Consider the following 72,089-nt stretch of genomic DNA (forward strand, 5'->3'; position numbering starts at 1 on the left):
CAAAAATCTATATAAGCTCTGCGCATAATTTGTAAAAATTGACTTCAGCATGCATATACGGTTAAAATTTCAAAATTTTGATTTCTTGCAATATAATAATGTTCACAAAATAATTTCGATCATATTCAAAACCGAATACGTCAATACTGTAGTACTGGATAAACAATTACATAATAATAAAATAATTTTATAACATAAATTTACATAATAAATAATAATTGATTATAATAAATTATCAGGCATACATAATTTCATTGGCTTCTTACACGTCGTTTCAAGAACGACATATGCTAACAGGCTACATAAATTTATCAGGCTTCTCAAGCATCAGTATTTATTGCATGAATGTGTCATAGTTTGTGTCTTGTAAATGAATAAAATGTTCAAATTAGAATTCATGTTATATTTCGTATGGTTGAAACTCGAATATATATATTCGAAAACTTCATAAGAGTCGTGCTTTCAGTTTGATTTTCTGTAAATTAGACCCGGCTCAACAGCAGATTTGGTTGGTATATAATCCATTTCTTTTCCTTCAAAATTTCACTTACGAGACTCGTGAAGCCTAAAACAAGAAATGTGATATTTCCTATGAACGTGGTAGGAACGTGACAAATTGCAGTGAGAAATCCAATAAACGAATACATTTTTTCCCCCTTCGATTTTTATGACCCCGTTAATCAAGCCACGCACAATGATTTCCGACATTCACAAAGGATACAGAAAAAATAGGGTATATAAATAAACTAATGAATAAAGTAAAGGTAGAAGACGAAGAGACCAAATAAAGAAAATATACGACGAGAAGGAAAAGGGGTAAAAAAATAAAACAAAACGTCATTGTTGGGGGAGTGCATTAAAGAGAAATCAAATCCAAATTTTATTCATTCCTTAACATGGAGGGCCATTAGTGAATAAAACTTTTGAGGTAATTTATTGTCCCGGGGCCCACAACCTGGGATTGCCCAAAAGCCCATTCGAAACTAATTTTCCAAAGAAAAGGACTTTTTTCCTTTCCTCCCCATCCCCATCCAAAACTTTCCCATCCCTCCAGCACAGATTATCTGGAAGGCAAATCAGAAGAGCAAATACAAAAGAAGCATCGTCATTTCAAATGCATTAAATGGACATGCGAATGTCGGAAAGATTTCTTATTCTTTTCTTCTTCTTTTACTATTATTTCTTTCTTCCTTATTATTATTATTATTATTTTACTTTTAGAAATTTATGGCTGATGAAGAGGGGATCATTATTCATTAGAAAGCGGAATGCATTCTCTTTACCCATTACACTATTGAAGGTGATGGAGGATGGTCGGTAGGTAGACTGAGACTGGTTATTCTGCTGAAGGTTTTCCGAAAATGGTTTTTGGAAGCGATATCGATTTTCTATGGATAAAAAGCATTTTCCGTGATTCCGACCATCCACAGTTGTTTGGGTAAAAACATTGCGAAATTATAATAATAACTCACACAATTGGAAAAAAAATGCAACAATAGATTTCGACGTATTGTTTTCTCTTTTGTGATGGCATTAAAAATCAGTTATTTACCGTAGTGAAATGCATTTTTGACAGATGTTCATTTTCACTCGAGATATGCGTTTAGAACTGTATAGTATACATATTTCACATTAATGCTCGCATATGTAAATAAGATAATTCCAAATTATACGACAGCTATTTTTTTCATTTCGACATACATTGTTTTTTCAGTGTTATTACTAATATTTTCATGATATTTTCATACGAAAATTTTAAAAATTTTGTATGCTATATCTTTAACATAGCATGCGCGAACAACTAAATGAAGTGAATAAAAAGACTGTGATATACATATAAAAATATGTACATAATCAAAATGGAGCAATGTACGATGTGATGTAAATGCAATGTTTATCTTTTTTCATGGTAAATCTTGTTCACAGTTGCCCTCTAATTTTGTCATATTTATAGTTGGAGGACATTTTATGGCCACTCTGTATGCTTAAGAAAACGCAAATTTCTTAAAAATTTACAAATTAACCATGTGGGATAAAGATTGTTATTTTTTACCGTAACAATTTAGTGTGATTAAACATATTCTGCACAAAAAAGAAGCAGCAGTCAAGATGACTGCCAGCGACCCTTTTAGTTGTAACGTATAGTCCCCGGTCCTTCTAGTGCCAACGATTATTTTTCGCGATATAATTTCTCGAATGTATGTACAGTATGTATTTTTGGAGAAGGCTTGAAATTCAAATGAGAAATCATCATCCTCCAATCCTATCTTATTATTTCAAAAAACCGACTAAAACTGCGGAACACACACCGTTGAATAAAACAGTGAATGAAGTCAAAGAAATCTTCAGACTAGGAAATTTCCTTCATTCTTATTGAAAACTTTTCCATCAAAATGAATATGTGCGACTCCCATACACACTTCGCAATGTTCCCCGCACAACTTTTCAGATACTAATAAACTTGGCGAGTAATTGCTTTCCTCCAAAAAGCACTTCGCAGTCGTTATATGGTCATTCGTCAGAAAGGAAAAGGAGCAGCGGCAGCAGGAAAAAGATAAAAGAAAAATCAGCAGATGTCGGGGAAGCCATGAAATTGCTTTTCGTTATTAGCTTCTAAATAGCGAACTAACGATGTCGCCTCGGAGAAAGTGGTTCACCGTGACGTGGGGTGAAACATTTCTTCGGATAGGCCGACCGAATAGATGAATATCGGGACTGATGTGGCATTTGTTGACATTTTTGTTCAAATTAATACTCTCGGCGATTTTAGCCCCCCCCCCCCTAATAGTTGTGACATTCCCATTCAACTCTATTCCAATATTAAAACAAAAATTCTGCAGTGTATTCGACTTTGTATTCGAAAATTTCCCGTGTTATCTGTGAAGTTTTGTCCGAAATACAGGGTGTTCGGGCTGAAAGTATCCAGAAGTAATGGGTACTTTCTAAAGTACTTTAAAAAGTAATGAGAGAACAACACATGCTAATGCTGTTGTTTATGTTGCAGGTTGCGTGTTAACTCGTATTGTGCACACATGCAGAACAACAATATTTTTTCACATAATTTATTAATTTCGGTAAATAATAGTATTTATGCATGTACAAGTTAGGGAGAGATTGAAAAAAAAAGTGTTTGCTTAACAACATAAAAAAATCCATCCGTCGACCGCATATAACACGCGAATTTGTTGGATATAGACAGTTCAACCTTCACAACAGTGCCTACAACTACTAGGTTTGGGTGCACAGCATCAAACCACCCGTAAGGTTCACGCAGTGACGAAGCACTGCACTAACAAGGAAAGGGTCTCAATTTGACGTCTTCAAGAAGTTTCGAAAGAATTGCAACTAATTCTACTAATTTAAATGTGCACAAAAATATTAAAAAATCCAGCAGAATAATTATAGGTCACTAACAAATATATATATTAGTATTTTTTTGAAAGGCCAAAACAGGCCACAAGAATGACTTTCAAAAATCCTGCAATCCTAAGTTTTAGGGTGACGTCATTCGAACAATGATCGTACAATTTCGTCATTCGTACATGATCAAGAACAGCCGACACCATCTATAGCAGAAGGCCTACGCGCGAAGCTTGCGCCGTCACTGAAGAAAGTCATCTCACCTATAGCCATTGGATATAGCAGGCCGTATTTATTGCAATCGTATTTCTTTTTAAACGTGTCAATTGTGCTAGAATTCACTACCTCCAGGAGTAAGCTATTCTATTTATTAACAACCGTCTTAGAGGAAAAAGTTCCTGCGACACCACAACCTAGAATTGTCTCTTACCAATCGATACTAGTGTCTTCTTGTAAAAGCAGTCGATTGACGGCGTAATAATAATTCATGGTCCATCCTATCCATCCCGTTTAAAATTTTGAACCTTTCGATCGTATCTCCCTGACACCTGCGTTCATACAATGTAAACAAATTGAAAAAATGAAGTCTCTCTTGGTAGCTCAAGCCCCGTGTGCCAAGAAGGGCACGCGTAGCTCTTCTCTGCACCCCTTCAACCAAATCTATATACCTCTGTAGGTATATAACCTTACAGCATACTAAGGACCGACCAGGACGAACTAAGCCTCGGAAAAGCGGAAGAATGACCTTAGGAGAACTCGAAGGGAGTTTTTGAAAATGAAACCTAACATTCTATTCACTTACTAGTACAGTATTGTACCTTATTCTAATGAATTTTTATGAGCATTTTTTCATTACAGGATAATGTCTGATGCTAATCAGCAATGTTATAACATTTCCAAAGCAAACAGAAGGTAAAAGTACAAAATTTTGTTCTATCAAAATATTTTTTTTTATCTTTAAGCGTTTACTAAGAAAATCCCCTTTTTTCTGGTAATTTTTGTGGATTTGGCTTAGAGTACAGTCGATTATATACCAGAAAGTACGTGAATAAACATAGAAACAGACGGAACAACCAGCAAAAACACGAAACAAGTGCAACTCTGACAACATAAAAATAGGACCACGAATATACCCACACGCACGCACACGTTCGTAAATGTACTGAATCATTAGAAATTCCACGGAGGAATGTGTACGAGGTGCATGCACGATTAAGTGGTAGTAGTAGTAGTAGTAGTAGATATTATTCAAACTCATGATCAATTGTATATTGCTTTCCGAAACTCAATACAAGCCTAAATTTGAAGGTGCACAACCATCAGAAAATAGTTTCAATCCAACTACGATTCTATTGATAATCTGGAGTTAAATGAACAAAATCTTTTCAAATTACTAAAAACTTAGCTTATCCGAACAAATATAGAAAATACGTAAGACGTAAGATATGTACTTAAAATAAATTAAAGTAGTATCTCTTGTGACAGTCACAGTCTCTTGTGAATAATAGCAAATTTGAACATAATGTCTACTTCACCAACTCTGGCCATATCGCTATATTGCAATTTGCTGCCATTAGTGAGATAGGTTGGAAGTGAAGGCGCTGTCTATCGGTGGTCGCCTCGAGTTCGTTAGGGAAAATATATTATCTATATCCTCCCTTGGGTTCGATCCCGGGACCCTGACAACAACCTTCACGATGGTAGACGAACATCTTACCACCATACTACTCGGGTACTGAACATGATGTCTGACACAGAACTCGAATACGCCTTTTGTACTTATTACTTGGATACCTAAAACTAACGATGTCATCCAGATCTATCCATAGACTATACAAAAAACTTTCATCCGCATTGTATAATTTCTGCTAATCTATTTTCAATGCAGTACCTGACGATCACTTGTGCCTGCTGAGAGACAGCTTTGAAAAAAATACGCCTTTTATCAATATTAATCAATATATGTATATCAATATAAATACATAATATATATATATATATATATATATATATATATATATATATATATATATATATATAAGGAAGCCATTTAGGGAATATTGTTAAAAGCCCCGTAAACCACTTTTACAGGGAATTTCTATGTTTAATTAATTTACATATTTAAAAATCTAGTTGTCCCACTCTGGAATGTAGGTCTGAGCCTTTATTACCTCAAAATATCAACACCCACCAAAGTATGAAAGCGAAGCTACGGAAATTTAAATAAAATGGTGGTACTTTAAAGTACCGCCAGCAGTAAAAGCGTTAATTATCATAATTAGTAGTTATGATTGCTTGGAACCCAATGTAAGGTGTGAAAAAATATATTTTTGATAAAAATTATAGTTGCTTGACTTGTTTTCAATCATCTCGTATTTTGGAAACCAAGCACAACTCCGGTCTATCACCATAGACAATTTATTATCTATCACCATAGCCCTAATGTGATGTAGTGGAAGTCTACACGTATACCTAACAGTCTGAATGCGTATCTAGTATAGGGCGTGAATTTTTAGTGCTGCCACCTAGTTTTTGAACTATGAGTGAAGTGTAATAATTGAATACTTATACAGTTGCAGGCCTATTGCTCTCTGAGACTTTTCAACGGGGATATCGGCTCACACACACGACTCTAAGTTGGTAGTATTTCAACAGGAATAAAATGGAATTTTTTGTAGATTCATTCTTACTTTTACTTAAACACCCATTCATTCTCTCACTATTTGGAATTACGCAATACCGAATCTGGAAGATAAATCCTCATCACTCGGTATAGGCAATGAAAGTTTTTAATACGTAAATAAGTAGACCCAAAATTTGAAAGTTTGAAATTCATTTCGATAAACAAGAAGGAATAGAATCAGTAACCTTTCGACTTTCAAGAGACATCTCGAAGAGAAAAATAGCGTAAAAGTAAAGGCAATATTCAAAAACCGGAGGAAGAGAAGGACAGGGATAAACATGAAGCTAGTAGTGCATGGGAAGTACTTGTGTAATAAAAAGAAGGTCCACATGGAAGAGAATGTGTGAGAGAGTTTCCCCAAAGTTTCCGGAATTCCCAAGAATTTATGATAAGAACATAAAAGCTTTCGAACACAATAGATTCTCAGTATTATCTTGTGAGAGTGAAGCTCTTATGCAAGCGGAAACGAGGGCTTAGAATGTTCTAGTTTACGCCTTAGAAGCGCATTAAAAGGGTCGGTAAAATTTTGAAGCGTTATTGGAAAGAAGAAGAAGCTGGCGTCGTGTCCTTAAGTGAAAAAAAAGGAAAGCTGCGCTGAAAAAATAAATAAAAATAAATAGAAACTGAAAGAGAGGAAAACAAAAAAGGGAGAGAGCGAGTTTATGGCTTTCTGGCAAGAGAGGGGTTGGAAGTTTACGACGGTATCTTTTCTGACTTCATGTGGCTTTTAAAATCCGCATTCGCACGTTTCAATCTATTCGTACAGAGTCGGGGACAATATAATGCTTTAATTCCAAAGAAATGTCCTGATCATTTTTCCCTCTTATATCTCGGTGGAATTTCATATCAAGCCTCTCAAGATTAGGGACACGCGACCTTTTTGGTCCGCGGACCAGATATGCGGTATTTCTGCCGCTCGCGAGACAGAAATTTGTATACATACCTGGGGTGACCATATGACTTTTTTTTAGGCATTTCCGTAATTTCGGCCGTTCCAACCTTTTTGTATAATGTCCCGTTTCTTCCCTTATTTTCAACGAGGCTTACTTTTGAAAATCAAGAATCAAGATTATTTTTAAAACTTGTAAATTATATTATGATAATTATGGCTAATTATCAGAGTTAAGTATCAAATAAGTATATTTGCCTCATGCATTTGTTAAACATCTACTTTTATTGGTGAATTGCGTTTTTACTCATTGCGATTTGTGTAGTAGTCCTCTACATTCCACAGTCCACTAGTATTTCCACATCACTGGCGATTTTCCAGCATCTTTAACGACATCTGGCAAATTTATATGCCTCCTAAATTTTTTTGGCCATTTTATTAACTTTTGACAATTTTACTTGCTTTTGATAATTTCACTTGCTTTTGAGAAAATTACTTGATTTTTTGACAGCTTTACTGGCTTTTGACAATTTTTTGACTATCATTGGCAACTTCACTTGTCTTTGACAACTTTTTTTTCTGTATTGGGTTGCCCACTAATTGCTTTTGATAACTTGTTGTGGCTGTAATTGGCAACTTTATTTGCATTCGACATTTTTTTTTGTGGTATTAGGCAATATATCCCGTGTGGATCCAATTTCCCGTACTTTTATGAAGGAATTATGGCCATGCTAGGTATTTATCATGGTGTGTATTTTGATATTTTCCTACCGGAACAACTTTCGCGGGATTGTTGGAATTCCATGATGGGCTGGATGTTGTGCAACGTCCTGCTCAACAAACAAGTAGGAGAGAGCGGGAGTTATACCGAACAGCGGGGAATTCCGAACACCGTTGTTCTCCGTCACTGTTTGAATCTAGAGGGACCTGATTAGTGTTGCAGCCTGACGGCGTCCACTGTACACTTATTCAGAGGCCGAATACCTTTCTAGCTGTGTTATTGAGAGTGGTGTGTAAAAAAACAGTTTGTTCGGAACTAAGTAAATTGGTGCTAATTTGGATAAGAGAGGAGTAAAGTACCCCGTTTGTGTTTAAAGTAGTGAACTTGGTATCATTTAGATTCTTTGTTTTTTTAGCTACTTATTGAGTTGGAAGAAAGTCTGCCTTGTTGTGTGCATTTTGAGGTTAGATTGAGAAATTTCCACGAGGTGTCGTTTGGGGCAATTCAGAACACTTTGTTCAGCGGTGCAGAAACTGCAGAAAATATTGTTTGTGATTTTTGTAGGCAGCATTAGGTTCTAAGCCAGATTCAACTCTGCTGTTGATGTTACTTTTCATATGTTTTAAGGATATAGATGCAAATGTTACTTAAATTTTTAGAACATAAAAGGTATTTAAATCGATTGAAAATAATTGCTAGATTTATGTTCACCCTAGTTGTATATTTTTACAGGAACAATTGATTCTAGAGTTGATTATGTCATAAGTAATTAAATTAATTGATTTCATAAAAAAAAACAAAAAAAAAAAACTACGCAATCGAAGCTACATTTCTTATTTAGCTGACCCCGTTCGGTATTGTCGAACAGATTGCTGAGGCTACAAGGATCCTTTCACGAAGGAGGGCTTCTTCAGTGCGGCAACAGATTCTGCGAGCTTGGGCTGATTTGGATGTTCTCTTCAATTCGAAAAACTTGGGAGTGCTCCTAGTGTCTCTGCATCGAAGTACGAAGGCGAGCGATCTCAGATGATCCACCTTCTTTTTTGCGCAAATTCTCCAGTCGTCGTATCCATTCGGCAACTTCCTCCACGTAGAGGCATTCCAAAATTTTAAATTAATGAAAAACAACATTATTCAATATTTAATGAAAAAGAAACATTTATCTAGAATTCTGAAATGAATGTAAAACAACATTGTCCGAAAATTTGAAATTAATAAAAAATTAACATTATTCCGGATAAGAGACAAATGGGGGCTGTGTAATTGGCTACATTGTTTATTTCGGATCACACGTCCGAAAAAGGTTAATAGTCCCACTGTTCTGCACCATAGTTGGAAGCAATTAATCGATACATTTCCATTTCCTATTGATATTTTTCTGACTGTACGAATGAAGAAAATATGAAAAAGAATTAATGAAATATTTGTCGTTTGATAACGAAGAAAGTTTTCTTGCTTGTTAAAAAATAATATAACATCAACTAAATAAATGTTAATTGATCAATTTAAATTTTCAATCAAATCAATATTGAAGATTAGAGGGGAAAAATGAAATCTGTGACTTCTGAAAATGACTTGATTCGATTTGTCCGTTGAGTATGCGTGAATTCCACGCGATGCTTGAATCATAAGCTACTACAGCTTTCCCTTTCTCTACCTTGCTTAATGATCTGCTCTGAGTTCCATGAAAATGACCAAGTCGAAATGTTCATGGCAAGGCAGTAACAGATGAACCGTTATATCAGCGTACAGGGATTGTACGATAGTACATAACGATACGATAGTATCATCATCCCTGATTCACTATGTATCGGAGACGACCATATAGAGGCATACAACAAATATATCATCTAAGCATTAATGAGAAATATGGATTAGGGCAATGAGGGATGTCCGAATGCTATGAAACATTTCAACTCTCCCTAACGATGGAAAGGCAAAGGGAAATGGATCAACGTAGAAGTAGGTAATGATTAGAAGCATACTTGGGGATGTGGGAACTACATACTGGTCGGATACACCAGAGAGGGTATGGATTATAGAATAAGAAATAATATGAGAGGTATATATATAGCAGTATCAGACTAATAAAAATCCCGTTTTTAGCGACAGACCGGATTTAACGAGAAAATTAATGAATTTCTTTTTGTTATAATGCTGATTGTATAACAATTCTGTCTCTCTTAACGAGCAAGTGTTCAATGGTAGATCGGATTCTGATTGTTTTGTATCTATAGCATTAGCTGTTTGACAATCACTTGCAAATTGCTTGTTATAGCGAGATTTTCGTTATAAGCCGTAGTTGTTGCATCGGGCTTCTACTGCGTTTCTGTTTATTATTTCATTCGTGTTGGTTCAAAATTACTGTCATTTTAAACGACATATTTTGCGTGAAGAATATTTTTCTTTTCCTACAACTATCAAATAAATAAAACTTCAAAAAGTAAGAGTATGTAACTTTAATAAATTAATAAAATTTGTGAATCCGAATTGATCAAAAAATTTTAGAAATTAAATTACATAAAAAACTGAAAATTATATAAATTAGAAAATATGTAAAGGAATAAGAATTTTATATTAAATGAAAAAGAAAGTTTTAATATATATTAAGTTTCCTATATATAAACTCTAAACATTTTTTATCCTCTCCTTGGAATTTCTTATTCGATCGCTTTTTTTGTTTTGTTCTTTCTTGGCCCTGTTTTGTCTCAAGAAATATCTTGATGTGTTTTCATGTGTTTTCCAGAACTTAGATCCCGCGGATAAAACAAGACCTTGAACAGGAATCAAGGAGAAGGGAAAAAAACAAGAAAAGCAGAAAAAAATAGAATTATAGGAGTCTTTTTTTATTTTTCCCACCTTTTCTAACGACCATTTAATCCAAGCAGTAATTTCCACGAATGGCCGCCATTATCGCCACCGAGAGCTACAAACGTTTCTGAAAGAGACTTCTCGAGATGAGAGACAAAAAAAAAAAATAAAATAAATAAATGAAAGAGAAAAAAACCCTAATATAATAGAGAGGAGAAAAAGTGCATTAAATTGCCGCATTCGGTAGCAAGTTGAAGCCACATATTTCCACTTTTAAGGAGGGGCAAAAAACAAAACATTAAAAAAAAATGCCAGTTTTAATAGATATTTTTCTGTGTTATTTCTTCAAATGAAGTCTCGACCTGAGAAATGCAACACTTATTTGGCATAAAGGAAAAAAAAAAGCCCTTTTTATCGATTTTTAATGCACAAATTTGCAAATACTAAATACAAGGGCCACAACAGCAAATTACCCAACGAGGTATTTGAAAAGAAAAATTATGCAGAAAAAAATATGGATGTAAAATATGTGTGTGTGATCAAAATAGAGCAATCCAATATAAAAGCATATATCACCAAAAAATGAAAATAATAAATAAAAGTAATAATAATAATTAATACAATATTAATAACACTGCCCATGAAAAAGATAATGGTTGTCTTATCTAAGTATGGATAGCTTCCGAATTTTTCCCACTATGTCTATCAAACTTCTTGTTAAACGTTCCAATTGTGTTACAATTCCTAACCCTCAGAGGCAGGCGAATACATTTATTAACAATCCTATCAGAGAAAAACTTCCTCCGACACCACAACCTAGAATCATTACTTACTAAACGATACTAACTAACTAACTATTTTTATATTTTTATTTTATTTTGTTACAAGTTGTATTTTCGCTCTCAAAACTGGTACAGGGTAATTTTTGAACGCCTTTTGAGAATTTTTTGAACTGGAATCATATCTCTACGGCGGACGGTTGGTGAGATTAAAGGACACATTAGCACTTACACGACACCTCTCACGATGTGCAATGCACATACTACGAAGAAATTATGTTACAAACATGATAAGCAAGTATGGAAAGTCTCCGACTCGTAAATGAATCACAAACTTCCTCTGCAGTTGGTATTTACCAATCATAAGAATTCAAATTTCTTATAATTTAATCTTAATAACAATAAATGTTTCCTTCACATTTGTGCATTTAGGAAGCTTAAAATCAAATTATATTCAATAACAAATGCATTAAAAATTTCTGTTTCGCTAGAAATCCGATAATATCTTTCAAGATATATAGTTTGAAAATATTTGTAAGTTCGTGAAAAATGGACAAAATTTTATGATTAATCTGAAAATTCTTCAAAAACAATCGGGTTAAAAATAATTACTCTCGGGATTACTTTATCTAGGGTTTTTAAGAATAATACTGAGATGAAATTTGATTATGAGATTGAATTTATTATTGAATATTTGTTTATACTAATTATAAAATGGAAAATCAGTTTTCAAGAAAAAATCATGTGATAATTTCTAATTTTCTAAACAACAACGATGTCATTCGGTATTAAGGAATTAATAAATTCTTCAGATACATAACAAATTGCTTAAAATATTTGAACGCCTACGAGCAACATGAATATGGTCTATATGATGAATATTTGATTTTTGCATTACGCTTTCTTTATATTTTTTGGTCGAAATTGCCATTCGCAATTAAATAGCACTGGCAATCTATTTACATTTAATCACTCATTTAAATTGGATCATATGAATATTTCGTATATAAACTTGACTTAAAAAAAAAATTCAGCTATACAGTAGACCAGAATTATAATGAGCAGGAATGGAATTTAGGGTTGTCAACTATATAAATTACTTTGCAATAATTTCTTGAAAAGCTACAGTGAAACAGAAAAAAAAACCAGAATTTTCCAATTATCATAAATAACTTACGAATTACGCGGATGAACAGATATGGAAGTAAGTGTAGTGAATAAAAATTACGCATTGCTAAGATGAAAGTAGGAGGAAATATATGTTCTTTTCCTATGAGTTTTTTTTTTTCGTCTTCAAGATCTTCCGCCTTACGCCGCGATTTTGTTCGGTTTGAAGATTAATGAACATTCTAGTAATTAATTATAGAAGTGATTAATTTTGCCCGCTGGTTGAGTCAAGATACTTTAAGAATATCACATCTTATTTCAGCATGGTGACTTTTATCGCGTTGAAATTTTCAGTTGTAATTACGTTTTTGACGCTTGAAGAAACACAATAATACCGGCCGGTTATAAATAAACTTGACAGAGTACTCAGACGTATGTAGCGCCCATTCTGTTGGAGGTATTTTGATGAAACTTGGTTTTTTTTGGATATATGGACAATGGAGAAAAGACAGATTAAAATTAAAAAAAACTAATTAAATTTTTGACCACCAGGGGGAAAAAGTGGTGCTTTTTGTATTGTAGTTACCTTTTTCTCATAGTCCGAATAATGCACGGCATATACCGAGTTTCAATAAAATATGTCCACCACCACGGCCACTGCGGTGGTTGAGTGGTCATAGTGACGGACTCGCGATGCGAGGATCCGGGTTCGAACCCCACCGGCACCGCAGTGGTGGTCAGCTGAAGTTGGTTTTCTGTGGTTCCTAACTTCAAGGCATGAATGCGAGCCGATCTCCCCGTTAAAAAGTCTCGCCACAGAGAGCAACAGGCCTACAACGTTACAAATATTTAATCATTACACTTCACTCACAATTTGAAGTATAGATGGCAGCGCTGAAATACTTTGTTCCAGACTCTGCCACGAAGCTGGGCTGGAAGAGATCTCGGCAACGGGATAAGTCCGGTGGCAGACACCCTGGCGCTCATTCATTCATTGTGTAGGTCGGAGTAGTGTCAGTAAAGTCAGTTGAATTATACTGAATCTACTCCAACCTATGCAGCGCACGTTGTGGTGGACGTATTTCATTGAAACATGGTAAATACCTTATTTGAACCATGGGAAAAGATAACTGCGATAAAAAAAAGAGCCACTTTCACCTGGTGGTGAAAAATCAAACTATTTTTTTATTATTAAGAGATTGTATTTTTTCAGTCCGAAATTTACTGAGAAATGGAATTTTCAGGATGTTATGCAGAAACTAATATTTGGAAAGAAAAGTGATTTGTCTCCTCCGGGAATCGAACCCAGGTCCCCTTGCATACCGGGCAAGTGCGCTAACAAATACATTATGTGTCTGTGGTGTATTGAGACATACGTATATGGGCATCCCATACACGAGATATCGCTAATTGTTGCCAAAACATACAATTCTCAATAAAATGTTTCAATTATTGCTAAAATTACTGAGGTTAAGAGCTATTACAAATCACTGTGAAAAATTTATTTCGCGAAAAAACTTTAAAACCTTGTAGTCTCGTTTAAGGAAAATATCCTGCTCTTAAATACGGGAAAATACAGGAAATCACCAAATGCTACCAAAATTTTTACTATCAGTCGGCAAAATCACTAATTATTGCTGAGAGTGAACAAAAATTATGAATAGAAGTGAACGAGGGCGTTGGAAATGGCAGTAAATTGCAAGTGAAGTGCAGTTTCCGAAAAAAAAGGAGAAAAAAAACGTTGAATATGACAAAAATGTGAGATGAATATAATTTGTATTATGATAACTGATAACACCCAACTTACAAGAGTAATGAAAATTATCAACATTTAAAGTTTTACTAAACGATAGATTAAAACGAGCATTTTTGAACAAACGAGACAATTGATTTTTAACACCATTCCAAAAAAAACCCCAAAAAAATACAGGAATGTACCGTAAATTACGGGTCATTTAGTTACACTACTTATAGTGTTTCGTCAAAATTTAACATACATTTTACTCGTCCTTGAGTACAAAGGTTGAGACACGCTGCTATAGAGCATCATGGGGTGGAATTTAGAAATAGCTAATCACCATTCTATTTTGCGGCCATACATGCATGAAGATCTAGAAAACACGGTATTCCGTATAATCAGATTATTTCCATTCTCGTGAAACTACAGTATCTCTATCACGGCCTTTATATTCTGTTGTTCATTGGCCGAATAAAATCTTGTATGAATTTCTTTTTGCTTCGTTTAATGGACACTGATTTTTTCGAATCCAGTGCCGTCTCCTGCAAAACAATACTAATAAAAAAAGCCGTTCTTTTCCGTTAAGACAGTTCTGAAAAGTGCGAGTCATTTGGCTCCAGGTCTGTTGTTGTCCTCAATTCCCTTAGAATGTGAGAATCGTTACGTCCTTAATGCTACTCAACAGCAAAGAAACCATTAGGACGCTTTTTTTTTGTTATTGACTCTTAAGGTTTGTTGGTGGTTGCAGGAAAACAATAAGAATTTTACGGAACGGTCTAAATAAAAATCGAACTGGTGATATTATCACGTGAATGGGACCTTACAACGATAAGAAAATTGAAGCCATGAACATTTCTACTCATGGCATTTGTATAGCGATCAATTTCTAAACTCCGTATTAGTATTCCTACTATCGAATAGAGAAATTTAATTTTTATGTATAAATTAAAAAAGTAGTTTTTGTTACAAATGAGTGTCCTGAAATCACCTGATGAATTTGATTTGTATTAACCAAGAGCGAAATGTCTCTATTATTTTAACTTAATGCGTTATGATAGCCAATATGTATAATGCACATACGTGATTAGTTTAATTACACGTATTACTCAATGCCAGATGAATAAATGAACTTGTTGATTTATACTAGCACAGGGTGTCCCGTGAATTCACGAATGGTCTAACAGAAATTGAAGGAATTGGTATACTTGAATGCGGTTAATTTTTTGCTAAGGAATTCAAGGTTGCGTGTGTCTCCAGTGGTGTAGATGATAGAATGCTTGCCCGGAATGCAAGAGGGACCTTGGTTCGAAGCCCGGCAGAGACCTGATGACTTTTCTTTCTGAGTGGTGAACTCATCAGGTCTCCGCCGGGACTCGAACCAAGACCCTCTTCCATTCCGGGTGAGCATGCAACCATGAAATCTAGAAAATATCTGTTACCTTGAAAAAAAATGATTGCCATGGAGAGGCATTTGTTTTTGCACAGTTTTGTTTGTGTCAAATTTTCATCGATCGAGGGCCAGGGGAAACTAGTCCGTCAGGAATGATAGGACCTGAATCTTTCTTAAATATCTTCTGTGTTCGAAAGATTCTTAAAGCCGGCGGTTTGTGGCTGAGGTAAAATAAAATCACCAATAGTGCTTTATCCATCAGCATCACAATGGGAACGTTATGTAAGCACCAGAAACAGAAAAATTCAGAAATGATCTGTTAATCGTATACCCAGCATTTCACAGGACTCTGATTTGCATCTTTTCAGTAATTTGCTTTCGTGCAGAGCTCTCTATCACCAAAACTTAAACTTTTTCCTGTACCAAACATATATATATAATCCCTTTTCGTTAGAATAAATTTTTCGCAAATCTTACTCAAAATATATCAATCTCTTGAATTTTAAATTATTTAGGAATTTATGACACACCCTGCATTTAGTTTAACTATCGTCACTAAAAAATCAAATATATATTATTTTATATATACTACGTAAAAGTTAACGAAATTTATTCTAAGTGCGCATGTGTTATACATGTAGTTCCGAAATTGAATACGAAAAGTGCATAACACTGAAAACGTAATTACATCAGGGATGCACATACACCAGAAAAACTTTCTTGGATGTACCGGTTCGTTAGAAACTCCCCTGAGGAATGTGTACGTAGAGAATGCACGGTAAATTAGTTGAAGACTGTAGCACCAACTGTTGGTAAAATTTGTAACGAATTTTGAAATTATATAACTGAAAATTTAGTGTTTTCCAAACCACAATGCAGCAAAAGCTGCACGTTTCTATCGCTTCTTTTTTATTCATTTTTAAAATTGGCCCGTCAATTTTGGGACACCCTGCAAGACACCTACTTTCAGTCCAAAGATGAGTGTCCTATTCCTAGCGAGCTTGAGGCGACCACCAAAAGATTCATTTTCAACTCAAGTCGTTAACGGCTGTATATTGCAGTATAGCGATATGGCCGGAGTTGGTGTGTGGTGAAGTAGTCCAAAGATATTAGATGGTTGATTCAACTCAATATGAAGAGGATGAAAGTATTAAAAATTATTTTGTTTGAAGCATAAAAGAAAAAGTTCCTTCAAAAGCAGATCTCAATATAGAGGAACTTGAAACATTTTTGACAGATTCAAGAAAAGGAAGAAAAGAACACGTGTTAAATAAATAATTAATGACTTGGTTCCGGCGAAATCTTTATTAACAGTAACAAAAATTTTTGATTGGATTGAAAAAATTCAAATTTTGTCATTTTCTACGGGTTATAAAACATGAAAAGACTTGACAGACAGCCGTGTTTGAAGGGTGATATCTTACTTTAAGAGCAGAAAAATCTCAAAAACTTTTTAGTTTGACGTTCTTTTGACAAATTGATGTCATCGTTAATGAGTATTTGTAATGAAACAATGAGATGAAGTGGGTAAAAAACTTCCCCGAAATTGCGACATGAACAACATTTTTATCTTTGAGAGAGCCTATCAACGCTTTTCAAAGCGAAGAAATTGACACATACGACATTTTTTTCACTTCTTTAACCTTTTGTATGAATGATCTCGAATGAAAAGAATTGTGCTAATATTTATGGAAAAGACACATGGTTTTGACATTCATTAAATTATATATTGCCCTTTTCAATCGCAGCAAAAACTATGGAATATTTTTGGAATATGAATCAGGAGTGAATATTTCTGAATGGGGTTTGATCTCATTAGAATTTAATTCATAAAAGCAAGATAGATGCGATTCTCACAGAGTTTTTTGTGTTTCACAAGTTTTTCTCAATGCGTCTGCATTAATTTTGAGCTGCAGATGTTGTTGTCATATGTCTGTAATGGTTAAAAGTTAACCATTTTAACCTTATTGCAATAATTTAAAAAAACAAACCTTATAAAGAATAATTTTTGTTAATTTCAGCACAAGTGCTCTTGGTGCAGGAAAACTGATGATATAGTTGTAATTTTTTCAATGCTTACCAAATTAACGGATGGAATGATTACTTTGCTTGTTAATTGAACGTTAACAAATTAATATTTGCGATCATATATTATTGTGTCAAATTTTCAGCGATATACGACTTTATAAAAGTTAATTAAACTAAAGTGTTGATTGGAAATTTTTCTGTGACAATCACAAAATTTTGAGCTAAAACATCTAAAACTTATACCTGAGTAAAAAATTTAAATTTTAAATAAGTGCAGAAAAGGAAATATTTTTCATTTCTTATTTGTTGATAAATGTTCAAGAAAAGTTATTTGTATGCTGAGGAAATTTATTAGCTAAATTAAAAAAAAAAATAGAACTTCCTTCATCATGAGTGAAAGGAATTTTCATAACAAGATATTTACAAAACCAGTGGGTATTTTTCTTTTGCACTACTAATACTATTACAAATACCACTTAACCGTACTCGTTTAACCCCTTAAGCGTTTTTTTAAAATTTTCCTGATCCGCATTATAACTGCGGCAGTGGAACTCACTAAACCTTCTAGAAAAATATTAAATGCCATCTATTTTCAAGGAAGAAATATTTTCCCGATTGTATGAGATGATAAATGCTTTTTCTTCAACACAAAATGATAATAATAATAATAAAATAAGGAAGAGAGAAAGCTATCACACACTTTCTGTTATTTATGCTGTAATCATTATCGTATACTACCTCGAAAGGAAAGGAAAAACATTCATTTTCCTCCTTCTGTAGGCAGATTTCAAACAAAAGCTGATTCCGCCCACTGTCAGTTGATTGACAGGACTGAGGTGGAGGGAAAGCCTGTTATCAGGAAAAGCTCTCTGTGAAGAGCTATCTGTGCTCGGGAGTGTCGGAAGAGAGGTTTTAAGAAAACAGATATCTCAGGGTTGCAGCTATAAGAGTTAATTGTACCCTGCATACCGTAAATATTTCTCTGAGGAATTTCTAATCAATCGGCAGTACATACTAGAATGTGCGGCCCCTGACGTACTTACGTTGTTAGAGTTGTACATGCCTCATGCTCTGGTGGAATGTGCGGCCCCTGACGTATTTATGTCGTTAGAGTTGTACATGCCTCATGCTCTGGTGGAATGTGCGGCCCCTGACGTATTTATGTCGTTAGAGTTGTACATGCCTCATGCTCTGGTGGAATGTGTGGCCCCTGACGTATTTACGTTGTTCGAGTTGTACACGTCCCATGCTCTGGTGGTTCTGCCATCTGGTATCCATATATGAATCGAAAATGTTGCAGTTGTCTTATCTATATTATCTTTCAAATTTTAATTTATTACTTCGATTTATTTACAGGATCACAAACATTCAGGCTCTTCGTATTTTATCATGTTTCGTTCGCTGTAGTTATGTAAGCATATTTCAGATTGCTTTTGATTGCCATGATTTCAGCTGTAAAAACTAAGCTGTTGACCTTTAAGAGAAATATTTCTTTCCGTATTTTCGTAATCTTGTTATAGACAGAAGAATTGCAGCTCTTTTTCAATTTACTACTTGAAACATCTGTCTTGCTGTATAACAATAAACACAATAGTTAAATAAAACTATAGATTAGAGGTCTACAACGTTAACATCTTGTTCAATTCTTTTCGTATTGGAAACAAGAAAATACAGTCAACGCTGCTTATTAGAATCATGGATAATATTATCATTCTGGTATTGTTATCACTTTTGTATAGAACGGAAGGAAACAATATCCTAACATAGGAAAAACTCATTTATTGTTATCGATACTTTGGATAATGTTATCAATTTTTTTTCCGTTGAAAGTTTTTCTTTCGTATTCTGAAGCTAAGAAAACTTATTTCCCCTAACCCCCCCCCCCCCTGTAAGTTATCGTTATCAGCATGTAAGATTACGTAGGAGGCTAGAAGGTGTTCTCTTCCCCCTCCCTTGTTGACAAACATTTACGTTTATTATGTCGTAACCGATACATACGTAGTATTCGCTGAGATTCATGTACGCATGGAGCCGCTTTTGCAATGGCTTTCCACATGTGAAGGCAAATGTAGGACGGAAAAAAAACTCTTTCGTTCAGTTCTTGCTGGTTTTTTTCTGTTGACCAGATTCAAATACATTTTTCCGAGAGGCATTCTCAAAGCCAATTGGAACGGAGTGTAAATTTAAGGAAATTAATCCATGATTGCATTAGATAGTTCCATTCTAAAACGATTGAACATTTTGCAACAATGATGTGGGAAAGAAAAACCGAGTTGTCCCGATATACCAGTAAACGTGTACCATAGATCCCGTTTGATCGAACGGGGCGCATGGTATATAGTTGGTTTTTCAGATATAGTTTCTATTCAGGGAAACAGTTATCTTCTGGATATTATGCTGAGGTGAACTTGGAAAGAAAAGCCATCTTGTCTCCACCGGGACTCGAACCCAGACCCTCTTGCATACCGGGCAAGCATGCTACCATCTACACCACTGGAGACACGACCCTTCCTTCCTTATTTTACGCACTGTAGCGTGAGGCGCTTAAGTAGAGACATTAGTAGCCCCTCTTAACTTATGGTAATGGCCTCCAGGTGGAACGGTTTAGAGAGAGATAGATGGCTTTTATCTCAGCCCAAAGTATCAAGGAAACAGTTATTTTCTGGATATTATGCTGAGGTGAACTTGGAAAAAAAAGTCATCTTGTCTCCGCTGGGACTCGAACCCAGGCCCTCTTGCATACCGTATTCTGTTCAGTTTCTGTTATTAGAAACCCCGAGTCCCGATGTGATCACATAAAGTGGCGTAAACTGTATTTAAAAGAAGGTTCACGAAATATTGAAATTTTGTGAATAGAAGTGAATTTATGGAAGTTACTTTCTTAGTAATTTTTCTATTATTGCAAAGAAACAAATCTCTACACCATTCATGCCATGTGGTCTGTAACATTTTCTTCAATAATTAAAACCCTTTCACCATGATTTTTAAATAATTTAAGCAAAATGATAATGAATGCATATGGGGGATTTCAAATTTTGAGGAAAAAATAAATATTTATGTATTTCTCTCTTCTCTCCAGATAGTTTTCTTGACTTTTCAATTAATAAAACAGTTTTACCTTATGATTGATATATTGGCAATTTCTGTGACTCATCTTGCATGATAATATGAAAGGACTTTCTTTAAAAATTTAAAGTTTTTCTTTCTTGCATCATTTATCATGGCGGAGGGAAAAAAAAAGAATTGAAATTGTAAAACGTGACATGATTAGACGTGTGAAGCAAAGAAAAAACACGTTTTTTCTTTTCTTAAAAAAAGACAAAAAAGATAGAAATATATATATATTATAACTTTTTTATACATTTGTTTGACAAAAATTAAATATGAATGTCTAGGGATACATTTCATTACATCTACAAAGAAATATTTTTTTTATTTAATTTATATCCATAGTGTTTTTATTCATATTAGCTGAAGTGATGAAAAATGGGTTTTAGTTTTGTTCCGTTCAAAATTTTATTTTACCTCATTTACAATATGTTTTAAATGATTCAAGTAGCATCTACATTGTTTGAGTTTGTGATTTATTTTTTAATATTTGATTGTTCTAGGGCAGAGAGAGATGATTTCATTTGTGACTTTTTGCAAATAGTCTATTACCCTGTCACTGAATATTTTCACAAACTATGAAATTTGTATTTTTAGATGTTGTCGACTCAATATATCCTTTTTTAAAAAAATCAGTTTTCGTTACCGTAAAATAGGTGAGATTTTGCCACTTGGGGTGAGAATGTGCCATCCTAGGATTCTTCAAACAAGCGTGTTCTAGTGACACGCTATTAAATCTAGTAGTTTTACCAACATACTGTTGCCTGCTACTAATTCAGGAAAACTAATTGCTCTAATAACTGGTGTAGTTATATGCACCTTACAGTTATATATTACTATGTAATAGCTTTGATGACTAAGAAAAATGATAATGAATGCATATGGAGATTTCAAATTTTGAGAAAAAAATTAATATTCATGTATTTCCAGGGAGTTTTCCCTAGGTTTCAATTTTTAACTAGTTTCATCATATGATTGATTTATTGGCAATTTCTGCAACTCATCTTATATATGATGATGTGGAATAAGTTTCTTCAAAAATTTAAAGTTTTCTTTTTTGCATCATTTATCATGGCGGAGAAAAAAAATAGAGAGGGTCAAACGTGACATGATTAGACGCGTGAAGGAGGAAAAAAACGTCTTTTTTTTCCTTGAAGAAAGACAAAAAAGAAGAAAAATAAATAAGAAAGGAAAAAAAAAAAGCGTTTCTGCAAATGAAGTACAAGAATAAATGATTTTCTTTCAAATGGAATGAAAATTGGGTGAAGTATCAGCAAAACCCATTACTGCGGCTACGTGACTAGGATTTAGTCAACGGTTATTAAATGCTAATGCAGCGTTCGCTGAGGAATTCGCCATCTCTTGCGTTGGAGCTGAGGCTTTTTCCTTCAGCCAATGCATGGACCGATTCTTACACACACACACATTCGTTCCTTTTTTCCCCCCCTTTTCCTATCGATACTATTCCTGATTTCGTCATCCCTCAAGAGATCTGGCTCGAGATAAATCATGTTTAAGATGGAGCGCTAAGAAATAAGAAGAAGAATAAGAAAAAAAAAGATTCATTGGGAAGGAAATCTTTGACTTTTTGGCTTGGTCTTGATCTTAGTACAACATCTTCTCCCTCTCTCTCATTTCCATTTGCGGCTGAAAAAAATCTATCTTATAATGTATCGTGAGTGCCATCGGCAAAAAAAAAAAAAATGGAAATATCTATTAATACTTTTTTTATACATTTGTTGCAGAAAAATAAAATATGCTTCATATGAATGTCTAGGGATTCATTTCATTATATCTACAAACACATATTTCTTTATTCCATTTATATTCATGGTGTTTCCATTCATATTAGCTGAATTGAAGTGGTGAATAATGCGGTTATATCTCATTCACAATTCGTTTTAAATGATTCAAGTAACATCTACATTGATCGAGTTTGCAATTTATTTCTTAATATTTTTCGGTTTCTTACATTGTCGAATTATTTTTATGTTTTTGAGATTCACTTATTTTTATTTCAGAATTATATGAGTGCTATAAATAAAAATGTATTGCTATCAGCAGTTTTGCAGAAAATATGTGCATTGTCTATTCTTGAGAAATGTGGCTTTTAATAATTGTATAAAAACGAAATATCATTTAAATTAGATTAACTCGTTTACACATTGTTGAGTGATATACTGCGAAATAAAACTGATTGTCTTTATGTCTGTGTGTGTGTGTGTGTTTATATACAAATCTACAATTTTAGACCGATCGTCACGAAATTCTGTATATATGTTACGGTAAATGTGATTCATACGGTTATTATGCGTAATAATCGACCTATCACATATATCGCGCCACATATATCTAACAGGACCCGAATTGAACGATATTTTTGGCGTGGTCAGAGCTGGGCAAATGACCGAAATGGGCGAAAAACTGCTGGTCAACAATGGTTACAGTTATTTCTGAAATAAGTGAAATGAAAAATAAAAAGTTATAAAGTACTAAGTCGGTAAAAGAGGCACCTCCGAGAAATGATATTTAGGTTAAATTTAAAAATTAGTAGCCTATAGTAGTGATGGACAAACTACGTCTTGCTTAGAGGTTCTGGTTCTATCCGGCCCGCCGCAGATTGCAAAATAATAGTAGAGAAATTTTCGATTTCGGTGTTTAAAAAAATTTACTTAAAAGGGGTGTTTTCTTTTTTTGAATATGGAAAATGTGAGTTGTGAGAATTTAAATAGGAATTGATTTAAATACTTTTGCATATGTAAAATAATGTAACACATATGAAATAAATATGAATAAAGTTATTGAAATATACTTATTTATTTTTCACATGTGTAAATGATAACCATTTGCTTTTTATTTGTAATGAATCCATGGCTGTCTTCAAAGTATACAACATTATTTCTTCATAAAATTAAAAACATTATTCATAAAATTTTTATGCATAACGCCCGAATTTGTCCGATCCCCATAATTTTTTTCTTTGTGTTTTTTTCGGCCCACTTCTAAAAAAGTTTGCCCATCACTGCCCTTTATGATGCCGATCGTTGTATAAAAAATAAAATAATTTTTTGTGACTCTTCGTGTTTTTTGAAGTCTTGAGAACTTTTGCGACTTACTTTGACGAGTGAAAAGTGGTATAAAAATCAAGAATTTATTTTAACCACCGATATATCAGCGAATTTTCGTACAAACTTTACTTTTTGATTTAGAAAGGTGAAGTTCTAAGAACTTTGATATATTTGAATGTTTTTTTCAATTACAATTTTGCAGATGTATCACAATCACAGCTGAATGGTTTGCTTTTTGGTAAAATTTTTCACATTTTATTCTAATTTTTGAATAAAAAATTAGAATAATTTTATTCATTATTTTCGGACGCACTTCGCAAAGCAACACCCTGTACTGCCATCGATTGCTACTATTCACCAAATTACAATAAAAAAATATATTCTGCGAAATTTCTGGTGAATAAAGTAAAATAGCATATTTGAGTTATAAGCAGAGCTCGAATTATATGCACTAAAAAGTGTCTATATAATATATATATATATATATATATATATATATATATATACAAATCCTTTAAAAATAGCTCTTGGAAATGCAAAAAAATATGTACATAAAAATGACAAAATAGGATAAATACCCGAAATGGGATTAAAAACCCAAAATTTGCATAAAAACCATAAAATGTTACAAATGAAGTTAAAAAAAAATTAAAAATTCCGAAATGTGTACCTACCGAAAAAGAGAAAACATGCAAAACTGATATGTTTTTAAAATGCATATTTTTCCATTTTTTTATTTCTTTGTGCGTGTTCATTTACAAAAAAGTATCTCCACATATGTATATACTTGCATATGCAAATAATTTTTCATATTTTAGGAATTTTCAATTTCCAGTTCGTTGTAGCTACGCAGTAACAAAATACCAGTAACAAATGAATCTCGACACCATTTATAAAAACAAATTGAATACTTTTGACATATATCTAGAAATAACCTTGCAAAATGAAACGGTTTATATTTGAAAAATACTGTATTACAAAAATCTCTATTAATCCACTAAATCTCACCTGAGGGGGAAAAAACCGATGTAATAAAAATATTATGAGTAGAACCCGGATTATATGCAAATGCATATGTGCATATGCATTTGCATATTTTGGCCTTTTTTAGCAATAATGCATATAAATGCATAAAATCAAAGAATTTTTAGTAGAGAATTGCATATTTTTGAAGGTTTATTTAAGCTCACTCAATTTTTTTAAAGTAATTTTTCAAAAAAATATTGTTCATACTATTTTGATAACATCGATTTTTTCCCGCAAGTGAAATTTAGTGAATTAATACATATTTATAAAGCATTTTACGAATATTTACCGTTTTATTGTAACGTTCTTTCTAGAGGTATGTCAAAGTGCCGAATTTCTTTTCTTATTGGTATTTTCGTTATTGTGTGTGTGTGTGTGTGTGTGAGCAGCTAGAACACACTAAAAATTAAAAAATGCCTGAATAAAAAATATGTAGAAGTTATTTGCATATGCGGGTATATATATACAGTATATATAATATACCCGCATATGCAAATAACTTCTACGTATTTTTTATTCATTTAATTACATTTAATTTCTTAGTCCATATAGACTGCATTTAGAAAAGATGCATTTTCAAAACACATCTGCTTTTTTTTGCATGGTGATTTTTTTAATGCATATTTTTTCATTTTTTATACATATTTCGGAATTTTTGACTTTTTTAAGATTTCAAATGCATATTCTGAGGTGTTTAATGTAGCCTATATTTTGGGATATTCACTGCGTATTTTGTCATTTTAAGTGCACATTTTGTATTTTCAGTGCTTATTTCTGTGGTGTTTAGTCAGAACATGACAACTCCAAAATCACATTTTTGAGATATAGCATTTTCATTGTCATTTAAAAATCAGAAATAAATCATACGCACAAATGCAAATGAAAATATCATACGTCAGAATGTTGTTTAGCCGTACGCACGTATTTGTGCATTTATCTCACTTCTAATTACTTATAATTTACAAGACCTACTACTAGATGAAAGAGACATTTTTTGGAGATATCATGTTCTGACCAAACGCCACAGATTTTTGCCCTTATGCGTTTTTAAGTGCATATTTTTGAATTTTTCAGTGCATATTTTTGCATTTTAAGTGCATATTTTTGCATTTTAAGTGCATATTTTTGCATTTTAAGTGCATATTTTTGCATTTTAAACTGCATATTTGCATATCTTTATAGCATATTTAGCCACTTTTTTAGTGCATGTAATCCGGGCTCTAATTATGAGTAATAGTTCTTCGAAAAATTATGAAGAAAAAAAAAGTGATTAAGGCTAAATAAACGTTAAAAAATATGCCCTTATTCTGAAAATTCTTATTTAAGGCATTAGCATGCGTTAATGCTAAAAACATATGCCTTTTCATGTAATCCAGGTTCTAGTTCAGTGTAAAATGAATTTCTCTATAACTTAACGATAAGTCCAAGTGTCGCTGAGAAATAACGAAGCGAAGGAAAAATAGTCGATTTTGTGTCACGGCAGATATTGTTTGTCATCTTGATTCGGTAATTATCGGAGCAGCCAGTGGGGAATAGCGTAATCGTCATTCATTAGTTTGAAACTTTTCCCAGGTTCTAAGAAATGATATTTACCTTTTTGACAAATTATGATTGTCACTTTCAGAGGCGGCCACTGGTGCATCCGCTGAGTAAGACGTGACATCCTTGAAGATGCTCTAACTGCCACCGAACACAACGTTTATCACGCTCTTAATTACTCGAGCCTTCATCAATCTTTCCCGGGAATGGGAAGTTTGCGACAAAAGACAAGAGGAAAAATCCAAGAGACAGAAAAAACAACAACTATCTTTTAGCTCCATTAAGGGCTGAGGGAACTCGCCATTTGTGTGTGTGTGTGTGTGTGTGTGTATCGGAAAATGAAGCATTAGGGTTAATTTCTTCACAGAGTAATTGTTAAGCTGATGATTAAAGCAGCAAAATTATTGCAATGCCAATCGTTCTAACATTTGCATGCTAATTTCACATATTACTTAAGTCACATAATTAAATTTTGTTCCCAATAATATATTCTTAGACTGTTAATATATTATAACTGCTTGATGATAATTTTTTCATCGAACGTGGATCGATAACTATCAACTACGATTAACTGAGCTATCCGGTTTTTTAAGACAGTATCCAGGAAATACAGGGTGTCCGGGATAAATGTATCCAAACTAACAGCTTACAGTGAGAGAAAAGCACACAATTACTTAACAAAACTGGTCAAACTCCTCACCTTTATTTGTAGGTAAGTATTAATCATTGCTCATTTCTTTCACACCAACTACGCATCGACGGTGCATAGAATCTGGGTTCGGACGATCAATCACCAATAACATCCGGAAAATAACTGTTTCCTTGCTATCTCGGGCAGAGAAAAAGCCATCTATCTCTCTCTAAACCGTCCCACCCGGGGGCCATTTCCTGAAGTTGAGGCTACTAATGCCTCTACTTCAGCGCCTCACGCCACAGTGCGTGAAATAAGGAAGGCATTGTCATTTCTCCAGTGGTGTAGATGGTAGCATGCTTGTCCGGTATGCAAGAGGGCCTGGGTTCGAGTCCCGGCGGAGACGTGATGACTTTTCTTTCCGAGTTCTTCTCTTTCCAGCATAATATCCGGACCCACAGATCACCAATAAATTACTGATCAGGGGTCATGCATTCTACCACTACTCAACTTACAATCATCCCACGTAGTACAAGCAAACCGGCTATAGAATAAACTATAATATATGCTTTCGCCATCTATACGTCATTTTAAGAAAAAAAAATTCAAAAAATTTCTTAGAAACAAATTCAGATCATCTCAAGATGATTGAGCACGCTGCTACGCTATCATCCCAGGATGAGGGTTAAATCAATTGCCGCAGGCACTGTTTCAGATGAGAGCGGCTTCACTTCCACTCAGTTCGTTCACAACAAGCGTTATTGATTTAAATTCATTTAGCCTATGCACTCATTGAACACCTTCTTTTGTGGCATCCACATGCTACTAGAGCTACTAAACCTTCCTTTAAGGAATTTCTAACGAATTGATGCGTGTAGGAATGTGCCGTGCATATGTTACTCGTATTAGGTATCACCGTCGAGTTTGTTTCTGATTAATGCTTGTCATGTGTACCATAGGTGCTGCCATCTGTCTTCTTATGAATTCGAAAGCAAACACCTCGGCAGTTTATTATTACTTTTCTTTCGTACTGCGCGTGAATGCTGCGGGTCTGATTGCTCTCTGCGGCGAGACTTTTATTTTTGTCTGGGAAAATTTGAAGAAAATTTGACTCCACCTACTGGCAGGTGATCTGACAGTTTGGGGGGGGGGGGAAAGGAAAAACATAATCGTAGGAGAACAAAACTTGGGCAAGTCATTGACGTAATAAGAGGGTTTTAAAAAAGTTTGGTATCTCTCGTAATTGACGAAATCCAGATCATCAAATTAGACGAGATATCTCTGATTGCAGCTGAGAAGGTAAAACAATAGATCTTCACTCATATGTACCCTGAATTTGGGAAACCACAGAAAATCAACTTCCACCGTGTATGCATGCAGGCAGTCAGTGTAACCACTGCGAAAAGCAAAGCGTATCTGTCGACAGTGCGCGTACGGGTATTTGACAGATAACTTCTATTAAGAACTAGGAGCAACCCTCTATCGACGGTGCAGCACTTGCACGTGTGTTTATTTCAGTAGATGCCAATATTTTTGGATACTTTCAGCCTGGACACACCGTATTATTTTGAACCTCTCGAACTCACTCCTTTCTCGATCATCTCACGTAGCTAAAGCAACTGATGAAAAAAAAAATTGTTTGTTTGAATGAGTTAAAAATTATTTAAATTATTATTAATTGATAGCAAATATCGTCTCAAAAATTGTAAACAAATGTTTTTACCACATTGTTTTTTTATATCAAATGTACTTATTTTTTCTCAAATCCAAATTATTCAATTTCAATTTTATAAAAACGATTGAGCTTAATATACGTAGGTCATCTAAAATGTATCAAAACACTTTGCGTGAATATAAATCTGCGATAAGAGGTTGCGTGTTCGAATGAACTTTGTTATCAAAAGTTAGGAAAGGGAAAAAAACACATTTCTTAACTCTTAAGAGATATTCGAGAGCTAAGGAAAAGAGGAGAGAGAGAGAGAGTTTTGTGTGTAAATGACTTTTTTCTCCCAAAAACACGAGCACGTGTGGTGCACTAAACCGCTTTTCATCGCACATTTTCTTCGGTGATGAGGCACTTTTACCAGGGTCTTTTAGCCGTGATGGGCTCCCTTTTCCGTGATAATGATAAGCTATCCGATAGCCATTACAGCAAGGATTAAATGGTCATTACGGTCTCGGAGAAAGAGAGGGGGAGAGAGAGAGAGCTTCTTATTCTCTTCCCACCAACCAAAATCATTCTTCAGGAAGCCAAGGCCAAGCATATCAAGAAATATATACATCTTTTTTTTTTTTTCATTCTCTCCGACGATGGCAAAGAGACGGTGGTCGAAAATATTGTTGAGTGATAATGCGTTGAATTACCCTCGGCTTTATCTTTGCGCATGCGCGTAATCCAAAATATATATATTTTTTATATAATGAAAATAGTGCAGTCCTGTAGTGCATCGCGAAACATTACATGAATAGAATATAATCTTTATTTCTTGGTCCGCGACCATTGGCAAAATCACAATGTGACAAAACTTACAAAACTGTTAAAAGCGCACATCTATAAACTTTACACGTTACAAAAATTATACAGGGTGTGAAAGTGACCTGTTTTGCGAAACACAAGGATGAGAGGGGGTCGTTGATGAACGAGCTCAAGTTGAACATGAAACAATCTACCCACCCTGTCCTATCCCGAACCGTTATCGAGTTATGGTGGATAATCGATTATGGAAAAAACACATGAAGTAAAACAAAAAAAAACCCCCTGAATTCGTGAAGTTTCTGAGTGATCTGCACGCTTAAACTAAACATATATTTGAAAGGAAAAAAAGAAGAAAAAGGGTGAGATCCAAATTTCATCGAAATATCTGGTTGCACAATGGGAGCTACAAGCGCTGAAACATTGGCGAAGTGCAAAATCGAATTGTCGCCAATATTTTCAATAGCCAATTACTTAAACACCCTTCTGGCTACAATTGGTCAAATTTACCGAAAACTTGCTCATTGTATCAGCTTTGAAATAGATATTCGACGAAAATTCGGAATTGGTGGTTACAGATTTTGGCGAAAATTTTATTTTGCAGGAAAAACTCCTATAAGGCTACCTCTATATACAGGATATCTGTATTTAATGAAGTGCTAGTTTGTGGGCACTAACATTCTCCCTATTGATAGGTCCTCTACAGAGTCACTTTAGAGATCTCTAGATGTTCCGCGGATCCTTCAAGTGATCTGGAAATGTGTCCGGGCCGCTCAAGTGCTCTGGAACTGTGCCGCCGCGCGTCACTCAAGTGATCCATAACTATGCCGCGGGTAACTGAAGTAATCTGGGAATGCGTCGTGGATAACTTGAGTGATGTAGAACTACACCGGGGGGGGGGGTACTTAAGTGCTCTAAAACTATGCCACGTGTCACTCAAGGGATGTCTTTACACCCCACGGACCACTTAAATGTTCTGGAAGTGTGTCTTGGGTCAGTAACGTGACCTGTGAATGTGTCACGTACCGTTTAAATGGTCTGGAATTGTGTGACGAGCCACTTAAGTGATCTGTAAAAAATGTGCCGCTTACTTCAAATTTAAAAAGTTAGTTTTGAGGTGGTGGGCCACATCAGATAGCATTGAAAGTAACAGAAATTAATTATAATAGCATATATAAAAGCATTTTCTTCCGAAATTTTAATTTTTTTAAAATATTTTTGCATGAAAAAAATTCATTTTTGATCATCTGAGGAAGGCTCATAGGGGCTTGTGCTTCCCAACCTCCGCGTATGTCTCTGATCTGAATGTGCGTTAGGAGGTGGGGAAGGGGGGGGGGAGGGCGTGCAGAGCTAATGAAATTCTGGGGGTCAAAAATGGCTAAAAATCTGCTGACGTAATACTTGAATAGTCCCTCATCTCTAGACATTTCCACCCGTTAAATCATATATATTAGGCATGATTTTTTTCAAATAATGTGATCCTCACCTATTTCCAATATATCGGTATGATCTGTCCAGAGAATGAAAAACTGAATGTCATTAAAATAATGGAAGAAACATTTTGATACCATACGACAGTAAAATATGTATAGTATATTGTGTTTATTTCCAAAAAGATTATTTTAAAATTCTCCAGGAAACATGACTTTTCTTTCCTAGTTGACATCTTCATGATATACAGAAAAGGTATATATTTCCTTGAAACAAATGTCATTTTTATGCTATTCTATATATTCTATGTAAATCAGACATACAATTTGCTGCCTGTGTATGTATTTACCGCAGCATTCTGATTTTTGTATATCTACATTTATCTATACACACAGACACACAAACCACATAAATTTTATTTTCTGTGGGGTGTGTGTTCTGTGTGTATGCGTGTTCTCTATACAAATCTACAATTTTAGGTCCATCGTCGCCAAATTTTGCATATATATCTATGGGCTACTTTAGAAGTTTGTCAGAGCTGGGCAAATGCCCAAAATGGGTGAAAACCTGTCGTCGGGCAAACAATGGTTTCTCGGCCTCAACAATCACTTTCGGAATGTTTAATTTAGTTACAGTGGTTTCCTAGCAATGCGTTTCAGACATGTGTATGCCTTTACAATGGTTTGCCACATCTTTAATGCTGCCAGAATTATGTATAATAGTTTATAATGCATTTATAATAGTTTATCACTCTTTCAATTCTCCCAGCAATTGCAGAAAACCCGGGCGGCGCCGGGTATTATAGCTAGTATATATATATATATATATATATTGGCATTGACTTTTTTTGTAATGTGATGACATTCATGGTACCTACTTTGCTCAATATAACTGGATATTTCAATACTTGCCAATTAAAGGGTTAAATGATGCAAAGTTTTCATAAAACATCGGCAAATAAAATTCTTAAAATTCATGTCTCTTTTCACAGAATACGGACTACACGATGATGTTGAAAATTTTGAATATGGCCTGCGTCAGAGACGTACTTAATTTGAACCACTTTCCATTGGAAAAGTGACATTTTTTTCGAATGTAACTTTTCGAGTTTACAGTCAGTCCCCAGTAGAGTTATTGAAGAAAAAAAATAACTGTATACAACCAAATAAACTACCTTTGACTACTTTATAAATTTTTATTTGTTAAAATTAATTTAGTGAAAGTAATTAATCGTATTTATTGTTGTGGTGATTACTTTCACTGCTAAATATAACATCGATTATTATGTTGTAGTCCAGTGGTGCGCAAACTTTTCAGTCCAAAGGCCAGATATGCGGTATTTCTATCGCTCGCGGGGACAGAATACCGTGAATATTCACACTATACAGAATATATATTGTGACCATACGATATGTACTTTACGGGACACATTTACATAATTTTGGAAGTCCTAATATTTTTATAAAATTTCCCGTTTTCTTCAATTCCTTATTTTCAATGAGGCTTACTTGGACTTTAGAAATCAAGAATTAAGATTTTTTTCATGACTTTGTCGTAATTATCGTAATGTAATTTATATCATGATTTATTTTAGTCATGTAAGTTACATATTCATCTCACATATATGTAAGATATATACGATTTGTTTGGTGCATTACACAATTTTTTTTACCCATTGCGTCTTGTGGAAGCTCCCTACTTCACGCCATTGGCGATTTTTCAGCAATTTTAGCGGTAGTTGGCAATAGTTTTGCTTGCCTTTTTTTAATCTATAATTAGCAACTTAACTTCCATTTGTCAGTTTTTTGGCGATATAATTTGTGTCCACGTATGAATCCCAATTTTCTGTTTCCCGCATTTTTATGAAGGAAATAGGGTCAGCCTAAGAATTTATTGTGTTGTGTGAATTGAAACTGTTCTATCAGAACACTTTTGGTGGGTCGAATGGAACCCCGTTGGTGAGCCGCAGTTTGCCCATAACTGAAGTCCATACGGAAATACTGAAGTTTTTTTTTTTTTTAATGACCTGTCTGCAAAATAAAAATCGAAGCAAAAACTTCGGTTAATGGATGTTTAGCGATAATGGCTAAATATATAGTCTTAAAAATTAACTTTATAAATTTTAGTTCTTGAGATTATATGATAAAATGCTGTACTAAAAGCTTCTGGTGCCATAAAATCTTGGCTATCAACCTTCTAATGGAGAGGGAATGAACAGTATTAAGTATTCATATCAGGCTAATGAGTTATTATTCCTCGCTTGTGACGTGAATTATGCAACAGATGTTTCTAGGGTGGAGAGAGTAATCGAAGTGAATGATGGAAACGCGCACAGCATTTCACATGCACGGGGCTTTATATCACGTCCGAACTAATGAGTAAGTTGCTCGAGAGTACAAAACCGATCGAGGAGCTTGATGTTTATATGTTAATCCCTACAAATCAGCTAGCTGGTCAAAGTGATTCCGAAAGGTACCCAACTCTCTGGACGTATGCTACAACGGACTGCGTAGGCACGGATTTATAGCTCACCTGCCTACTATTACTAGGTTTATGCCGCAGGGTACGAGAGAAAGGAGAAACGTTATTCTACCCTTACCAGTTGCCAACGGACATTAATGCACTTTATATGTTAATTTAGCTTCGACGAGAGAGAGAGAAAGCGCGCGATTGTTACAGGTTAATATGAATCGTTCGCGTTTATGAATTTCGTGTTCGGTAATCGTGAACAACCTTCCGGTCAACAGTTTAGTTGGAAATTTCAGTTATAAACACCCTGAAAGCGGAGAAAATTATGCCTAAAGACGACAAAAATTGATGCTTTATTTTATTTTTTCGATTTTTTTTTCACAAAACTTATATTATAGTTATTAATGACCATCAATCTATCAGAAACCGACTGATTTTTCAGGAAATATATCCAAACAAATTAGATATAATATACGGAGGGAGAATATATAAAACGCACGTTATGTTTTCTTTAAAATATTAAATTCTAGCAATAATAAAACCAATATAAAGGGATAAACATGTTTGAAACGCATCGTTTGGGAACCACGGTAACCAAAATAAGCATTCCAAAAGTCATTGTTGAAGCTGAAAATCATTGTTGACGGACAGTTTTGTGACAATTGCGGACATTTGTCTGGCTCTAACAAACATTCAAAACAGCCTAACGTTTATGTCGGACCATGTTTGGTTTATTTGTCGAATTCTCAGGTTCGGGTAAAGAGTAATTTTAGAATGACCCTAGTTAATTAGACATTATCTAGCATTTTTCTAATCAGTTTTGTATATATATATATTTTTTTTATTGCAATTAGTGAATACACTTTTAAGCTAATGAGAAAAATTGTAATTGATGCTTAAAAAAGCAGGTTGGCTTATTGAGATGACCTGTATTTTTAAATTAACCCTACGGTATTATACGAAATTCGGTGGAGATCTGTCTGATATTTTTGATTTGTACTGGTATCAGGCACACATAGAGACAGATAGAAAATCTATTTTATATTCATAGATATACGTACAAAATTCTAGAATAACTCATTAACTTTTTTAATGCAGTTTTAAGCAGAGATATTAAAAACTCAGCTATAAATTTGTCATCACTATTTTCGGCATTTAAGCTGTGTGTGAATATGAGTACAAACACATTTGTGCAATTAATCAGAAAAAAAACTTTCTTCTAACTTACGCCGTAAATATTTCCAGGGAATCTTATTTGGCAACCAATAATATTTTTAATATTTTGTCTTCTCGATGTTATTACAGGTAAAATGTCAATTTTTCTGTGATTAGTAAAATATTTCAGATTTCCTCATTGAAAACAGAAATTTATTTGAATCTTTTCATGCACAACTAATGGATAATAGGAAATTGAAGAATTACCGTAACTCCGAAAATGAATAACCTTACAGTCATGCGGTTAGAGAAAGAAGGTTCCGTCGTAGCCTGGCTTTGAATCCCGAGGGTGTCTTTGTCTTGTAATTTGAAGTCGGTTGTATAAGCTGTGCGTCCGTCAGAAAACTAATAAAATATCCAAAACAGTAAAAATCAATCTGTTCATAATCTGTTCGTAATAAATACTATTGATACTTACATTTCGCAACTATTTAATTCTGGAAACTCTGGGCTGTTCTTTTACCAAGATTTGAAATTTATTACTTTGTCACAGCGCTAAATCGAGTTTCAACTCTTGAATTCTTCTTCAGCGTGATTTGTAGTGATGGAAATAGTTTCTAGATCAAACGAAATGCATTCGAAATTGCCATCTAGCATTGAATCATTCATTTCCAGAAAATGATTTTCGTAATTACGAACGTTAACAGATCACAGAAAAGAGACGGGGGGGGGGGGGTATATATATATATATATGAAGAGAAAAAAAAGTTTTGAACTAATGGTTTCAACGGTGACATTTATAATCCATTAAGCAGCTCACCATATGTTCTTTTTCGTGCAAGAAAATCACTGCTAATGAGACGACTAAAAGACATCAGGAGATATGTTCATTCGGGGGATCTGCCCATTCTCATTGCCCTCTTTTCGTTTTTTCTTTTTTCATGCTTAAAGATGCGATTCGAGTGACAGCTAACTATTAAAGGAGCTAATAACTCTCAAATACTTCTATTCACAAAATTTCAACATCTCTATTTCATGAACTCATCAAATATGCGTTTAAATTGGATGAGCAGTTCGAAAATCGAAAAAAAAATATGTTATTCAAATTTTCAATTGGCATCATGATTATTAATGAAAAAAAAAAGAAAAGAAAACGAAAGGAAAATTTACATGAAAAAATCCTGAGAATTCTTAAAATTATTTTCATTTCAATACTTCAAGAAAAGTAATTTTCAGTTTCTATCTGGAACTTATACTAATCTAATAACAAAATACTCCGTTATGATGATGACAGTAATAATGATAATCACGAAGAAGTAAATTTGATGACTAAATAATAATTCAATATATAAGAAAGGAAGATTATTATCTTAAATAATGCGCTGTTTCTTCATTAAAATTCAAATCAGTTAAAAAAAAATTGAACTTTGTAAAAGTAAAGCAAGTTTTTCATAAAGGGAAAAATATAGAAGAATTATTATTTTTGTTTAATTTCTTTATAAAAATATTCCATGGAAAAGAAAGATTATTTTTGATATCTTTCTGATACACGCGTATAACATTGTTCGAACATTCTTCAAAGCGCTTCCAGCAACCAAATAAATTTGCATTTTGAATAAACACAAAAAGCCTTTGTTATATGAAGAAACAATAAAATATTCCTCCAACGGAATTCCTTTCATTCTAGGAAACATTCTGTCGTTGGATTAATAAAAACACCTTAATTACCATAAATTATTTGAAAAAAAATTACAAAAAATTAAAATTTCCGCTAAGGGAATATTTTTCGAAACAAGATAAATACTTCAAAACATTCAATTAACATTTTTTTTCGTATTATAAAAAAATAAGATGTGTATATGCATCAACCTAATAACCCGTAAATATCAAATATAAAGACAAAGGTAAATCATCAGAGACGAATGCTAATAGGTTCGACCTTACATACTCATTGATAAAAATTTATATGAATAAGACGTCGAAGTAAATGAACTTTGCTCGCCCTTGCTTTGTGACGGGAAATTCAATAGTGGAAAAAATGAATTAATTCTAAAGAGAATGAAAGATGCTAATACATTAAAAAAACAATGTTTATTGGGAAATGGTTTTTTTAAGACAATTTTTAAAAAAATAGAATATTTCACCGAAAGGATTTAGATTTTAAAAAGATAGAGCTTTGCATAAGATTATATTTTCAAAAAGTTTAAAAGAAGTATCCATCAATAAGAAGTATTGTGTTTCTGATAATGTACATTTTTTTATATCCATCATGCTATGAAAAATCAAAATAGGAGAAGAGTATTTATAAATCCCTATAAAAGAATTTTCTTGCCGGAATGAAGCTTAACTAATATTAAAAATTACTTTTGAATTATTGGCCGTCATCATTTTTTTTATTCATGGTGGTATATACACTGTCCCAAATTTTTTGCACCAAGGATATTTTTATATCATACTTTCAATTTCAAAAAGTTTTCAAATGACATGCGTTAACTTAGTGTTTTGGATTTCAAAAAACGGGTCGTTCACATAAAAAATACATTAAAAAATTATTTTTTATGCCCTTTTGTGCTAAAGTGTATACTTTTTCCCGGGTACTCTCAATAACGTTGTTTTCCTTCCATTTGGGCCTATTGTTGTAGTGTTAGTGTTTTGAGATAGTTAGCTAATTCTAATAAGTATAAATTGTACTTCGTAGCTTAATACTTTTTTTAGAGGGTGTTGTATTCTTTATATACATATTTATTTTATTCTTCGTGATTTAGTGCTGAGCATTCTACTTTACGTAATTTTTTCGTATAATCTCTTACGTATATTTTGCATAGTAATGTATTTTACATTATTTTAATTTCCAGTTAACGTTTCTCATTTTCGTATTGTTAAGTATTATTATTATTATCTAGCTTTAGCAATAGTGTTAGTATGCCTCGACCTCGACTAGTGTTGTGTAGAGCTTGCGACGGGAGGTTTCCCTGGTCTAGGGGTATAGTAGCTGATAGTTTCAATTGTAAAGGGTGCTTGGATAGAAAAAGGCTGGAACACGAGGTCGAAGCTTTACGGGAAAAAGTTAGGGTGCTAGAGGGTCCGGTTATAACGGACCCTCTGGTCGTCGAGCCACCTATTGATGAAGAAGCAATCTCCACGAACAACGACATTTTAGAGGGCGAATGGGTGGTCGTGGATGAGGTAGAGGGGGATAGTGATAGGGGTTTAATCATCGGCGATTCTATGGTTAGGGAACTTGGGAACCGAGTGTGTAGGGATTTTCGGGGTTTCGAGCGCTGTTGTCTTCCTGGGGGGAAGATTGGCAACGTTCGAGACGTTTTTCATCGCCGAAAGTTGCCCTTGCGGGTGATTCTGTGGGTGGGAACAAATCAGGTAGGAGCGAATATTAGTGAGTCTCTGTCAGAATACCGGGATTTACTATTATCCGCTAGGGAGGGGGGTTCAGATGTGGCAGTGATTCCAGTGCTGCCAAGGGGTAGTAGGGGATATAGGAGTAGGATCCACCAATTCAATATAGGCCTGAAGGACATTTGCTCCTCACTTGGGGTCACGTTCTTGGAGCTTCCCGCATTTACCGATAGGTGGCTTCGTTCGGATGGGATCCATCTAAATAAGAGAGGGGTCTGGGAGGTTTACGATAGTCTTAGGTCAGGTTTTTTACTCCCAGACCACGTAGTCGGGAATGCGGGTTAGTTAATGATAATCACAACAGTACTGACGGGGAATTACCCACCTCTGACTTGGATGGCTTCTCGATTGACAACAAACCACCGGGCAAATTAAAATGTGTGTTAATAAATGCCAGGAGCTTGGGTAACAAGAAAGATTTTTTAGAAACTATGATAGTTGTGGAGGACTTGGATCTTATAGCCATTACAGAATCTTGGGCAAACGATGGTGATGAATCTTTCTTACACATCTCCGGATACGATACTTTTTTGAGAAATAGATCTGATAGGAAAGGGGGTGGAGTGTTGATATACGTGAAATCATGTTTGAAGGCTAGAGAGTGTAACGTGCAGAGAAGTGATATTGAAACCATATGGGTTGAACTTGAGAACAAAAGACGTCATAAGCTTATTGTTGGGGTTTGCTACAATCCACCGAATAGGGATCAAAATTATATCGCCAAAATGCATGATGAAATTTCCTACATGTGTAAGCGAAAGAGGGTTCTCATACTAGGGGATTTCAATTACCCGGGTATTGATTGGGAGAACCTTTCATCTGGAAATCAGTATGAAAGAGACTTTCTTAAGTTGGTGCTCGAAAATTTTTTGTATCAGCATGTATCAGAAGCCACTAGGGGTACTGCTATTTTGGATTTAGTTCTTACTAGTTCTGAGGATCTAGTTGAACATGTTTCGGTGGGGGAAGAGTTTTCTTCCAGTGATCATCGTATCGTCAGATTTCTCTGTAACTTTTCCTCGGGTAAGGTTGATAACAAAAGACTGGTTCCTTGTTTTCGGAGAACTAACTTTGATGTTTTGCGAAGAAGGTTAGCGGAAGTTTTCAAAGACCGGTTGGAATCAGTAGGGGTGGTAAGTCAATGGGAAGAATTTAGTACGAAGCTGTCCTCTGTTTTGCACGACGTCATACCCTTTGTTCGAAAAAAGCGTGTTTGTACATCACACCCTCTATGGTTCACGGATAGCGTGCGGAACCTTTATCTTGAAAAGAAAAGAGCATTCAGAGAGTATAAAAGTGGACGAGGTGACCTATCATTGTTTACTGATAAAAGAAGACTGTTGAAGAAAGCGATAAGGGATAGTAAAAAGCAAGTTGAATCTAGGTTGGCAGATAACATTGGCTCTGACCCAAAATCATTTTTTCGATACGTCAATAATGGATGTAAGGGGACAGTTGGCCCCCTCTCGATAGGAGGCTCAAAAGTAGAGAGCAATGTAGGCATGTGTAGTGCTTTCAATGACTTTTTCGCGTCGGTTTTTAATGGAGATAATGATATTCGATATACGGGTGTTGCATGGGGTAATAAAACGCTCAACGATATTCAAGTGGAAGACGTGGAGGTCCTAAATCTTCTAAGAAATGTATGTGCAAGCAAAGCACCAGGACCAGATGATATCTATCCCAGAGTCCTCAGGGAATGTGCTAATGAATTGTTGGGTACAGTCGCACAGATATACAGGAGTAGTGTTGCTGAGGGTATTGTCCCAAGGGATTGGAAACTTGCTAATGTTGTTCCGATATAAGAAGGGTAGTAGAGAAGCTGTGTCAAATTATCGTCCAGTGAGTTTGACGAGCTCCCTCTCGAAAATTTTGGAAATTATCATCAAAAGGCAGTTTGTGAAGTGGATAGACGAGAATAATGTATTGTCGGATAATCAGCATGGGTTCAGGAAGGGGAAGTCATGTGTAACTAACCTCCTTTGCTTCTATGATTACGTGACTAAGGCTTTGGGTAAGAGCAAAAATGTCGACGTGGTTTACCTTGATTTCCAGAAGGCATTCGATCGGGTCCAACATGGCAAACTCTTGAAGCGTTTACACGAGATTGGAATAGGGGGCAACTTGCTGAATTGGATAGAATCGTGGTTAAGAGATAGGTCGCAACGAGGTATGGTGAACGGGGAATTCTCTGGTTGGACAGACGTCACAAGTGGAGTTCCTCAGGGAAGTGTCCTTGGCCCCATACTTTTTTCACTTTTCATCGACAAACTCGATCAGGGTATCGATGGAATTACTAGCAAATTCGCAGATGATGTGAAGCTAATGGGGGTAATCGGGAATGAAAGCGATAGGGAGTTGCTCCAGACCAACTTAAACAAGATTGCAGCATGGGCAAATGAATGGAGCATGACGTTTAGCGTAGATAAGTGCATGGTCGCTCATTTTGGTTCGAACAACCCACGGTTCTCTTACGAGTTGAATGGTGTCACTATCCCGGATGCAACTAGAGTCACCGATTTGGGAATTCTCATTGACGAGCGACTTAAGTTTTCTGAACATTGTTCAGCGGTTGTCAAAAAAGCGAATAGAATGCTTGGTCTCATTTTCAAAAAGGTCTCTTCGCGTTCTCCTAAAGTCATTCTTCCGCTTTTTCGAGGCTTAGTTCGTCCTGGACTGGAGTATGCTGTAAGGTTTTGGAGACCATACCTACAGAGGGACATAGACTTGGTTGAAGGGGTGCAGAGAAGAGCTACGCGTGTCCTTATTGGCACACAGGACTTGAGTTATGAAGAAAGACTTCATTTTTTGAATATGTTTACATTGGATGAACGCAGGTGTCGAGGAGATATGATCGAAGTGTTCAAAATTTTCAATGGGATGGATAGGATGGACCATGAACTTTTAGTACACCGCCAATCGACTGCTTTTACAAGGGGACACCAGTATCGATTGGTGAGGGACAATGCAAGGTTATGGTGTCGCAGGGAATTTTTCTCCAATAGGGTTGTTAATAAATGGAATAGCTTACCCCCGGAGGTAGTAAATTGTAACACAATTGACACGTTTAAAAAGAAATACGATAAACATGTTGGGGTATATCGAGAAGCTATCCATTCTTAGAATAAGACAACCATAAGTATTCTTTATGGGCATTGTATAATATTTTATCATGTGTATATATTGTTTGTAATTTGTGTTAATTGCATTTTTAATTGGGTTGCTGTATTTTTGAAACATATGACAACCATATTTTTATGGGCATCTTTTTATCAGCCACCTCGTTGGGCATTTTGCCTGTTGTGGCGTTGTATTTGTATTTGTATTGTATTTGTATTTGTATAAAGCTCCCAATTACTGAAATGTAAATGCTGCTCTGAGAAGTAATCTAAAAAAAAAATGTATAGTTTTAAATGCAATATTAACAGGAATATTTGACTGAGTTTTCAGCATTTATCGCCAGTGTTTAAGTGTATAGTTCACAAATTGAAAAACATAAATTAAGTTTCATGTTATAAAAATTGTGTAATTGTCAAAATAATTGTCAAAAAAAGTAATTGTTACTTATTCTGAAAAATTATCGAGTTCATTCTATTTGGTCACTAAAAATGACAACTTTTGAGATGGTGATAACTTTGCCAACAGTAATAATTTGCCACCGCTGTGGTGGTCGAGTGGTCATAGCGACGGACTCGCATCACGTGGACACGGGTTCGAGCCCCACCGTCGTCATAGGTCGGCTGAAGTTAGTGTTCTGTGGTTTCCAACTTCAAGGCACAAGTGCGAGCCGATCTCCCCGTTAAAAAAGTCTCGCCGCAGAGACAAACAGGCCTACAAACAGTACAAATATTTAATCATTACACTTCACTCATTTCACTTCTGCAATATAGATGGCAGCACTGAAATATCAGTCACAACCCGTAAATACGCACTAAGACTGTTAGGTATAGACACTTCCGGCACAACTCACTAGGTAATAAATTGCCCATGGCGATAGACCTGACTCTTCAGAGCCGAATGTACATTTTAAGAATAAGTTTCAGCATACGGGACTGTATGAAAAGTTGATTATTATATATATATACGAGTCCTCAAAAAAATTCCAGAGTCATTCGAAAACTTTCTGTAAGTAAAAGTACCTTTCTCTAAAGTCAACGGTTGGAAAGGTATCTGGTGTGCAAACAATTTTGGACATCTTGCTCATTACATCTAGGATGTACAACTATTAATTCAGCACTACAATACAGCTATACTACTACTACTATATACAGCACTCAAAATTCATGGCATCATGAAAAAAAATCACTGAATAATATAAAATATAACAGTTCACGTTAATTGTGAGTTCAATTTACTGGACCGTATAAAGCATAACATAGATGCCGGATAATGCTTTAGAAAATATGTATTTTTGTATCTAGGCTTGTGGAACCGTATTGAGGTTTTCGTAAAATTTCTAAAAGCTTCTTAAAGGGGAAAGAGACATTGCACAAGAAAAATCAATTTTCTCTTTCAGAGGACGGTATTTTGAGGGCTTAAGGAGTCTGAAAACTTGAAGATGTAGTATATATTCGAGTTATTTCGAAAAGACGAGTGCATTTTATGGTTTTTGAAAGTTGCTTCTACTTATGCTTAAAAGAAAATATTAGATGAAATAGTGTAACGCTTTTGTGTTTTGTGAACTTTATAAGAAAGAATGGAACGATATATTGTATTATTTTGTGAATAACATGTTTTGGAAGACTTTATATTCGAAGTGATAGTCTTTAATGTATGTTGTTGAAAATTGTTTTGTAATTTTAAATTAAGTTTTAGAGAGAAGTTTTGTGTGAGAACTCCTTTTCTTCAACCATTAAAATTTTCTATTTTCACTACTAAAAATTTTCATTTTTATATTTCGATTCCAAATTTTCTTATATTTAAATTCAAAACTTTATTTTTTACATTTAGTTTCGAAGTTTTTGCTGAATTGTCTTTCATTGGATTATGCTTAATTTTATTATGTATAAGTATATTAATAAGTATGTTGATTTAAAAATTTAAGTACCAAGAAATTTTCTGTGATTTTTTCAACAGGTATATGAATGTCAAAATAAAGAACTCAGCGGTATGCAACGCTTGATTTTTCTTTGCGGATAAGTAGTCTTTCTGAAATGAATGCCTTGAAGAATAAACGAGTTGTTCAGGTGATTTTCTTGTGTTTTGTCGATAACTTCAATCACCATTAATCCATCTATATGTATCTCAAGACCTTATGAAGCAAACGAAACTGAGTGTGGCAATTTTCACAAAGCTCAAATAAACCTCAAGTGGTAAATACAAAGAGATGCATGAACTTAATGCAGTGTAGCAACAGGCCTACAAACAGTACAAATATTCAATCATTACACTTCACTAATTTCACTTCTGAAATATAGATGGCAGCACTAAAAATCAGACAACACTAAATACGCACTCAGACTGTTAGGTACACACACATACACTTCCGGCACAACTCACTAGTTAGTAAATTGCCTATGGCGATAGTACCTTCAGTAGAGGTACATCCAAAGACAAAAAAAAATCAACCTATAATTAATATTATTATGAAATCATGAGCAATTCTGTGGCGTTTGGTCAGAACATGATATCTCCAAAAAATGCCTTTTTGATCTAGTAGTAGGTCTTGTTAGTTATAACTAATGAGAAGTGAGATAAATGCACAAATACATGCGTACGGCTAAACAACATTCTGATGTATGATATTTTCATTTGCATTTGTGCGTATGATTTATTTCTGATTTTTAAATGACAATGAAAATGCTATATCTCAAAAATGTGATTTTGGAATTATCATGTTCTGACCGAACACCACAGAATTATGCCCTAAAAACATATATTTTTTGATTTCAAATAAAATTATAACTTAGAATAATTAAAAGAATAGATAATTTAATTGAATTTAAAAAAATAGATCATTTAAAATGAAGAATATCAATAATAAAAACCATACAGGCCAGCTGGAAGGACCTTACCGTCCTTTGGAGCTAAATAGTACATGTAATATATGTGTGTATTGTGTGTCGTTGTCTTTGTGTAATTTATGTGTGTATTGTGTGTCGTTGTCTTTGTTTCATTTATGTTTGTATTTGTATATTGTATTACATTTTGTATTTGTATCCTGCAATTTGTTGTTTGTTTTAATTAAAAAAACACGAAAAAAACCTCAGAGTGCTCATCTGGAATTGCTACATAAAAAAGAATATTTATAAAGTCATTAAATTGTTCATAAACACCAAATAAAGTTGAACAATTATTAAACTTTTATGTCAATAAACCATTCATGAAATATGAAAATTGAGAAGAATGAAAAATAAATTAAATTATAAAAAAATCGAAAAAATAAGATTTTATTGTTAGTAATGAAAAATTCTCACAAATTACATAAATATAAGGGAAGGAAAAATTTTGGAGTTACAAGAAATTTATTGTTTTATTTTCTTCATCCGTCTTTTTTCTAATAATAGGGAATAAAGCCAAGAAACAAATTATTCAATGTTATTCGAATCCATTTTTCTTCTCTATTATTTTTTTTTTATGAAAACGTAATTAATACCTTGTAATAATTCGTTTCCTTTCATCCCGATGATGCCATGTTATTTGTTACTTGGAGCAGAAACAACGAATATCAAATTACACTGCACAAGACATTCATCAAAGATGTCGAGGAGCAAATTGGAAAAACTAACTGACATCATAGAATATTACACTGCAATAACTAATGCTGGTACAAGTGAAATATTGCATTTCACTCTTCCCACTTTATGAATTAATCAATGTACTGGTTAAAGAGGAAAAAGGAGCTACCAAGGTAAAAAAATAATAATTAATCGTGGTCCCCCGTGACCCTTTTTAATTAAGAAGTAACTCAAGATGAAAAACGGTTAATAAAAATTAATAATTTTGCGCGTTTGGCATTTGAAAGGCAATCGGAAGAAAAGAAACTTGATTAAAAGTAATCAGCTGTGAAAGAGACGCTTGGAATTCCATATGAGTTGTGATTCAGTCTAAATGTACGATTTATTAGAGAGAAAAAAACAAGCCACTTCAAAGTTTTCGAAATTGAATATCATTCATTAGCTGACATATCGATCATATTAGAGCCACGGCTCGGTCAGAAAACTGGAGGTTGAAAGACTGGTATTGAAGAGAGTACGTTGCCATAATTAAAATTTGAAGTTGCTTGTACATCAAAAGCAATTATTATCGTGAATTTCAATCACGACAACCGTTTACGAGTCTAAAATTCAATTATGTAACGATGTATTATACATTAAGACGAAGTATTTTCTTCTTCGTGGAAACTAAAATGAGTGCATCTTTGGTTGATCAGATAAAAATATTAGAGTACTGGTTTCCACAAATTGCATTACGAATTTTGTTCTTATAATTCGGAGTAATAATTAAGAGAGTTCTGCAGAATAAATTTAGAAGCCCAACTGTAAGTTTTGATTTAGATGTAGTAGACAAAAATGCTACTACTTCACCAAACACCAACTCTGGCCATATATCGCAATTTACTGCCATTAATGAGTTGGTGGCATGAGGGGACCGGGTGGACTCCAAGCTCGTTAGGGGAAAATAACTTATCTATATTCTTCCACGGGTTTGAACCTGGGACTGTGACGTCAGACTAGACAAGCATCTTACCACCACGTCACACGGGTGAAAAAAAATGCGTAAAATGTCATAGAAATTTCATGCAGTTTATGCAGATTCATTTTCTGATGATCCACAGTCAACTCAGTGATGGTCAACTTCTGGCACACGGAAAAAATGCTGTCCATCGGTGGGTTCCATCAGGCCCACAAATAGTTTTCCAGTGAAAAAATATCAATATACTCATAAAGAAACGGACAAAACCGCTTCAATTCTCAGGGAGATACCGAAGCATTCCCGAAGGATGGGTGCATATGAAAATTTATTAATAACAATCTTACGTATGCAATAATACTTGCGGAGAGTGGGATATGAGTTAAAACTTCAAGAAAAATTAGGCGGTCTGGATAAACCATCGAGATATATAAATTATAAAATCATAACACGAATCTCGGTTAAATTACCAATCAGATATCTTGAATAAATACACGCAACAATATATATAAACCTGTAAATACGGGTTTTACTTTGGCCCACTTTTACAAAAATTTTATCGAATCTTATGCTAGATAAAGACAAATAATAAATTCTGAGATTTAAGGTAATGTTTAGATAGTTCCAACCTTTTTCTAGAAGACTGTGCTATCACAAATCCACTTTCTATATTTTTATGAAATCGATTTCATTAAATTTTGGGCCAAAGTAGCCCATAAGTTTAAGCACCATAAACTTTGTTTTAGCCCATAAACTTTATCCCGCATATTTTAAAACACTCTAAGGCCGGGATTACGCTATAAAAGTTTGATAAAATCCCTTTTATAAAACTTGAAAAATCTAACCAATAAGGTTATTGGCTACATTCTAGAAAATGCAACCTGTGATCTTATTGGCTGCATTTTTCATGTTTTATAAAAGGGCTTTTACCAAACTTTTATAGTGTACTACCGGCCTAAAATATGCTTGAAGCAATGGAATGGTTTTGAAGAAAAAGTACTACCACATAATCAATACAAAAATACACTTTATATATTCTTAGTTTACACTGGTACTTTGTCAAAAAAAGAAAAGTTTACAAATCAATAAAGAAAAAAGAGACTGAACAACATTAGTCGCTCTAAAAGTCTTACGGTAGGTACGCTACCTAAGTATAGTCTTTGTTTTGCACCAGAGTGTGCTTTAAAGATTGGGTTTTCACAGGTGGAGTTGATTCCAATGGCTCGTTTTCTTCAACAGACTTGCTGTTATTTTTACCACTACCAGTTCCCGGTGTTGGAGCAAGAATTTATCCCAACTTTGATCCCCTTTTCTTTTGGGATGAAGTAATCAGTTTTTTGGAATTATCAGTACTATTTTTTGACGCGTGTATTTTAACAAAATAACCTTAATAGTTCACACACAAGAAAAACATTTTATACATCCCTAATCATCATGGCTTTGAAATTTGGTACTTACCTAAACTAAAATATGTATTGGATTCATTGAAGATGGGCTTGTCTAACTAGCGATGATGACAGAATCGCCGGCTACTATGCGAACCTAAAAAGCGATCATGTTTCAACCATTTTTTTTTTCGTTTTGGGACCCAAGGGTGAAAGTAGCCCTTGCTTACAGTACATTTTTCGATGAAGTGAAGGAAATATAATTGCCAAGTATAGCCGGAAATGAAATGCTACTGCAAATCGCAGTGGATTAAATCGTTATGTATATAATTCACGAAAAAACGTTAGGTTTCACAAATTTCGAATATTTAACGATGTTCATCCTTTTTGTATAGTAATAAAATCGGCATTGCCAAAATGACGGAAATATGCCATAAGATGCGCGTCATATGGTCATCCTAAATTATATGTACACGTTTCTAGCCTGCAAGCTGCAGCAATATCACAAATCTAGCCCGTGAACTGAAAAGGTTGTGCACTCTTTATCTACATAAGTGTTTCCCAAATTGGGAAATATCACCCCCGGGGGGGGGGGAGATTGAAAAGTCCAAGGGGGGTGATAGGAGCTACGTACATAACATATATCCTATTCATTTTCTTCAGTTGGGGGCAATGAGAGAAAAACATTCCTGAAGAAGGGGGTGATGGAACAAAAAGTTTGAGAAACTATGATCTACATCATTTCCAGCTATCTAAACCACAATTGATTCCCCTCCATCCAACTAACAGTTTCTTCACAGCTTTAATCCATTAGATTTTCTGCATATTTCAATATTTTCTCAATAATTCATATTTATTTCAATACTATTATTATCATTAAAAATATAATCGATACAAAACTTTCTATAACGATAAGCAGGATATTCTGACTATGAAGCCCAGAATATCAACTGAAGTTCATTTCATGGTACCACTTTGAAATTCCTATATTTAGATACATTAACGAGTGTTATTCAGCGTTTCACAATCCTAGTCCATGCATTTATTTGTCTCTTTTGAATGAACGCATCATCGGTAAACACATGCATGACAGAATACCTTTTGGAAATCTGAAATAACTCGAAGATAGCGAAATGTATCATCTGGCTCGCATCAAAAGCGAACTTTCCCATTTCCAAATGCGTCACCTAGAGATACGACGGTGGGAAGGACAACATACTCCTGGTGGTAAATATTAGAGGATAATCTTCTTTACATGTAATTTCATTGTTGACTATTCTTCGTAGCCAATGGAATCAGGACCGAATCTCTTGTGTAGCCGTGAAGTACTATATAAATAGCATCTTTCTCTCTCTATTAATTACACATGACACGTCCTTTACGTGAATACCTCAGTCAATCATGGCATTCATTCCACACCAGGCTTCATGACACTCATACTTCACAGCATTTCAATGAAAAATGAATAATGCATGATACGAGTGACAACCTGTTTCCATTATCTAATGCGTTATAATTTAGGGAGCGAAACAAAGTTCGTATCCCGATGAATCAAGGACGCTTTTCACTCGACAAGTTGAATGTAAGCTGCAAAGCTCTGTGTTTTCTCGTTAATTCGACTTCCTTGAGCTTACTGATTAGATTTGAGTTTTGAAAATCAACTAAAACTTTCAAGAGAATCGTAGAACTGGTAATGAAAATTATTCCGCGGAATATCGAACCGCGTCAGATCTTTGGAAACGTAAATCTGTTTATTTTTTTCTCTCGAGAGAATGCAAATGAGTCGAATCTTTAATTGTTTATTGAATTAATGCAAATTTTATCGTGGACTTTCATTTCGACGTTAGTGATATATTTCTGATAATAATTCATATTTTAGATATGAGAAAAGGAACTTCCGATATGTATATTTTTCAAAGAAAATATTTCTATTGGAAATAATTATATATACGTATAATATATATATATATTAGCATGACTGCTTGTACGTATTTAAATGCGAATTCACAGTGCAATATTAAGACTTGTGACACTATTCCTACTATATGGCATCGTTGTGTAAATGCATTCATAAGTTTTATTCTCATATATTTGATAATTTTAAGAAACTATTTAGTAATTTAATGAGACTTATATGTGCTTTTATTTAAACTGTCGGACCCTCATTCCAAATGGTTTCAAATGAGATTTGAATTAAAATAACCTAAAATAAGGGTTAATTAAAATAACGAAAATCTTAATTATTGAACATTTTTCACTTTTTATTGATAAACTGATCAGGATATCGACGAGGTTGTTAGCGAATTCGCAGATGAAGTGAAACTAATGGGGATAGTCGGGAATCCAAGCGATAGGGAGATGCTGAATATGATTGCAGCATGGGCTAATGAATAGACTATGACCTTTGGGTTGAGAAGCGCATGATCGCTCATTTTGATTCGAATGGTATTACTATCTCGGACGCAACTAGGGCCACTGATTCGGAAATTCTCATTGACGACCGACTTAGGTTTTCTGAACATTGTTCAGCAGTGGTCGAAAAATCGAATAGAATGCTCGGTTTCATTGTTAAAAAAAATGGCTCTTCGCGTTCTCCCAAAGTCATCTTTCCAATTTTCCGGAGCATAATTCATCCTGGACTTGAGTATGCCGTTAGGTTTTTGAGACAATACCTACAGAGAGGCATAGACTTGGTTGACGGGGTGCAGAGAAGAACTACGAGTGCTTCTGTTGGAACGCAAGGGGCTTGAACTATGAAGAAAGACTTGATTTCTTGAATATGGGGGAACGCAGGTGTCGGGGTGATATGATCGAAGTGTTTGAAATTTTCAACGGATGGATAAAATGAGTTATTAATTAATACACCATCAATCAACTGCTTCGACAAGGGAGGACACCGGTATCGTTTAGTGTGGGACAATTCCAGATTGTGGTATCGCAGGGAGTTTCTCTGTAATAGGGTTATTAACTAATGGAATAGCTAACCCACGGAGGTCAAGAATTCTAACACAACTAACACGTTTAAAAAGAAGTACGATAACATATTGGGATAAATCGAGAAGATATCCATACTTAGGTAAGACAATAATATTTTTTTAAGGGCAATGTATAGTATTAATTATTAGTTTTTTTTCTTTCGTGATATATGCTGTTACATTGGGTTTGCTGTATTTTAGTTATATTTGACATCCATATTTTTTATTGGTATCTTTCATCATCCACCTTGTTGGGCAATTGGTATGTTGTGGCCTTTGCATTAGTATTTAATTATTCTTCTTTCACCTTAAGACTTGATGCGCACATAGGTAAACCTAACTCCGATGGTCCTAGAAAATATATCGACTCAAATTAATTAATTAATTTATAATTTTTTTAATGAAAATTTCTTTTTAAGAGGTGTTTTGGCATACAATGAACACAAATCTATCAAAAAAAATTATAATTTCCAACTTTGGTTCAGAGGTGAAGAGGATACGAAATTAAGATATGCCGTATATTCTGGTAACCGTTGTAACAAAGCAGAGCTGATTTTTGACAAAGTAAAATTATGTAAAATAACGCTTATTTTCAAAAACGGCCATTCTGTCAATTTCGCTTGCAACGATTCCATATTCTATTGTCTCAACATAAATAATAATTCACAGGTGCGTTTATAGGTTCTAATTGTTTCGTCTAATGACTTCAGAAAGACGCGCAAAAATTAGGGGAAATCAAATCAAGAATTTCTATCTCCGATGTCTCAGCGCGTGTTTATCCCAATGTTCCGGAGTTGATGTCTTTCAATAAAATGAAGAAAAGTGAAACATTACCTATTGTGGGTTATAATGTGTCAGCAAAAATTGTAGCTATCATCTAAATACTGCAACATTGTTTTTCGCGTACCGCAACGCAGGACGAGAACAAACTAACTTTTTGCTAAGGCATTATACGGACACAAACTAAGCAAATATTGCACTAAAAATAGATTTTGTATTCTTTATAATTATCCGTTTTCACGTATTGACCTATTTTTATAAATGGTTTTTCGCATTTGTTTTTATTTATGTATGTATTTCAAGATTACATTGTCTCTCTTTTCTATAATTATTTCTCATTCATTTTTATTCTTCTTTGCTTTATGTATTTTCTACTTTGTCCTACTATTATATATTTTATCTCTGTCAAAGTATAATTGGTTGCATTTCTGTAGTTGAAATGACTAAATTAAGTAAATCAAGAAAGCTTTTGCATACAGGGTATTCTGTAAATACTGATTCGTCCTATATTTCATCAACCGTTCATCATAGAGGTATGGTTTCGGTTTTAAAAAATGCTCAAAATGTGTTCAGAAATCACCCTGAGAGTGAAAATACAGCGCTTCACAAAATAAAGAACCTGAATTTTCGCACGGTCCTCCCTGTCCCCCAATTCAGAATTTGTTGCCCTGTCTCTTCTGATGCCAACAAAAAAAAATCACCTATTTTCGAATACGATATTCACTGAGGTATTTGAATTCAAAAATCCAATACAAGTTGGGAGAGAACTGCATAAGCGAGGTAAAAAAGTATTCTCCGTTAGTTTAGGCTGCTCTTTCAAAACTTCTCTCCGATTTTTTAACTCAAATATCTTAGCGAATATAACACTTAGAAACTTACAAATGTGTTTTGTTGGCCTCGGGAGAAACATGGCTACAACTTTCTAATTGGGAATTAGAACACGGGGGACCGTATAAAACTTTGGATTTTTCTTTATTTTTTGACATTATTTTCACTCTCAAAAGTGGTACAATGTGATTTCTGTACACATTTTGAGCATTTTTTTAACCGGAATCATACCTCTACGATGAACTGTTGATGAGATAAAGGCGGAATTCGGACTTGGAGAACACCTTTGTATAATAAAGAGACGCATTGACTGTATTAACGAAAAGCTTTTCACATCAGACAAGTTTATACATTTATTCGATTTATAAGACGTACAAGTCAAGTTATAAGCAAATCTTTTTTGAACTTTCAACTGTTAAAAGTTGTTTAGATTGATCTGTTTGTGTTTAAAAAATATGTATTTTGTAGAGAAATCACAAATGTATTTGAGCAATCTTAACCGGGAAAAAAGAATAGAAACTATGATTTTTCAAGCGATTCAATTATTCATGAATATGCTGGTTTTTACGAAAAGATCTGAAGATCTGAGCTTTGAATATTAATATTCTTCAAGAAGAATCCTCTTATCACAAGTCTTAACTACAAAATTCATTAGAATCAGATGCATTTCTTTCTAATTCACAGTTAAATATATTATTTGAAATCCATCAAGATGGTAAATTCCTTTTATTATTCCCTTAAGAATTAATTATGAATTTGTTAATGAAAGTATAGTTATCAAATACCGTATATATATAAAAAAAATCCCTTTCAACCATAATTCCGAAGATTCTCACTGAATATAATATAAAAAAAGACATCTCATGAAACATTCAAATTAATATTTACCTGTTAACTATTTTTCAATATTAATAATAAATGTCTCATTCATGTCAGAATCAATCTTTCTTCAAAGAATTATTTTTTTTAACGTGAAGAAATCGAAACATCAATATCAAATATTAGCCCAGATAATGTGTGTTGAATCAGGAATAGTAAAACACAAATTGAATTAAAGTAACGAGTATGGACGTGAATTAAAGATGATATAATGGAAGACGTCTCGAAAATTGATATCAGCCGGTAAGTTTTTCTAAAATTTTACCATGAAACCGCCACAATTACGTGCAGAAATCACAGAAAAATTTTGCTATTAATTTAATATTTGATATAATTTTAGTAAGGCATACATGTGTTTTCAAAAGAAAATATCTAACTGTTGTGAATGCAAAAATGTGTGTTTATAATATTTTAGATCTAAATATTGTGAACGAAAATAATTTAGAATTTAGAAGGAATATAAATATTTATTTTTTCTGTACATACTAAATGTTTTCTAATGTACTTTATGATAAGGACAAGTATTCTCCGAGACCGTAAGGGAGTGACCAAGAAAACAAATTTCACGTTTATAAGTACAATATACATATTTTGAGATATTTGAATTAATAAAAATTGGAAAAGAACAGCAAAAAAAAATAAAAAATAAATAAATAAAAAAAATAAATAAAAATAAATAAATATAAATATATATATATATACACTGCTGGCCACCGTAAATGCAACACCCTGAAGGAAGCATGCAAATAATATGAAATTTACAACATGCATTAACGGAGGTGAGATATGCAAATGATTAGAATTTCAGCGCAGACGCACATCACGCGCGCCTGTGGCGCCACTTCAAAGCGCTATTTAAGGCTTGGAGATTTCGACGATTTGAAGTACGGCAATTGTGTTTTTCTTGTGGTTTTTTCAAAAAAACGATCAATTATGCCTCGTAGAAAACAGCGATCATCTTTTGATCAAGTATCCGAGTTCGACAGAGGAAGGATAGTGGCCTACCGAGATTGTGGATTATCTTTCAGGGAAATCGGTAGTCGTGTTGGACGAAACCAAACAACTGTAATGCGGATATGTGATCGTTGGATGCAGGAGGGTACGACGGACCGACGTGTTCGATCGCATCCACCTCAGTGCACCACTTCACGTGATGACAGGCGTATTGTGCGTATGGCAGTGACGGATCGCTCAGCCACATCACGAACCATAGCACAGCACATTCAGTCTGTACCGCATCATCCAGTGTCTGCGCGTACCATTCGACGCCGTTTACAGCAGAGTGGTCTGTCCGCAAGACGTCCATTGCTTCGTCTACCCTTGACGCAGAACCACAGACGTCTCCGCCGCCAATGGTGCGATGAAAGAAGGATGTGGACGGCACAATGGAATGAAATTGTCTTTACTGACGAGTCACGCTTCTGTCTGCAACACCACGGTGGTCGGATTCGAGTCTGGAGACACCGTGGAGAGAGGATGCTGAACAGCTGCGTTATGCACCGCCACACTGGTCCTGCACCGGGTATTATGGTATGGGGCGGTATTGGATATCACTCTCGCACTCCTCTAGTACGCATTGCCGGTACTTTAAAAAGCCAGCGCTACATCTCCGAGGTGTTGGAGCCAGTTGTCCTTCCTTACCTTCAGGGCTTGCCCACAGCCATATTTCAACAGGATAATGCGCGACCACACGTGGCACGCATTGTCCAAAGGTTCTTCTTCAATCGCCAGATTGAATTGCTTCCCTGGCCAGCTCGCTCTCCGGATCTTTCGCCGATAGAAAACATGTGGTCCATGGTTGCTCAACGATTGACCCAGATTACATCCCCAGCTGACACACCAGATCAACTTTGGCAACGCGTGGAAGCTGCTTGGTCTGCTGTACCCCAAGAACACATCCAAAGTCTCTTTGAATCAATGCCGAGGCGTGTGGCAGCGGTGATCTCCAACAATGGCGGCTACTCTGGCTACTGATTTTGGCAGGAACCACACTTCACAGAAGTCTATAAATTTAATCATTTGATGCTTGGTCAACATGTTATCTACAAAATAAATATTGTTGCGATATCTCTTGTCTTTCTTGGTGTTGCAATTTGGGTGGCCAGCAGTGTATATTGAATTTTCTAGATGTTATGTCGAAATGAATATTTTGAAATAAAAGTGAATTGCCTCCTCCGGGAATCGAGCCCGGGTCCCCTTGCATACCTGGCAAGTGCGTTAATCGAAAATTGCTGTAGTTAAATGAGGCTGCAATCTCTCCACTTAGCGCTTCCAGATAATAATAGCGTGTTATAATGAAACACTTGGCAGTCACACTTGCCCGGTATGAAAGGGGAATCCGGGTTCCGGGTCCGATTCCCCTTGCATACAATACATATATTAAATTTTTTCTGCTGAGCTCCAGGAGAAGACGGAGCAATGAACGAACGCCAGAACTTTGCCATACTGGACTTATCCAGTTGCCAAGATCTGTACCAGCCCAGCTTCGTGGCAGAGTCCAGAACACTTTATTTTGTGTCAAAAAAAAAAACAACAACAAACAAACGGGGTAACAAATTTTCAATAGGAAGTTAGAGAATAAGAGAACGTATAACTTTTTTTTTATTATTTCGGCACACTATACTAGCCATAGTAAAAATTGGACATAACCAAATTTGGCACGTTACCTGAATGCTTTTTCAAATTGAAAATATGTTTCTATAATCTGACGGTTCATGATTCATCTGAGCTGAAAGTTTCACCCTGTATAAATAAAAATAAACCTATTTATATAGTAAAATATCTCCTTAACCCTGTATAGCTCAGCCCCGTAAAATATATTGATTTTTCGTTCTTTCTTTTTTTTACAAAAACGGATGTGAACTGGCGCTATTAGCATATTTTTAATTGAAAAAAATGTACCGCCACAGCGACTTAATTATAGTATATTTTTTAATTAGCTGAATGGTTAATTAAGGGTAAAATACACAATATGCCTTGATTTTAACATTATCTATAAAGAGATAAAATCTTGCCCAGCAATGTTGTGATAGTTTACTTAATAGTTTTACCTTGAGTTTTTTCGAATTCCCATAACTTGATGCGATTTTGCAAATCTCTGAACATTATAATTTCAGCAGCTCTCAAAAAATTAAACCGTTAAGAAACCAATTCTTTCTAGAAAATAAGTATTGCAATTATGTATCAAAATTTTTATACACTAAAATGACACTACATGATGTACTTTCTAAAATGCCAAAAAATGTTGAGAAAAGAAATAGGTATTATGGGGTTTTTTTAACCATGCATTCTTTCAAATATATACGGGAATGTAGAGGATTAAGATGAAATTCAATATTTACGATGTCGAAAAACATGCCAATAATATGCAGTCTTTAAATTCATTAATTTCTAGAAAACCATGGCCAGAAGTGTTGTTTGCGTTTCTCAACCTTTTGGTACTCAAGGACCAATACAATCAATGAAACGATTTGACGGACTCTTGTGTCCCGTTTAACGGGACATTCTTGTATTTTTAGTTGTTCCGAATTGTTTTATACGTTTGCCCCGTTTTTTTTTTTCAAGTATTCTTATTTTAATTTGCAATGTTTACTAAAATCGTGATTAAATAGCGTTTTCAAAACTTATTATGATAATTATATAAAGCTATAAATATACACAAATACGCGTAAATATCAATCTTACACATTTTTCAGGTTCAGCATTTCTTTTTCTCAATTTTTAGTGATTTACTACCAATTGGGGATTTTACCGACTTATGGCAACGTTTTTGATGACCATTAGCGACGTCCCGTATTTTACCGTATTTAAGATCCCAGTGACTCAGATTTTTGTCAATGAAATATAACCATCATGTCATTTGAATTTTTATTCCCCTTTTCCATTTTTGCAGTAATTAGCGGATCAGTCGTAAGCTGCATTTCTTTGGCTACAATGAGTGCATACCCGTAATTTAGGTTCGCAGTTTCTCGCATTCTCTTCGATTAGGTATTGTAAAACTAAAAAGTTATAATTTTTCCTTGAACTCAAATGGATATTATTAATATCAATTACAAGAAATGAATAATTTTTCAGTCAGTTAGAATCGAATTATCGAGTCTGCCTGTGGACCACCTCCTGTCCGCGGACCATAGTTTGAGAAAAACGCTGCTATAGTACATGCTAAATTCAGATCAGCGAATTTGAAGGAAAAAGGCCTGTGAAATAATGGAATAAAAAATAATGTACTTTTTCTTTTTGTTTGCTATCACATGTATAGCTCTTGAGCGAGTTCATAATTTCTCTTGTTCGTATGAAGATACAACAACGTATGTTTCGAAGTAGGTAAACATATATTTTAAAGTTTGAAATATAGTGGTTTAGAATCTCACTATTTGAAGCATAGTTTTATAGCAGATGAAAAAAAAAATTCAGTAAAAAAGAATACATTTTCTTTTCTTCAGAAATATTCTATTCCTCGAAGCTGAAAAATGATGTTTCTATCGACAATTTTTTTTCAAAGGAGATTAAAAAAAATTTTTCTTTCATATTTTTTCCCCAGCATGTAAACAGCCGAGTGTTACATCGTTCATCTCTCGTTTCCCTTTATTTTTTATAATACATTTTTTTCCGTAAGATTTAAAAGAAAAAAGAATTATGTTAAATTACGAAAACTTTCATATTTCATACAGTTTTTTTTTTCTGCCCTCTCCCTCAAGGCAAGGGGAAACTAAAAAGTGTTATACAGTATGGTTCTTTGGGCGGGAGGGCATTTCTTTCAAAAAAAAGAAAATTTTTAGGGTAAGCTCTATAAATTATGTATATTATTGATAGTTTGTCTCTTTTAAAGGGAAAAATTTTCTCTGATATAATCATATTTTTATTCTCTTTCATATTAATGTTACGGTAAGGAATTATTGAGGGAATATGATATACGCTCTCAGACTAAATAATATCAAATTTGACGAAATACATAGATTAATTTTTTAGTAGTGGCAACTATTCATTTTACAGATGTATGGTATATATATATAAAGGTTCTAAGTTTTACAAACCTTCCATGTGACCTTCACTGTTGTGTACGTGTTCCATAGATGTTTGACGTGATTAAAAAGAAGCGTTCGCGAATACCGTTGGCGCTACCTAATCTCTGGATCGTGCGAGAGCAATCTATTGCCTGACGCACTTTCGCGTACCTCTCTGAAGGCTCTTACCCACCTTGCTACTGTTCGGTAAGGTAACGCATATGCACACTGCAAGCTCTTGCAGCCCTTTGTAACAAGTTGTCTACTTTCGAATTCGGACGACAACACTAGTTTAACGCACAGCAATAATTTCTTACGGCCGTATTCACTGGCAGAGTTTAACTGCAGATTAAAAGATTAGAAATCGAAACGGATTGGTTGAATTTGGGATTTTTACCAATCGTTACCGTGTAGATCTCTAATTCTTCAACATGGCATTGCAGTTAAACTCTGTCGGTGAATACGACCGTTAGAAGAAAACTCCATCATAGGTTCACAACATATATATGCACATTCCAACACGTACTCATATATTTGCACTTATTTTTCATCGGCCTCAAATTATTTCTCTTATTTATTTACTGCTGGTGAGAATTCTATTTTTTATTTATATTGTTATAATATTTCTCCTATTTATTTATTGCCGGTCCACAAATTATATTTCTCACTAGTATATTTTTGCCAGTTATTTCTCCTATTTATTTATTATTTCCCTCATTTATTTGTCGGTTCGCAAATTATTTCTTCTAGTTAGTATGTGTCCTATTTATTTATCGATCCATAAAATTTTCCAACTAATTTCACTGACCTTTAGCTTTAAAGACGCTGAAGAACAATGTATTAGTCTGAGTTCCGCAGCTTGAGGCCGATATCACGAATAGTGTTGCCTCTATGCTGATTGACCGCTATACATATTATTCATGGAAAAAACAGTAATATATTACAAATAACAGTCTATCCTCGGTATTCGTGGATTTCATATTCACGGTTCTTGTATTCGCGGTCCCTTTCCTAGTTTTTTTTTGTTTTTGGAAATCATTGTGTAGAGGTAATAATTCTCGTATCGGAACAAAATATAAATTGTAAGTGTTAAATAAATAATTAAAAAATCCCTCTTAAAGGTTTTTCTGGTGCTTCTGAAAACATTTATTCAAGACTGTTTTTTGTGTTTTTAATGTTTCTAAAAGTGTAAACTTACAAGGAAAACTCGAACTATTGACGAAGGTTCGGTTCATTGCTGCGGTTTCCCGTTATTACGACATCAATGAGTTTACAGTCAAGTATATCAATAAATAAGAACCTAAAATTCGGTCAGCCGTTGCTGTAGCTATACCTGCTTCTAAGTTATATACCCTTGGATCCACATGTCTCTCATGCAGAAAGTGCTGTTTTTCTATGGGTGCGATAAAAAAGCCAAGCAAGTTATGAATCGCATAACTTGCACACTATAGCCGCCATTATTTAATCTGCAAATCCTGATAAATAAAAGACAAGTTCATTAAGAGCATCATAGCAAAGGCTTCGTAAGTTTAAATCGCTAATTGATTGCTTCTATGAAATAGACCCATCTGTGGTACGTTTTTTTATACAAATACAAATACAACGCCACAACAGGCAAACTGCCCAACGAGGTGGCTGACTTAAGAACATCATGGATTCCCGAGCCATTTTTTGGAGGTCCTACCTACTACTGCTACACCACACATGCACCCCGCCCACACCCCCCCCCCCGCGGAACCCCCCAACGAATCGGTACATGCGGGAATGTGCGTGTAGTGAAACCTGACGTGAAGTTTTACGCCTGAAGAAAAATTAGTAAAGAAAGCTTTGTTACTATACTCTAACAAATTAACTGAAATTTAGAAGAAACTACGAACAGACATTATGTTGCTCTTTCCAGAAAGCGGAGCCTTGAATCCCTGGACTCCTCTCTCTCGCCCACCTTCTACTTCTTCCACAGTTGCCGTAAAAATGAGATGCCTAAGGAACAAATTTTAGGATTTGTGTTATTCGCGGATTTTCGCGGTCACCTCTGGACAAGCGAATACGGAGGGACGACTGTATAAAATATTTTAAGATTTATTCTACTAATATATTTAAAAGCTAATGTTTTTCAGTTTCCGTCTCTCAGGCAAACTATTATTTTCTCACCGAAAGTATTTAAGATAATTATGATTCAAAATGAGAAAAAAAAATTAGAATGCCCTAACAACATATTTGAAAAAAATATATATATATTTTCTGTCTTTCAAAGAAAAAAAACAAACTTTAAAATACGTGTAACACATTTAATGCACCTTTTTAGGCCGAACTATTTTTAATTACAAGTATCGAAGAAAGCAAACACTTGGTAAAAAGAAACAATCTTTTAACATGTATGAGTATATTGTGAAATAATTTCTGTAAACACACAACGCCGTATATTATTATTTTCTTTCTTTTACGTCAGAGTCTGAGTTTCCCAGGAGATTAAAAAATTTCACTTATTTCGCCCTATTTTAATTACAACCGTCATGTTAAAAAAAAAAAGAGAAGTGTTTTTTAGGGATTCCGGGAACATATTTTTCACTCGTGTACATGTTCGAAAATATTTAAGTACTTATCCCTACAAAAGTTTTTAGTTTCCTCAAAGTAATTAACGCTTGCTCAAAAGTGATTCATTATTGAAACTGTTTTTTTCCTCCTTTATAAAGCTTGAAAGGCTCTAATAATTTTAGTTTATTGTGTAAGTATTCGGAAATTAATGTATATTATTAAAAAAAAAACTCGAACGTGATATAAATTTCAAGTGACACAGAAATAAGTTGGAACCAGGCTTGGATCTAAGCTGATGTGTTGAGAGGGGTGATTTTTTAAGTTCGTCGAATCGTCCGGTATTTTAGGGGACAAATATATTTCCCTCTCAGTTTTGGCTATTGAGAGGGGCGATTGCCCTATCAACCCCTCCTCCAGAATTTTCTTGCTAAATTTTATGTGATGAATCACACTTTTCCCGGAGGCACTTTTTCCTGGCAGCCATCTTAAAAATCCCTGGAAACTTCAATTTTACGTCCTGCCTTCTGATGAAAGCAACGAAGTTCATATTCACAATATTTCTAACTCAAAACTTCATCTCTAACACAATTCTTCAAGTTAGTGCATACTTCGCTGAATTCAAAAGAAAAATTCTACAGTGAGAAAAAGCAACCCACACATTTGTGCCGCCAGGGTCTGAGAGGGATGATGTTTACGCACATTTGTAATATAATCATTCAAAACTATGTTAAAACGATTGAATTTGGGGCAAATTAACAAAGTTAAACCTACACAATCCTTCAAGTCAGGGCTCAACGCCCCGCAGTCGAAAGAAAGAGTTCTACTGTGTGAAAAAGCGATCCACACATTTACGGCACCAGGGTCTGAAAGCGTTAAAAGGTGTTTGGACCTCTGAGGCTTCAAAAAATGACGATTTTTCAATAATGATTTTAAAAAGGGATTGGATTTTGGTTTTCTTTGGCACAAGGACCGATTAGGCCAAACTGAGTCAAAAGAATAGCTATATAAAAAATCAAAATTTGTTCTCTTATATCAAGGAAGTACATACGAAAAAAAAAATGTTGCGTGAAACGTTAAATAATGACCTAGAATGAATAATTCTATAATTTATCGTAAAAACCAATGACTTTGAAAATACGAGATGCTCCGCATTGATCATTTAAAATGTCATGAATTGAAAGATGCCTATGACCAAAAGCAGTCGTAAAACGATGATGATGACGTAATATAATAATAAGAAATGAATGTAATATAATAATAAGTAATGAATGTAATGTAATAATAAGTAATGAATGTAATGTAATAATATAATAATACGTAATGAATGTAATGTAATAATAAGTAATGAATGTAATATAATAATAAGTAATGAATGTAATATAATAATAAGTAATGAATGTAATATAATAATAAGTAATGAATGTAATATAATAATAAGTAATGAATGTAATATAATAATAAGTAATGAATGTAATATAATAATAAGTAATGAATGTAATATAATAATAAGTAATGAATGTAATATAATAATAAGTAATGAATGTAATATAATAATAAGTAATGAATGTAATATAATAATAAGTAATGAATGTAATATAATAATAAGTAATGAATGTAATATAATAATAAGTAATGAATGTAATATAATAATAAGTAATGAATGTAATAAAAGACATGATTGCGTAATTGATTGATTTAAAAAATATTTCATTCAATTGCAAATCAACTACAAAAAAATTCCTATTGAAACAAATTATTTGTTCTTTCAAAATAAAAGAAAGAAGTAATGAATGACAGAGTGTAAAAGTATTCGAGAAAACAAATTTGAACGCGTTTTTTCCCAGATAATATTTCTGAGGTTTCCGCAGCCCATCCGTAATGCGGATATGTGATATATTCGCCAAATTTATGAAATTTACGAAAATGGTCAGTAATTATATATAATCGCCGGATTTACCCTATTTACCGTACCATTATCCTTATAAACTTTATTTTCGTTTAGTTCAATTTTATAGAAAAATATGCGTAGTGCACCCATCTCGAAATAGTGATAAGTAGTTTAATTTGAGTGATATTCCTGCATGATTTCTTCCATGTTCATCATACTTGCTAACTTCATTCCGGTATTATTCATAAGCACCGGTAAATTTATGAAATTTGCCGAGATTGGTGGTTATATGAATAAATAGCTGGCGATTATGGATAATCAGTGATTTATCACATTTACCGTAACGTTTAACACATAGGAGAGATTGTTATACCTTGGCATATTATATATTTTTCAAACTTTTTTTTCTCAATCAACTTTTACCGTAAAATTTCACTGAATTCATTTTTACTATCTGTAGACTGTGAAAAATACCATGTAGAATTTAATGAATCTCTATTTCTTACTGTAATAATGAAATATGAATTCATAGAACGATAAAAATTTTCCAAGATACAACAAGGTGACTTATATCTTGAAACAGGATGAAATTGCAAAGATACAAAAAAATACAATATTACTGGGAAAATAATAATATAACGAGTACTTCTTTAATGCAAATCATTTTTTGAAATAAAAAGTATAAAAATAATGATACACAAAGTATATGATTATTAATATATACACACACAAAAGTAACAATAGTGGAGGTAGGAACGCATTTATGTAGATGAAGTGCACAATTATTCTACATTATACCCGTAGAAAGGAAAATTAAACGTTTTTAAAGCTTTAGTTCTGTGATTTTTTAGTTCTGTGAACTTTGATTCTAGATGATTTCATTAGAGATACAACATCCGTGTCGCAAAAATTTGCTATATCCGGCATTGATGAACAATAAAATATTTTCTCATCTCTCTGAGGAAATTCACTTGCTAAACGTTTTTTTTGGACGCATTCCAAACTGCAAACTTTATTTTTTTTCCAACAAATTTGACTGGGAAATAACCAAAGGTGAATGGAAGAGAAGAAACGGGGATATAGCTGAAGTTTTTGTAGGAGAAGTATAGAACTAAAACTTATATATATAAATAGTATGTAAAAGCAAAAGAAGAAGTATTAAAAATTAATGTAAGTTAAGCATTCCAAGGTAGGAAAAATTCGAGTTTTATGCTGTTCCAAGGTACACGATCTTGTTTGTTTCAAAGTACACGATGCTCTACCATTTGCGAAAAATATTAACTTTATTCGCAGTGCTTGAGCTCAGCAGGTGATTACATAGATTATAATTACTAGATATACAACACATTAAAATTGCAATGTTGAGAAGAAGGACAGTAAAAACAAGAGAAAGAGTAGTGCACAATGTTTTTACTAAGACCTGGCTACTTGCAAAATCTCTGTCAAGGCCACAGATAAAGATTTAAAACCACACTCGTAGTTGCAATCTTAAATATTTCTAATCTTTTACACTCCAAAAACGTTTGGTAGAAGGCAATACTATTGAAACTATATCAAGTGTTTCAAGGTTTACTATAGTCAAGGGGTGTACAACAGTTTTCCCTACATTCACACTATATTCACACTATTCTTTTTTTTCGATTTTAGAACAATAAATTGACGGATTGATACGAAATTTTCTGCATTTGACTTGCGTCAAAATGAAGTATTTTCAAAAGTCATTCCTGAAAAATAGACTTTAGGCCTTCGTGACACCCCTATTTGAAAATGATGTTTTAATAGAAACATAAAAGTAATTCTCTCAGTATCAAATGGGTAATAATCCTCCAACAGTATAAGTATATTATGAGTAATAATCCTCTAAATATATCTACAAAAATAGTTATATTCCATCAATGATTTATGATATAAAAAGAAGATGCTTAATATGGTTTTTCTTCCAAATATTATAATAAAGATTGGATCAGAGTCAAATAACGTGCAGAAGGGGAGGGGGGGAAACTTTGTGAAACTAAATGACTCATAGTCCGCATGGAAAAGTAGGGAAAATATAGATAGCAGAAATTTATGTTATATAGGCCTATATATCATCCACGACCTAAACAAATTTATTACGCAAATTCGGTAGGTAATGATTGATCCATTGCTGATACATCAATAATTATCTAATAAGAAGATTGTGCTGTTCAACATGATATTTTTTCTTTGTGTAATGTATCTTATTTAGCGCATATTCTTTGCTACATACTAGTATTTAAATTTTGCTCTTCAAATGAGATAATGTAGGGCAGCTAACACACCAACAAAAAACCAAGCGTGAATCTTCCTATGATTAAATTTTGAATCGTGATCTCTCATGGGATATTCTTAAATAGGGTTAGTGGTTAGAGTAGGTGCATTTCAAGAGATGATTCTCCCACCGGTTTTGCAGTGTAAATCGATTAAAGCGTTCTAAAAGTGTTGCTGATCAATTCTCATTACAGTGTTTTCCCATTTTCCTTAGTTTCTCTCGAAAATATGAATAATAAACGTTAACAAGTCAGAAATTTATCATCAAAGCGATCTAAAAAAAATTCGAAATAGTCTTCGTCAAAAAATGTTTCTTTTGTTATTAGTTCCCTGGAGATATTTTTTTTTAAAATTATGTCAGAGTATATCATTCATTCATTTTTTTAGAATGTCGTAAAGTTTATCTTTCTTTCCGTGTCATTGAAGAAACAGGAAAAAGAAGAAATTCGTTGTACATTAAAAATTCATATTTTATGCATGTAATACGTTTAAGTTTTTTTTTCCTTCACGGAGATTGAAAAATGGGGAATGTACTTTGAAATCACTAGAATAAGACTATAGCACACCTATTATACAATTTCATTCTTTTTAAAGATAGTTTTTACAGTAGCCTATTTCTGATTATTAATGTTTATATTTCTGATATTTATGTTTATATTTATATTTATTATATATTTATGCTTATATTTCTTATATATTTATGCTTATATTTCTTATATATTTATGCTTATATTTCTTATATATTTATGCTTATATTTCTTATATATTTATGCTTATATTTCTTATATATTTATGCTTATATTTCTTATATATTTATGCTTATATTTCTTATATATTTATGCTTATATTTCTTATATATTTATGTTTATATTTCTTATATATTTAAGGTGGTCGAAGTGGTTATAGTGACGGACTCGCGATGCGAGGATCCGGGTTCGAACCCCACAGTGCTGGTCGGCTGAAGTTGGTTTTCTGTGGTTCCCAACTTCAAGGCGCAAATGCGAGCCGATCTCCCCGTTAAAAAGTTTCGCCACAGAGAGCAACTGTCCTACAACGATAAATCATTCAATCATAACATTTCACTCATAGTTAGAAAAAAAAACTGGGGGCAGATGGCAGCACTACACATAGCCGCTGTGGTGGTCGAGTGGTCATAGTGACAGACTCGCATCGCGGAGATCCGGGTTCGAGCCCCACCGTCGCCACAGTGGTGGTCGGCTGAAGCTGGTTTTCTGTGGTTCCCAACTTCGAGGCGCAAATGCGAGCCGATCTCCCCGTTAAAAAGTCTCGCCACAGAGAGCAACAGGCCTACAAACAGTACAAATATTCAGTCACTACACATCACTCACTTCACTTCTGAGATATAGATGGCAGCACTGAAAAATCATACACAACACTAGATACGCACTCAGACTGTTAAGTACGTCACACTTACACTTCCGGCACAACTCACTAGGTAGTAAATTGCCTATGGCGATAGACCTGAGTTGTGCTCGGTTTGAAAAAAAAAAAAAAAAGAGAAAAGCACTACACATAACAAGCATTACACAGAAACAAACTTTACGTCAGGTTTCACTACACGTACACGCAGATTGGTCGGGGGTTCCGCGGGGGGGGGGTGCATGTGTGGTGTAGCAGTAGTAGGTTTGGCCTCCAAAAAATGGCTCGGGGATCCATGATGTTCTTAAGTCAGCCACCTCGTTGGGCAATTTGCCTGTTGTGGCGTTGTATTTGTATTTGTATTTATGTTTATATTTCTTATATATTTATGCTTATATTTCTTATATATTTATGCTTATATTTCTTATATATTTATGCTTATATTTCTTATATATTTATGTTTATATTTCTTGTATATTTATGTTTATATATATTTCTCATATTCATATTTTGCAAATACAAATACAACAGACTAAATTCCCAACGAAGCTGAAAAAAAAGACGCCCATGAAAAACATGGATGACGAATGCATATCTAAACTATATCAAAAATACAGAAATCCAATAAGAGAAATAAAAACCAAATTTACACCCATTCTATTCTTCGATATTTATATTCATATTTCTGATATTTATACAGTATAAACTGTCTATAAAGATATTGTAGGGATCTACAAGAAATATTGCTATATACAGGTTATCGTTGTACATAGTTTTATGCGCTACTACAATATTTGCGATACTTCTTATTGAATAGGAATTCCATTGGGACTAAAGAAAATATCTTTATAGTTTGTTTTATCGCAATAGGCAGTATCGCTATTCACAGGTTTCACTGTATTTATATTTCTCATATTTCCGATATTTATGGTTCTCACATTTTTGATATGTGTATTTCTCATATTTACTTTGTGATATTTATGTTTATTTGTTTGATATTTTTGTTAATATTTCGGATACTTATGTACTTTTGATATATTCATATTTCTGATATTTACATGTTTATTGTATTTCTGATAAATTTATATAGACTACAGCAATGCAACTTAGATGCAGCGGCGGTATAGTTATACGATTATTTCCAATCAGAAGCAACAAACACCAGCACGTTAAAAAGCAAGAAATAAAAAAATAATAATTCATTTTGATGTAAATGTCAATAAATAGAATGTTCGCCTCCCTCTCCACTTTCCTTCTCTCTTTATTCTATGTAGAGGAATTCTACCAATACCACGGGATGAATTCAGTCAATTTCGGTACAAAGAATGCACAAAAATTATATATATATGTATAAATATATATATATATATATATATATATATATAATAACACTTTATTAGATTGCGGATGGTATGCAAATTTAAATTTTTTTATGCTTCCCTCAACTATTATTTTACTCGCTACCGTATGTTGTACCTGATCGAGCGTAAGAACGTCTCATTAAAAATCGGGTACAGTAAAAATCATCTCTTAGAAGGGCCGCCCAGTTTCTTTTAGGAATAGAGTGCCGCCTAGAGATGTATGACCATATTTATTTTGGGGGGGGGGGTGGATGTAACTAAAATTGGAAATGAATTTCATAAATTTTCGTGAAATAAAAAACCGATTTTCAGTAGTTCACAGAAGAAGCTGATTTATGAGAAAATATCCTATCCTATGTGTAATGAAAAAAATACCTATGCTGCAAACTGCAAGTATTTTTATACAGCCAAGAAAGTAGCATAACTACGTTCTATAAAAGAAATAAAAAATGCATTTAAGTAATGAAAGTGTGGTCAATTAATTTTAAATCAAATGTATTCAAGTTTCAGTAATTATGTTTTCTAATTTGGTTTTTGACGTGGCTAAATAATTTATTCAAAAATAATGAGTAATTTGAACCGGTTTTTTTTCCCTTTCAAGAATTAAACGTGTGTAATTCCGTGATTTTAGAGAACCAACGCAATCAAACGATATAATGATACTCAGCCTCTATATTCCGTGAGAAAAATTTGCTTTTCTTTTTCGACTGAAGAAACACTCGAAAATAAATATTTCACGATCAAGATTAAAGGGATAAGTAATAAATGATTTTTTCCTACTCATTCGTCATTAGAAAAATTTAAAAGATTCATGTCGTTTTAATCATTTCTTTTTCCTACCGTTTATGTTAGTGGCTAGAAGTATTTCGAAGAAAAAGCATTAGCCGTTTTTCGATTAGTTTCTCGGAGTGTTTCATCAAGAAGAAATTTCATTAACTACTTGCATCTTGAAATTTATCTTATGTTGGCTTAATTTCTTTTAATATGATAATAAAAACTATTAATGAGGAAAGCCCTCACGCGTGTATATATATATATATATATATATATATATATATTCTAATTCTAGGAAAAGACTTCATTAAAAAATAACTTCATGATCATCTTAGAAGTTTTCGATTTACTACATATGCTTTTAGATTTAAATTAGATCCTTGATTTTTATTCTAGATGATCTCTTTGAGTTGACACACCAAAGAAATTTGTGGAAAGAAAAAAAACCTACAGTAAATCTCTGGTTATTTTAGGAAATCAAAATAATTAAGATTTAATTAATTAATTAATCTGAGATTGACATTTCGTTATAGTGATATAATTTATAAGAATCAATGTGAAAGCATGTATAAAATACTTTTCAAACAAGTTTAAATTTTTTTCATATTTATATATACCAGATATGATTTTTCTTGAATCCTGTGTAAAATCAGAGACGACATTCTCATCAGATTGATATTTTTGTCAGTCATCTCATTAATGTTTTTTGTGGAATATTTCTTTAACATCTAGGGAATGGTGTACTGACTGTAAACACCGCTGTGTTCTATCCGGTTTATTTTGTTAATGATTAGCTACACAATAATATGCCCAGCTCGGTGCGATGTCTCTGGCTATGTTTGGTGACAGCAAAGATTTTCATGCCCACTAAACTACATTTTCGTTAAGAACGAGGAGATGGTACAGTCCCCGATTCCGAATTAGAACTACGGCAATCAGATAAAATTGTTTGGATACCGTTTCGAACTATAAGGTGGTAGTATAATGCTGTTCAATATTTTTTACCACCGCGAACCGGCGAAAATAGTTTAATATTTTTGGCCGTTGCAGATCGGCAATAAATAAACAGGAGAAAAATTTATGTTAGATATAAATTCCGGAAATAGAAGAAATGATTTGTGTGGACCGGCAAAAATAAAAGTAGTTTAACAATTTAATTTCGCGGACTGGTGACGGTGGAAGAATTTGCGGACCGGCGAAAAAATAAATAAATAGGGAGTATATAAATAGCGGACTGGACCTTTGGGATTGAATCTAGTATTTTAGCTCGATCTAATACAGGGATGGCCAACCCACGTACGTGTGTCACAAGTGGCACGCCATGGTATCAGAAGTGGGACTGAAACGCGTTTTAGCGTTTCAGCGAAGTTAAAGAAATTCTACTTCATTTTTCAAAGAAAGAAATTCCCTCCAACTTTTAAACAATAATTTTCTTATGAATGATGATTTTGTAGGCGGCCAAACCTATATTTAGTACGGTAGGCACTCTGGAAATAATAAATCGGTAGTGACTTTCTATATTCAATGCATTTCTGTTCGGTTTTAAATCTTTAGGAACGGTTCCTGAGCGTCCCACGTGTACGAGATTCATGATCGTCCAAATAGGTAGCATGCATTGTATAATGAAATTGCATTGTATATTCATGAATTCTTAAGGGGATGGAGGGCTACAAAGTTTATTGGGGGGGGGGGGGGGTGTTAAGTACCCCAAGTCCTCAGTTTCCGGTGGCTCTATACCCAAAATACTGCCCTCAAGATGAACTTCTACCGAAATGCATAGGCTACATAAACAATTTTGATTACGAAAATAGAAAATATGACTAAAAAAATTAAAACTCAGAAGAATGACAAGCTGAACATTTTTACGAAAATAAGAGGACGACCGAACAACATTTTGCAGGAACAGAGAGAATGCTGGAAATCTCCTGTAAAACGGGATGCATGGTTTGTGTGTTAAAATTCGTAGAGTGGCACGCGCATCAAAAACTATCTTGATTGTAATATGAATTGGAATAAGGTTGGCCACCACTGGTCTAATACGTGTCGAATCCTAAAGTGAAAAAAATTGATTATCATGTCCGAAATGATCAACAATTAATTGAAGTTGTCTGGGAATTTTATTCTTATATTACCTCAAAAACTATGTTTAAGTAGAAATATCATAAAAAATATTATTCAACCATTCGTTTATTTCAAGTTCAGTGCAGTTAATTTTGATTGTATATGTTATGCTACGTCATTACAATTTTTATCCAGTACTTATTTTTTTCGCAAATTTCATACATTAAGAAAAAAAAATTATTAATATCTTGTGCGCATTATAAAATAACATGAAATCAGCATTATTGAATAAAAATTGAATTAAAATAAGGGAAAATGTTCAGTTCATGAAATGAGACAATACATATGTATATATATATTTGAATCCCATTCATAAACACTCGATCTATAAAAAAACTATCAAACTGTTATAGTTTTTGAAACTCTGAAATTTAAATTTAATTTTAAATCGGATTGCGTAAGTTAAATCTAAATTTTTCGCCTCAGTTTATGAACATATAACATTCTTTCTTCATTATTATTCAATTACATTGATGCCATGCTATTTTATAATGCACACAAAGTGATAATAATAATATTTTCATTAATGTTTCAAAATTTGCAAAATTAGGCATACCATAACTGTTTGTAAAACATTCTATCAGCACGGCATGTACGATCAAAGTATGTGTAAAATTTTTTAAACAAATAAGTCGTTAAATAATATTTTAAACTATGTTTCTACAAGAGCATAGTTATTGATGCTTTTTGGCTATGTTATGAGACGTTTTGGAGCATTAAATAATCCACTAAAGTTACTTCACAAATCTGAATATCAATAATAAAACATCAGCGAAAACTTTAGTAACGGACTTCAGCACAGTTACCTCTTCTTTTTCCACAACAAACGTAAAATATTTTACTCGGGTTATTCTTTGTATAAAAAATGTTTCGTATCAAAAGAAAGAATGAAAGAAAATCTCTGACAAAACTGCGTAGATTCAGTTTCTCATCTCATGAGAGTCTTACATAAGAAATTTTGAAAAGAACTTAAAATGTTATGGAGAGAAAGAAAAAAAAAGAAAAGAATTCTCCTTCGAAAATACTTGCAGAAAGTCCATGAATCAATCAAGAAGTTACATGGGACCGTCTGGACCAATATCGTAAGCTCTCGATCCGTTTCTATACGGAAAAGGTTCCGGTATCCCGTTCATGCAAACATAAAGAAAAGAGAAATGAAACAAAAATGTAAGAAAATAAAATAAGGGTAAAAAAAAAAAACGTAGTGTAGAGAGAGAGAAAGAATATTAGGGGAAAAGCATAATCTAAATTTCAAATCTCATTTAAGTGAACGTCTACGAGATGGATGAACGTCGGAAACAATCGTTCGGATTTCAATACAGGCGGGGGAGGGGGGAGGGAGCAGGGGGGTAAGTGCATTGAGAGAAATGGATAGGTAGAGAGCTCGAAGCCCTCCCACTGCCTTCCCTCAATTTGATAGATGATGGACAGAACTGTTATTCAAAGTGAATTCGGAAAGGGATGAATTGGGTTATTTCCATCCTATCGAAGCACATTATGAGAAAGACAGATAAAAAAAAAAAAGAAGGATTTCCCCCTTTTTCCGAGGATTAGAATCATTTTCTCTGGAATAGGTAGTCATTTGCATTTATATTTCCTTCTCTCGTATAAGTAACGTCATACCTTAATGATTTCACAATTTGATGAAATTTGTAAATAATAAGAATTACATTTTATGACCGTGATATGGCTTATCATTTATTTAAATGCGAAGAGAAGGGAAATATATATATTGATTCTCTCGATATTCCGCTTCCTTTCTTCGGGATTGAACGAATTGGCATTGAGCGGAGATTATTTTGTGTACTTTTGATCGATGGTTATTTTATAGGACTTATATTTCCATACAGTGATAGTTCGGCTAACGAACGCCTCGGATAATAAAGATTATAGATTTTTTTTTTGTGTGATTCTTCTGAAAAATATCATTACATTCAACAAGATAAATCCACATTTTCACCATATTTCCTTCATGAAAAATACGGAAAATTATGATCCGTAAGAGATAAAAATTAGTAATTCGAGAGAGTTTCTCTTCCTCCATCTATAAAGTCTGTGTATGTGTATGAGATCTCTACTCTTTGATGATGTTTTTATATATACGCCTAAGTATGAGTACTGAGTGATCGACTGTATGAATGACCAAGTAAGGGATCGACTGTATGAATGACCAAGTAAGTGATCGTATGAGTGAAAAAATGAGTAATCGTATGAGTGAAAAAATGAGTAATCGTATGAGTGACAAAATGAGTGATCGTATGAGCGACAAAATGAGTGATTAAGTTATTGACGTATGAGGGTTCAAGTGATTGACGTATGAGGGTTCAAGTGATTGACGTATGAGGGTTCAAGTGATTGACGTATGAGGGTTCAAGTGATTGACGTATGAGTGTTCAAGTGATTGACTGACCATTATACTATCATTCATATGTTCACTCA

The sequence above is a fragment of the Pholcus phalangioides genome, unplaced genomic scaffold (assembly GCF_987345545.1).
Source record: "Pholcus phalangioides strain wild (caught in Gottingen) unplaced genomic scaffold, Ppha-v1.0 ptg000015l_1, whole genome shotgun sequence".
In the NCBI taxonomy this organism is placed as follows: Eukaryota; Metazoa; Arthropoda; class Arachnida; order Araneae; family Pholcidae; genus Pholcus; species Pholcus phalangioides.